The sequence below is a fragment of the Pseudonaja textilis genome, chromosome 1 (assembly GCF_049901715.1).
Source record: "Pseudonaja textilis isolate UNSWEBS1 chromosome 1, rPseTex1.2, whole genome shotgun sequence".
Lineage (NCBI taxonomy): Eukaryota > Metazoa > Chordata > Lepidosauria > Squamata > Elapidae > Pseudonaja > Pseudonaja textilis.
Window position 1 is genome coordinate 226,187,102 of NC_141990.1, and position 72,089 is coordinate 226,259,190.

General features: G+C 38.8%; 1 protein-coding gene across 1 annotated transcript; it reads left to right on the forward strand.

Annotated features, from left to right (window-relative positions):
* Positions 1-14,413: 14,413 nt before the first annotated feature.
* Positions 14,414-33,359, forward strand: LOC148128064 (uncharacterized). The gene is made up of 4 exons (XM_087920792.1): positions 14,414-14,573; positions 16,067-16,208; positions 16,520-16,587; positions 31,386-33,359. The coding sequence occupies exons 1-4, from the start codon at positions 14,498-14,500 to the stop codon at positions 31,568-31,570; spliced, it is 471 nt and encodes a 156-aa protein (XP_087776918.1). The 5' UTR covers positions 14,414-14,497; the 3' UTR covers positions 31,571-33,359.
* Positions 33,360-72,089: the final 38,730 nt, after the last annotated feature.

Consider the following 72,089-nt stretch of genomic DNA (forward strand, 5'->3'; position numbering starts at 1 on the left):
GGGAGTCGTACATTGACAGATTCCTGATGTTTTTAGAAAGCAACGAGCTGCAAGGAATCACCGACCAAAGGAAGAGAGCCATATTCCTAACGCATTGTGGTCCGACTGTTTTTAAAATGGCCAAGGCATTAGCAAGACCAAATGACGTTAAACAGATGGCATGGCCAGACCTGAATCGGATGTTGAGGAACCATTACGCACCGGCCGTATCCAACCTGATTAGAAGACATGAATTTTACAAGCGCAACCAAGTAGAAGGTGAGAGCATTGGAGACTTTGTAGCAGCCTTAAGAGACATGGGGGGGGGCATGCAAATTCTTCAACATGGACGAAGCCATGAGGGATCGCATAGTCCTTGGCCTAAGAGACGCAACCTTACAGAGCAAACTACTAAACCGACCCAACATCACTATGAACGAAGCCATCATTGAAGCAACTGCCACTGAAGCCGCAAAGAGATCTGCAGCAAAAATGAAGCAGATGAATACAATGGGCAGCCTGGGCATGAACAAAGAGAAGAAGACAGAGGGAACCCAAAAGCACGCTGCCACGTCCTCTCATCATGAGGACATCAAATCATCAACCGATTCAGATGACAAAGATGAGGAAGTGAACAGACTCTACTCAGAAAGGAACTGGAGAGAGAGAGACAAAGCAGAATATCTGTGTTCCAGTGTGCGGGTTGTGGCGGAAACCACCCGAGATCTGAGTGTCGATTCCTGGATGCCACATGCCGGCATTGTGAGAAACAGGGGCACATCGCAAGGGTATGCTGAAACAAAAAGAGCTATAGTTCAAGGGGCAAGGCAGTACCCCACCCCCACAGAAACAAAGAAAGGACAACCGGAAGCTGTTGGAACCGTGATGGAAAAAGTCAATGGAAAGATGAAAAGGAAGAAATGCACCAAACTATCACAATTGGGATGGCCAGAACAACAAACACTAAGAAGGTTCGAATCAACGTCCTGATTGAAGGCGAGCCGTGTGAGGTGGAAGTAGACTCCGGTTCGTATTTATCAATGGTGTCATGGAACACAATAAAAAGCTTAATTCCCGATATACAATGCAGAGAACTTGAGAAGCAAAACCTGATCATCAAGGACTATCAGGATAACAAAATACCGGTAGTAGGGCTAGGACACTTCAAAGTAAATTTTAAAAGGCAAACCAAGATCCTGCCATTAACCATCATTGACAGAGATCGCCCCAGCCTGCTCGGGTTGCAATGGTTCGAACCGCTCGGGATCGAGGTGACAGGAATCAACAACACCACCATGACTGACTGGGAAAAAGACCTGATAGAAGAATTCCATGATGTGTTCGACGGGACCTTAGGCAAGTACCGTGGGACCCCTATATCGTTTAACTTAAACCCGAACATAGCTCCAGTTAGACTCAAAACCAGACAGGTACCATTTGCACTAAGACCTAAAATTGACGAACAAGTAACAAACTAATCGCTCAGGGGGTACTAGAGCCAACTGACCACGCCAGATGGGAGACCCCAATTGTGACCCCTATAAAACCTGATGGGTCCGTGCGCATCTGTGGTGACTATAAGGCCACCCTGAACCACGCATTACAACAGAGCGCATACCCTGTCCCAGTAGTCCAACACTTGTTGCATTCATTGGGAAGAGGCAGGATTTTTGCAAAACTCAACCTTGCGCAGGCATATCAACAATTACCTGTTGATCCTGAAACAGCCGAGGCACAAACCATCGTAACGCACAGAGGAGCATTTAAATGCAATAGATTACAATTTGGCGTAAGCGTGGCCCCTGGCATTTTCCAGAGCCTAATGGAATGCCTTCAACAAAGACTCACAAGAGCCCCGCCTACTTGTGTGACTACGTTACGTTGGAACGAACCAAGAGGGGAGGGGTGTAGTGTATTTAAATAGAGACTTCTAGGGCGATATTCCTATTGGTTAGCAGAAGCAACGATACGATTGGGTAGTAATGTTAGTATCTAATTGGCCGCCTATAGCGGTGGGAAGTTTAACTAAATGTCATTGGTTGCAAGCTGTGGAACAGCCACTATAAAAAGGGCTGCTGCGGTTCGACTGCAGTTGAAGTTACTGTTTATTATTAAAGAGATGAAGTCAACTCCAGTCTGCGAGTCTCTTTACTGGCGACAGAACATTTACAGATATGCAAAAAATGTTTTTTTAATTCATAAAAGAGAACGCAATGATCAAAAGTGAGGAATATGATTTTAGAAGAGCCAAGAAAAGAAACCACTATGAAAACTTTATAAAGCAACAGAGCTGTGAAAGAATGAAAAACAGGGTACAAACACGAGGCAGAGAAAGAGTCTTAAAGAAAGAAAAATGTGGAAGACTTAGCGTTTACACATTTATCATTACTTAATAATGATTACTATAATCATAAATTATAAAGTAAATGTATAAGTATATTGTTATCATTAATTACAAGCAGTTTTAATGCCTTTAAACATGGAAATAATATGGAAAAAGATGCCACTGAAGTGGCCCCATAAAAAAAATCATATATTGTAAAAGATTGCATTATGTAAGAATCTCATTTAAGGTTGGTAGACAAAAGAAGCCATTTTGCAAAAGATGCTGGCTTCGTAATTAGATCTCCCAATGTTCTTATTGTTGGAAATATTTAAAGCAGCACCGGGGAGATTTAAATTTGGCTGGTAATTTTCATTAACCAAACTAGGTAAGATTCTCAGTGCTAGTGATCAGATTAGCACTGATAATATTACCTAGTTTGGGTAATTAAATGTCTGCAAGAAAACAACCAAGTTCCGAGAATACCAAGGACCCCTCATTTCAAACTTCAGCTACAAATATTTTCCTTTATTGATGGAATAATGCTGGGGTGAGGAGTCCATGCTCCTCTCCCCCACCACCAACCACCAGGCATCTGCTCGAAAGAATGCTTCCTGCCCCAAACCATAATTAGTCCAAGAAAGGATAAGGTTAGGTAAAGGAATACATGGACCAATTCCTTCTATGAAGTAATTTTGTGTCTTAAATCAGAAAATCAGCCCCACATTGCTTTGCTGAAAGTTGAAGTCCTCCACAGTTGCATGGAAAATGGAGTAATTGTAATGTCTCATCACAGAACTGTAACATTCAACTTCGGGCTCTTAGCCAGATCTCAAGATCAAGTTTTAGCGTTGTTTCTTTCAGCATCTGCCAGGGTCTCTGTACTTAAAAGATGTTGAGGCATGTTCTAGGACTCAGTTTCATTCTCTGGGCATTGGATGTCCTGGACCTCATGACTCACTTATGTGAAATGTGTGTGTCCCAAACACCTTTAGCACACATAAATATATAGATATACACTCACAGCAAATAAATAGTTTTGTCTGCTAATATCTGAAATTATCCAGGAACAGTTTGGAATCCACAGCCGTAGAACAAATAAAGGAAGTAAAGGGGAAGTTTACTCATAATAGCTCAATCAAAAGTGGCAAAGTAAATAGTAAATGGCTGACTTCAGACATCGCTCTAAGTCAAAATGTTATTTCTCTGGTAAGTACAGGGGTCCCCAACCCCTGGTCTGTGGACTGGCATTGGTTCGTGGCATGCCAGCAACTGGGCCCCGCAAACAAGCAAAGCCCCATCCATGGGATGCAGGCAGTACACAAAACAACGCCCCCTCCAGTCTGTGGAAAAGTCTCTCTCCACGGAACTGGTCCCTGGCACCCAAAAGGTTGGGGGCCGCTGGATTAGTATGTTGTATTAATCAACATAAAACGTGCTAATTTCATTGACAGGTTAGTGTGTTGTGCAAAATGACCAACTGACTTATTTAACAAAGCATAATTTAAAGGCAAATCATAGCCTAGAATAATGTCTGAATCCTATCGGTGTCAGACAAAGGCATTTAAAAGGTATTCTTTTCTGAAGAATATTCAGCAAATATTCCCAGTTTAGGATCAACCCAGGCTTTATTGAAAAGCCTAAAAATTGTCCAAATATCTCCATAATATGCATGTCATTCCAAGCAAAATTCTGTTTTGTAAGTTGAATGCTGTAAGGTCAAATAATTCTATTTTTTTCAGGTGGTTTCAGAATTCTACTCTTATAGCTCCTAATGCTCTAGTTAGTAAGTAATTGGGGGGGGGGGAATTATTGATCTATTCTATCATCTTTGTATTTCAATGATTACATCTCAATATTTTATCTTCTTTTTCAGTTACTTACTTTTTCAGCTACTCTACTTTCATTCGATATTGCCATACGTATAAGTAAAACCTATTTTTTCTTCAACTACCAAGACATCTGGTGCACTGTGTTCTAGATATCATATAATTTGAATTCAGAAGTTCCTTACAATTCTGGGGATGGTAAAATGATATGGTAAAATGATATTATTTTTATTACTAAGGTCATTATGTGCGGTTCATATCATACAATAACCTGGACATGTTGGTCATATTGTTCTATGTGCAATAGCTTTTTCAATAGCTGATAGTGCTCAGCATTGAAGTTGTAAGGTATAAGCTTTACTGAGTCTTTTTATTTTAATCATCCTTAACAGTTCTAGAGCATTTTTCAATCATATATTGAACCAGTGGTGGGATTCAATTTTTTTTATTACTGGTTCTGTGGGCGTGGCTTGGTGGGCGTGGCTTGATGGGCATGGCAGGAGAAGGATACTTTAAAATACCCATTCCCTCCCCACTCCTGGGGGAAGGTTACTGCAAAATCCTCATTCCCTCCCCAACCCACTAACCTGCTTTCCAGCTCCGTTTTCTGGTGCAGGGCAACAAAAGAAGACCCAGTCGACCAGCTGGGACTCGGGAGGCAGTGAATGGATGGGGGCAGTGTTAAGTATTACCAAATATGGCCATAGAGTGGAGTCGACTAGCAGACTCCATTCATTGGCCCAGCCACTGGAGGGAGAAATAAAGTCCCATCAGTGGCTGAAGCTTTGGACAGTGCCGGCTACAAAAGCCAGCGCCTGCCATGGCTAAAGCAATAAAGACTTTTACCTGTTCCTGCCATGTCCTGCCTCTTTATTCCGTGAACCCACTTAACAGGCGGGGCCAGTCAGAGGTGGAATTTGCTGATTCTCTGAACTCAGTGGTGGGATTCAACTTTTTTTTACTAATGGTTCTGTGGGCATGGCTTGGTGGGCACGGCAGGGGAAGAATACTGTAAAATCTCCAGTCGGAGGTGGTATTTGCTGGTTATTGAGGTATTCCCTGTTAGGAGAATGAGTGCATTCAGGGAAACGTAGTGAGAGTGGTGAGGAATAACACACAACCAGCATGCAGATATACTGAATAGTAAAATGTAGGTTTTACTTCCTGTCAACGGGTAAACAAAGTCCAACAAACAGTCCAAATCATACACGGTTAAAGCAGGTAGTATTCAATAAAATCAGTCCAGGGATAATCTAAAAATGAAGTCCAGTATCATAAAAAAGTTCAGTAAACGGAGTTTGCTAATGGTTTGCAAGACTCACAGCAATCCAAGCAGAATGACAATCAGGCAAAAGGCAATAGGGAATGCAAGAAAACAAATAAGGTTTCTAGCAAATTCCATCTTATGGCTGTCGGAGGAACCTCAGCCAATTACACAATTACAGCACTCTCTTAAAGATACAACAGTATTAAATAACTATCCTAGTTTATATATTGCCAACCCAACAGTTAGGTGACTATCATTCCTAACATTGGTTCTCCGAACTCAGTGGTAGGATTCAACTTTTTTTTACTACCGGTTCTGTGAGCGTGGCTTGGGGGACGTGGCAGGGGAAGGATATTGTAAAATCTCCAGTCAGGGTGGTATTTGCCAGTTCTCTGAACTACTCAAAATTTCCGCTACTGGTTCTCCAGAACTGGTCAGAACCTGCTAAATACCCACCTCTGATTGAGCTATTGATATAGGATTAGAGCTAAGTATAAGGGTTGCATGGAAAAGACCCCATAGCGTCTCCTGTGTGGCCTAGGGGGAAAAAAAGCTTCTGCCTGAAACCTTGAAGATCAATATTCTTAGTATCTGCCTACATGGACTGACAATCTGAATCCATAAAAAGTTACTTCCTTAGGTTTCCAATCTGTCACAAGAAAGCAGCAGAAAGCTTAAACGTTCATCTCATTGGAGTGGATACTTCTGTCCTTCCACTTTGTAGGACAAGAGAGAAGTTCTGTCCTGGAAAGGAATGAACAAGTGCGATCTGAACAAACAAAACCCTTTCAGATATTGAACTGAACAGGGGGGGAATCAGCCTTTTCAGGTCCTGGCAGCAATTACTGAAATCTGTGAAAGACATAGATAGTTGTGGCTTTGTCTGGATTTCTTTTCTGCGTAGGAAGTTCTGAATTAGCCACCAGATCTTTGCTTATGTTTCCCAAAGGAAGAAATGTAATCACTAACTGGGAAAGGCATCCACTCCCACATACAGATTTGCAAATTTTAAATTTTAAAACCAGAAGCGAGAGGACTGCCTGCAAACACCTTTCCCTTTGCAGATTCCTGGGTGAATCCATTGCCCCTGGACACATTTTTTTGTTCTTTGTCAGCATAAGCTTTTGTCAGTATTGCGGCTGCCATTCTTCAAACGTTGAGAGAGGAAATCTTTCCCAAATTAATCATGAGCTTTGGCTTGTAGATACAGGCCTCTTTGGGTTTTAGCCTCTCATACCAATTAGACAGTGATTTAGAGCTAGGTTAACTCTGTTAGAAAGAAAGCCTGCCTCCCTGAGAGATGGTAGGAAAGATATACGCTCTCAAACAAATGTGAAGCTAAAAAGGAATTGAAAAGGAACACATCTGCTTAAAAAGAGGACAGCCGGGGTGAACCAGTCCATTATACTAGGTAAATGCAAGTTGATTTTCTGCATTTAAGAGTTTATGTATATAAACAAGAGTTATGTATTGTATATAAACGAGATGGATCAACGACATAAGCAAGTATTGCGAGCCCAATTGGCAAAAGAAAGCTCAGGATCTTATTGGCTGGAAATATGTGGAAGAGGCCTTCATCCTGCAATGGATAAACAATAGTTAAAATGATGATGATGATGATGATGATGATGTGTGCATATATACATGCAAAATCAGTAGCTGTTGTATATCCTGGGTGAGTTGCAGAGAATTGTGGAGCATGTGTTGTGGGGCACACATTAGTCATTTGAGCAGTTCCTGACTGTAACCATTGCCCATTATGAACCCATGAATTGTTGAGCTATGGCCGTGATGGCAAACCTATTGCACGTGTGCCACAGGTGGCACGCAGAGCCATTTGTGCTAGCATGCGAGCCACAGGCAAGCTTACTTCACTGTGCATTCATGTGCCTCATAGCTGATTTTCAGCTGGTTTGAGGCCTTTTTCGGCTTTGCAGGATGAATAATAGGCCCATTTTGTCAATTCTGGTAAAGACCAGAAGTGATGAAACAGGCCTATTATTTGCCCTGCAAAGCCTGCAGAGGATTTTTTCAAGCCTCTGGGAAGCCAAAAAAGGCCTCAAACCGGCTGAAAATCAGCTGTGAGATGCAGTGCAGGTAAGGGGGGGAATTGCATGCACATGTGCAGGGGGTGTGGGGGGGGGGCCTGCACGCATAGCCTTCTGGGTGCTGGCACATGCAAGCGCATGCACATTTTTTGGCATAGGAGCCCAAAATGGTTAGCCGCTTCTGGCGTCCAACATAAAGAGACATGCTGACTGAGACAGTTGGCAATTATAGTTAAAAAACTCTGGAAAATCCATAGGTTTCCCCATCCTGGTGTAGAGTATGTCGTACATCATCAGACATTTCCTCCATCTATTGGGAGGTGTCTGCAATTATTGGTTTTACTTAGGTGCACTTGCAATGCTTCTAAAAAATTCTAAGAATCCCTGAGACCCAACATGTAAGCTGCTGGGCTATACCAGAGCCAAAGTTAATGGCTTTTGCTTTCCAGAGCACACTCCCTGATACCTTCCAAGAAGCAACCCCATTTTGTGAACAATTAATATTGTGATCAAGACCTTGCAGTTGTGCAAAATCTTGTTCTATTCTTGTGGTTTCCATAGTCAGGGGATGTCCGTATGATGATGATTGTTCTCTTAGAAACCAATAAGCCATGGGAATAGAGAAAACAAACAGTGGGTGCTTTTTATGCCAGCTAATTCCTCTTGGGAGATTTTTTTTTCTTTCTAGCCTATTCAGAAGAAAATCTAGTTTTCTAATAGCTGGTCTATTATTATTATTTTCTGCTCAGTTTCATCCTTCCCTTGGCTCAGACTATTACAAATCCAGGATAATTGCAATAAATTAAGTCAGGTTATAGTTTTACCCATAATCAAAATAGCTTGGATCAATCCTGAATGTGGGCATAACTAAATAGAGGGGGCTTGCTGAATGTTAGTCTTGGTGTGAATAGTTGGAAACCAGCAATTCTCGAATTTGAAGATGCAATTATATCTTTACATGTTCAAAACATCATTCAGATTCAAGGTCACAAAGTACTTTGCTAAGTATCTTTTATTCAATGGGAATGGTAGGAATAAAAGATTATGGATCTGAAGACAACTCTAAGAGGCACTTCAAACTTTACACAGCAATGGGCAATCAATTGCTTCATTTGACTTAATTCTTGTTTGCAATAAAAATCCTAAACTAACTGAATCTGTCTGTGAAATTTCTACAGAATATAAACCAAAAGATCTTTGATGCCCTTCCAAATCATGGTTATGACATTTCCTATGCTGAACTTTCCTCTAGATCCCCAAATTTCAATCAGTAAGTTTCTTTTGTTGTATACCTATATAATCACTGAAATTTTATCAATTTTGAGGGGAGTGGGGAGTGGAAGAATATACAATTTTTTAGGTGCTGAGAAATTTGGAAATCAAAGTGTGGTTTTACCACAGACTACTAAGTTTAATAACATTCATAGCATGTTGGAAAATGGAAATAGCAAACCATTTACAAAATAAAAGAGAACTGAGTTCTCTTTCTGAACCAAAGGTGCTTTTTCAAAAGGCAACTGGACTTTCTTGTTTTTCTTTGAAGACATTTTGCTTCTCATCCAAGAAGCTTCTTCAACTCTGACTGGATGGTGGGGAATGGAAGAATTTATACACCTTGCAGACAGCTGGTCATTTGCATCCTTTTTAGAGAGTCATTGAGGCCACTTGGAGGGTTACCTGAGTAGTACAAATAGGTGTGGAGCCTTCTTTGAACTCTTGAAAGAACCGTGTTGTAGATAGATGATGCTGTATCCCTCCTCTTCTGTTGAGAGAGGATTGTTCAATTTTGATATAGATGGCCTCTTTGACCCCTTTTTCAAACCAGTGGTCCTCTCTGTACAGAATGTGGATTTTGCTGTCTTGAAAGAAAAACAAGAAAGTCCAGTTGCCTCTTGAAAATGCACCTTTGGGACAACTAAGACTTGGATGACTGGGAATCTCCATAGGGTTCTCTTTCTGAATATTTTTTATCTGAGGATTAGATGATTTGCAGATTAGTGGAGTATTACAGAGTACAGCAATGGTGCTTCTGTATAATTTTTTGCAACATTTGAAAATATGGCTGATCTTCAATTTATGATTGGTCATTTAACAGCCATTTGAAATTATGACAGCCGTGTAAAGGGAGCTTTATGGTAAGTAAAACACTTCTGACCATTGTAAAACCTTGTGCCCTCCCCACAGTCGTTACATTGTAAGATATATCATATCATATCATATCGTATTGTATCGTATCATATCGTATCATATATAATCAGATAATTATGTTGTATGACACAGACAAAACTTTTTCATTCTATAAAGATTGGCCCAGAGGTGGTATTCAGCAAGTTCTGACCAGTTCTGGAGAACCAGTAGTGGAAATTTTGACTAGTTTAGAAAACTGGCAAATACCACTCCTGACTGGAGATTTTACAGTATCCTTCCCCTGCCACGCCCACCAAGCCACGCTCACAGAACTGGTAGTAAAAATTTTTTTGAATCCCACCACTTGATTGGCCTGTTTCCATCCTCTCCTTTTGAATGTGGTGTTAATATTGAAATTATAGCATGAACTATCAGTATTGATTATTAACACATATACGATAATTTACTTGAGTATTCACTAATATTACCATTAGAATCACTTAAATCTCATGGAAAAAAAAGAAAGAAAAATGATTTTTAATTTTTTTTAAAAATGCAAAATTTGACTAGATCTAAAGGATATTAAACTGGTGTTGTGGGTAACCATGTCTTTCTTTAGACATTAAAATTCCAGGGTAGAACTACATCAAGCATTCCACTTTAATGGTTATCTATGTTAATAAAAAAAGTAGCTGGCTTTGACCTTTGTCCTCCTTTGCTTGGATGTTTAGCATAAACTTTAATATTTTCTTAGGGCTGAAGGGAATGAGAGAAAGGACAGGGGTAGGTTTTAAATTCTGCTTAGCCAAGCTTGGGGCTCTTTTGGAGGGGCTGGCATTCTGCGATCGGCTCCTGGTCACGAATCCCTTTTATCATGATTATCTAAAATGTTCCCATTCAGAAGCACTAAGCAGACACTGGCCTCTCTGGGATCAGAAAGGAAGGGATTAAAAGTTATGGGAGGAAGCATGTATCTCTTATATGGAAGAGCCAGGCAGCTTCAAAGAAAAACATCTGGAGTAATGTGCCTGCCCTGAAAATTAGATCAATCAAAAGGAGGAACATTTTTCATCCTTTCAGGGAAACTTCTCCAGGAAAGAATGAATGTCTGGACTGTCAGAAATATGCAGGCATTGATATCCCACAAACCATCAATTCTCTCAACATCAGTTTTTTCCTTTATTTGTCACTGATTGCATTTTCTTTTGGGATTATGTTGTCTGAATATTCTAAGAGTATACTATACAGTATGAAGGTAAAAGAGGTTTTTTTCTTAAATCAGTTTAGATGAAGAACAAACAAATCTACAATTCCTAGAAATATTTCATATATTATCAAAATTGTGGAAGAAGACTATATGCATTAACCCTACAGGAAGTTCCAAAGGTCATAAAATGCCAAGCTAATGGCTAACTCCCATAGATATAGGCAAAAATCAAGCAAAATATAGCACAATCTTGTCAGAATAGCATTATATGGTTCTTTTTAGACACTCTTTTATTTTTCTGACTGCCCATTGCTCTGTGGCTTATGTTTTAAAATTGTTTAAATACTGTATGCGGCAAAACTTGAATTAGGCATCTATCTTGGAAAATAGCCTTCCATCTACAAGTTTCCCCAGAATTTCACTCAGACTATAAAGTTATGAAGGTTTCCTACTGAACCTATTTATTTGATATTTTGAAGTCCAGTTAAATTCTGTGTCCTTCTTCCTAAGCATAGAAGCAGTGGTGGGATTCGATTTTTTTTTAACTACTAGTTCTGTGGGCATAGCTTGATGGGCATGGCTTGGTGGGCGTGGCAGGGGAAGGATACTTCATAATTTCCAGTCAGAGATGGTATTTGCTGGTTCTCTGAACTACTCAAAATTTCTGCTACTGGTTCTTCAGAACTGGTCAGAACCTACTGAATATCACCTCTGCATGGAAGGAACCTCTTCTATTGGTTCTTTAGTACAATAAAAAGTTGTTTCCATTCTGTCTGGCTCAATTTCAGTTTTGAGTTCAATGCTAATAGTATACTACTAATATATTTATCATAGCATTGTCTATGGAGATTCTCAATCATCCAGGTCATGCTTATCCCAAAGGTACTTTTTCAAAAGGCTTTTTTCCCCCTTGAAAACATTTCATTTCTCATCCAATAAGCTTCTTCAGTTCATGAGAAATGTTTTCAAGGAAAAAAAAACAAGAAAGGCCAGCTGCTTTTGGAAAACCACCTTGGTGACATAGCCAGTATTGTTGGTCATGCAATTTTTATTGGAAGACATCAGCACCATAAAAAATGTGTTTGTATCTGCTTAAACATGGAGGGGTTTCTTGGTGGTAGTTTTGTACTGACAGAGTCCACGTGATTGTCTACTATAATTTTTTAGATGTTTTTAGGCCTAGGAAGCTCTTCAAGATTTGATATTATTAATGCTTTTAAATTCTATAGAAAGTTTATCCATGTGAATGGGAGTTCATAGCCATCTGCTGTGGCTATTGAGTCCTCAGGATATGACTTTAGATGCAGTGTTTCTGGGCATAAGCCTGGTTTAAGCTTCAGTTTTCTGTAGTTATTTTCAGTTACTGGGAATGTTTTCAATCCAGTCTTCTTTCTGTTGTCTCATAAAAGTTGAGAGATAGGGATCACTCAGCTGAAGATTTAAACTTGTGTTTTCCCAATTTCAAAACAAGATTCAAGATACTGTACTTAAGAATACTTGAACAGGCTTTGTAAAAATTCATAGTCCCAGTTTTATACCCATTGGCTGGCTATAGTTTCAGCATGAATCACAGGGTAGAGATTATTGAGAGCCTTGAGATCTAAATCTATATTTACTGATTTCCTCAAGGCTGGCAGATCTGACTGGCAAGTAAATTGTTATCCAAATTACTTGAATGTGTTTCAGATAAACTTCTGCCTATAAATGCTACTTGGACTAGCATAATTATTTCAAATTAAAAATTAATTTCTTTATTCTTTACCAACAACTATTAAAATTCCAACCAAATGAATGGTCCTTTCTTAGCATGTTCACTTGGTGGTTATACTGAGTACAAAGGAACACACATTGACCTGAAAACAAATGAATGCATTCAGCTGGTAACAACAGGGACCAGTAACACTAATTCTACTGACAGGTAGGCTGGAATTAAAAGCTCAAAGTTAAAAGCTCAAAACACGGTGCTGGAAGTAAGAGCAAATTGTGTATAAAGAAAGGAAAGACAAAACAGGTAAATCAGATTCCTATAAAGATAGCAAAATGCTAAAAGGCAACAAAATGCAATAAAAACCCTCAGTGCTTGTTTTGGCTGTTTTCCCTGAGAAGATGGTACATGTTCTATCAGGTAACTATGAAAAACAGGATGAGGCTTCAGAAGATCCTTACCCTCTTCTTACGAACTAGAAGTCCTTTCCTTTACAATATGACATGTGTTCCCATTATCCTATTGGAAAACTCAATAAGGATCCTTCTGTATTGACCAAAAGACACATACATTTCTTGCTATAGGATCAAAGCTACATCTTTTCATCCACTCTTCTCAAAAGTGTCAAAATAAAAGTGGGAAGGTATAGGCTCTCAAACCACTGTAGTAATGTTGAAAAGTTCTCCGCACTATTATTGTGTGAAAACAACACCAGAACAGATGATAATTGTAATCAAAAACACATCTTCCAGATTCATGTAAAACAGACACTGAATAATCTTATTAGCAGAGAGCTTAGAATGACTAGGATTAAAGGAGGTAACACAAAATATCTGGATGCTATTATATGAGTCAATATTCAACCAAGTTGCCAAATGCACTAACTGAATAGCATTGGAGAATTTACTTTATTAAGGAGGGAAATGTGACAGAAGCTGAATTTGTGTTTTTATGATATGTCCTTTGCAATATGTTCTTTTTTGTTTGTTTCAGGTCAGGGCTGAGTCCAAGCTGATCTAAATCAATTCAATTCTATTAGCCTTATGTGTCATTTCATTCACATAAATGAAGAGCTTTGTTCTATTCTCTGTTTTAGGAGGAATTGTTAAATCTCCTTCAATGCATGCAAAGAGGAATGCAGCCAGCAGATGTCTCTGTAGTAAATAGCAAAGAGTCTTGTCTTGAAGCACCTTTCAGAGCAACCAGTTTATTATCCCAGAATCTTTGAGCCCTGTATTGCATGAAGTGAAATGTCTTCTGTAAAAAATGTAATAATAAAATGCTATATCTCTAAAATCTATCAATATTTCATTATTACTTCTAACTAGCCCAAGGAATACTGCTGAGATCACTGAAAAGATATACAGCCCTCACTTAAAGACATTAATTGGGATCTGCAGCTCCATCACTAAGCAACACAATTGTAAGGCACAACATCATGCAACCATGCTGACTTAAGATGGCAGATGTTTGTGGTCCTTAAATGTGATTTCTTCTGATTGCCATTTGCAACTTCATGCCACCCTCTCCACTAACTTTGCTCATCAGAAGATAGCAGTGAAGGTGATGATGATGATCCCATGTCAGTGAAACTCTGTAATATAATTGTGAGGTGTTGCAAAGTTGCCAAATTGTGATCATGTGACTGCAAGGGACACTATGATGGTTGCAACTGCAAAGAACAGTTGTAAGTCCCTAAGAGCCATCCTAACTTTGAATGGTTGCTGAAGGAATGGTTGTTGTGTTGGAAGAAATATCCTTTTGGGTTCAGTTTCAAGTGGGGAAGAAAGACACTGGAAACATGATGACTGCTTGGAAAGATGGTTTAATAGTGGACAGGATCACATGCCTTGGGAGCTTCTGGGTGAAAAGGGAAGAGATGCTGAGTTTCTGCCTCTCTGAGTTTCTACTTTTCTTTTTAGGGGAAATATTCTGCCTTTGTAATATTTCCTAGTGTTGGAAGAAATATCCTTCTGAGTTCAGTTCCAAGTGGGGAAAAAGACACTGGAAACATGGAGTTTAATGGTGGACAGGACCATATGGCCTGGAGCTCCAGAGTGAAAAGGAAGGATGATCACATGCTTCAAGGTGAAGGAAGAGATCAAGAAAAGACTGAGGTGCTGAGAGTGCCTGGGTTTTATAACCTTTGTTGGGGATTTGAATTGGAGCTTGTATTCTGATTGGTTGTCAGACTCCCATGGGGCCATGCAGGGGCAACTCTGTAGGCTGTCCTGAGTTCCAGGCTTGGTTGAGCCTTGCTGGATGATGATGCACTGAAAAGGGCTTTTGGCAATTGCTATAGCTTTACCTGGAGATCATTGTTATTTAAAGTATTCTGGCCCAGGCCTTAATGGCCTTCCCATTAACAAAGGTGTGTGTGTGTGTGGGGGGGCTTCTACTTCTGAGTTTTTACTGTTTTTAGAGGAAATATTCTGCCTTTTTAATATTTCCTAGGATATTTCATTTTTCTAGGAGAGGGGTAGTTGCTAACTTCCTACAGTTGAACAGCAATAGCAATATCGTTTGGACATATATACTGCTTCATAGTGCTCTACGACCCGCTCTCAGAGGTTTACAGAGTCAGCCTGTTGCCCCAAACAATCTGGGTCCTCATTTTACCCACTACGGAAGGATGGATGGCTGAGTCAACCTTGAATAAGTACTACATGTGAAGCAGTGGTCTCCAACCTTTCCAGCTTGGTGGACTGGCAAGGCAGTGGCGGAGGAGGGTCTTGTGTGTACAAGCATGTGCATTGCTTTTACAAATGCAGTTTCATATGCATGTGTGTGCACACACAGACTTACCCATCACTTCCGCATTCTTGTTCCGAACAGGCTGCGGCCTAGCCCCGGGCCACGGACCAGGGTTTGGGGACCCTCTCGTATAGAGGGATCAGATGTATATAAGCAGCTATGGATTCTTGTTGCTGGACCCTTCCTTACTAACCAGGATATCCAGGTTCAAAAACTTTTGAGGTGGAATTTTGACCTCAAGCAATGTAATGGATGTCTTGGAACTCTACATCTGATTAGTCTATTCCTAAAATAAGATCATATGATTAGCTAAAGTTGCTATGATATCATGGAAAGTTAATGGATGTTCAAATTCCAAAAGGGGCTGGAAAACAGTACAATACTGTATTATTTCAATTCCAGCAGCAATGACTCAATTAGGCTAGGAAAAAAATAGCATTTAGTAATACCAGCATTATGAATTTGGCAAGAAGGAGGGAAACAGAAACAATGTTTTAAATTGATAGAAATATCCAAGGAGGAATGTTTTCAAATAGAAAAAAAGAGGGGAGGAGGATCTGGTCAGGATTGTTTGAATAAATGGGGGGAAAAGAATAATGAATTGAAAAAGAAAGATCCGTGGGGTTGGATAGGAGGGAAAAAAGCAAAAAGGTGAAAATAAAAGTGAGAATATTGTATAAAGTGAGATTCTCCTACAAACTAATTTAGGATAAGTGCAATTTCATTTAATTGGCGGCGGCGGGAGGGGGTGGGGATTCAATAATGAATAGTCTTATTTTAGGATCATACTAATAAGGGGCTCCGCGTCTACTTTGTCCTGATACCAGGGGGCGCTAGGACCTGGCGAGCATCCGGCGAAGCGAGGGCGCTTCAGGAGGCGAGTCCTATTCCGAACTTGCTTCTGGCGGGCAAGAGACGGCAGCGGCTGCCTCTTTGGCTTCGGCGCAGCGCATCCACCATGCACGTCAGGTGAGCGGAGCCCAGCCGAGTACGGGGCACCGGGGCCAGCGAGCTACACTCGGGGCCAGCTCGGAATATCGCTAATCTATCTTTCTTTCTTTCTTTCTTTCTTTCTTTCTTTCTTTCTTTCTTTCTTTCTTTCTTTCTTTCTTTCTTTCTTTCTTTCTTCTTTCCTTCCTTCCTTTCTTTCTTTCTCTTTCTCTTTCTCTTTCTCTCTCTTTCTCTCCCTCCCTCCCTATCCTTCCTTCCTTCCTTCCTTCCTTCCTTCCTTCCTTCCTTCCTTCCTTCCTTCCTTCCTCTCCCCCTACTTTCATTTGCAGGTGTTTCCCCCGGCGGCTACTGCTCGGCTTCTTTGTCTGGCTGGCTGCACCGGCGTCCCCACAGCGAGGTAAGGCGAGGCGAAAGGTGCAGAAAAGGCGGACGAGGGGCGGGCGGTGGGATTGAGCTCTTCTCCCCATCAGCCGCCTGCGGGAAGCGTGAGGTGCGCGCCTCCCCCCACCAGCGTCTTTAAGGGTTTAGCAGCCTTGCGAGCGCGGCGCGGCTGAATTGGAAGGGTTAGCCGGTTTCCAAGGGGCTGTCAGCCCACAAAGAGCGCCGTTACTTCGGTGAGATTCGCACAGAAAGCCCGTGGCGAAAGGGAAGCCCTGAAAATTTGCAGCTTCTCTTCTGAGGCTTCCTTTCTCCCTTTCCCGAAGTTGCATTGGACTTAGGAGTAGACCCTACTCTGGGAGCAGCGACCCAAGTAGCCTTTCTGGAAGCTCATTGCCCTGGAAATGAATGCAACTACTTCTTGAATAGGCACGGCCTGCTACTCTCACTGGCCAGTTGCCTGAACGCAAAGCTTGGGGTATTGAAGGGTTAAACCAAATCTTTCTACATATTCATGAGAATTTGCTAGCTTCTGTGGGTGAATGACTTCAGTAGCTCTGCTACTGTTACACGTTCATAGAACAGACTTCCAGGAACTGATTTATTTTCTTGATTTTTGCAGAGGTTAAAAACCTTTGGGGTGATTTGGTTCCTTTCATGAAGATGTTTGCCACTGTAGGGCCCCCAAATAAGATACTGTTTAGTGTTGTGAGATAAGGCAGGTTTTGGGGATTGTGGTGTTTGTTGTAAAAGAGCCCTCCCTTACCCCTCCCTCCACCCATAAAGCTGTGGTCAAAATTAAAGTTAAATATTTGACCAGAAGCTGCTTCTTAGCCAGTTAAAAAGAAACCCATGGAATCACACAATTGGAAGAGACTAAAGAAATAATTTAGTCCACCCCTTATCCTGGCTCAGTGCAGACTGTTTCTGGAAGAAGATCATCCAGCTTCTGTTTGAAGCCCTCCATTGAAGGAGAACCAGCCACTTCAAGTGTCAGTCTCTTCCATTAGCTGGAATCTAATTCTTAGTAATTTTAACCCATTAGTTCTGGTGTTGCCTTCTGGAGCATAAGAGACTTTCCATGCTTCTCACTCTTTTTCTGGAGATTGAACCTGCTGAGATCTTTTAATAAGGACCAGAAACTGATGGATACAACTGCAAATACCTAGATTTTATTTAAAAATAAGGAAAACTTTTCTGACAGTAAGATCTGTACACAAGTGAAACATTCAACCAATGGAGATTATGCGTTTCCTATCTATGGAGGTTTTTAAGAGGAGAATTAAAATATATCTTGAGGATGGTTTCATTGTTTCCCTGCACATTGCAGAAGGCTGGATGGACAAGATGATCCTTGTAGGTTTTTTTTTCCAGTTTCACAATTTTATAATTCTATCAACTGTTTCTTATAGGGCTTGGTTTCTAGACCATCTGACCATTTTGGTAGCACTTTTCTTAAGTTGTTTCAAGTTAGTGCCCCTTTTTGCACAAAATCCAGTCTTCCAAGTGGAGTCCGACCAGGGCAGAGTGGAGTGGAGCAACTACCTAATTTGGACTCTGTGGTTCTGCTCATGCACCCAACATTGATTTTAGCAGATGCATCCCACTGCTAGCTCATATTTAATTTGTGGTTGACCAGGACATCCAGATCCTTTCCACAAGAACAATTGCCAAACCAAGCCTCTCTCTCATCTACATTTCTCTTTAAGTTCTACTCTCTTCATTTCAACCCATTGCTCAAACCTATCAAGCACTCTTTAAAATCTTTGTCTCTCTCTCTTTAAATTAAATTAAAGGGGGGAGAGCTTGGATAGTCTGCAGACTTTATTAGCAACCCTCAACTTTCTTATTCAAGGGAGTTGAGCCCTATGGCACTCTGTTTAATACCGTACTTCCCTCCAACCTGAAGCCCTCAGTGAGTACTATTTGGATGTGATTATTCAAGCCAATTTTGAGTTCTTCTAACAACTCCCATATTTTATCACTTGATGAAGGAGACTATCATAGGATACCCTGCTGAAAGCTTTGCTGAGCTTCACATATTCTGTATCTGTGACATTCTCCTGTTCTGCTAAGCTACTGTAATAACCCCTAAGAAGGAGAAAAGATTGGTCTGACGTGATTTCTTTCCAATAAAACCCCTGCTGGCTCCTATTGCTGTAGTTAATAACAAGTCTAAGTACTCACAGATATGTGGTTTGATAATCTATTTGACTGCCTTACTTGGCACAGAGTCAAGCTGATAGGTCTTTTGCTTCCCTGGCCCCCTTCCTTACCCATTTTGAAGATGGAGACAACAGCCATTTTTCCAGGACCTTATCAATCCTTTGGAAGTTCTCAGTGTGTCTAGAAAGCAGTTCCACAATCTCCTTCATTAGTTTTTTCAATACTTGTCATTTATCTATCCCTGGAGCCTTGAATTAATCAAAATGAACATGCTTTCCTTCCTTAGCTTTTCCAGGTCTATCCTGAACTGCAGTGCTTTCATTCCCCAATGGAATAATAGTGTCCAACTAGGATTCCATTTCTCTTCTGGGAGAAGACAGATGCAAGATAGAAAATAAGAAATTCTGACCTTTTACCATCACCTCTTTTCACCACTTTCTCCTTGCAATGGATTTATATCCACCTTGGCTTTCCTTTTGTTTTAAGGAAAATCTGAAACACAAAGTATATTCATTACCTTTTTCTTATCAAGTTTTAATTTAAATTGCAGCCAAGGGTTTTCTTCTAACTTCCTGAAAGTTTTCAGCCTCTTGCACAAGTAGCTTTTTGCCTTTCCAGTTCATTTTTAGAGTGCTTTAAAATTTCTTTACAATCCTTGCAAATAAACCGTGAGGACCCTAAAAAAACTACAGATCCTACCTAGACAGAAGATTGTAGACTGAGAGATAGAAAATTCCCCTGGAAACTTCCAGTTCAAGTAGTATGTATCTCACCTGCAATGGTTTCAGTCATTCTTCTTTGGACATGTCTTCTTTGGAAGTATCTATTATTCAGTAAGAACTGAAGAAGCTTATTGGATGAGAAGTGAAACATCTTCAAGGAAAAAACATAGAAAAAGCATCTTTGGGAGGTCTTCTTTGGAAGAACACAATCTTGGTCAAATTCAGTGAGAATTGTTGAAAAAAATGCATCTTGTTGAAAATGCAACATTTTCATGCATCTTAAAGTAAAAATATTTCCCATTTCTGTCAATAGAAAAACTTAAAGTATTTTGATAAATGCCTTTGTATTAAAATTGGTTCTCTTCTGTTTTATTACCCAATGTTTGCAATTTACACATTCCAGACTAAAAGGCTTCTTTTAGCTGAGTTTTAGGAAGTGGCCCTGAGGCTATAAGTCAGAAGATCCACTGCCTGTGTATAACCCATTGAAATTCAGTTTAAGATTGCCCTGGCAGAACAGCTTTTAATACTACAATTGAGCAAGTGGAAAGAAATACTGTATAGAATTTTGCTTCCCTAGAGATTAACATGCTGAAATGTCTTGCAGTTGCATTAAAGGTCTTATTTTACAGGCAGTAACACAGCTTTTGGCGATCCTTATTGAACGTAAGAATTGGAGTCTGTGTGTGGTACAGCTGGTCACTGTATATGCTTCTCACCGTCTCCCAGAAATCTCCAGTTAGACAGGCCTTAAAAACTTGGGATTTTACTGAACTAACAACCAAGGTGGAATTAAAAGGATAAAGTCAAAAGCGTTCCATAAGAGTTTAAAAATTAAGCATATTTTGCACTACATGCCGAGTACAAATTTGCATAATGACCACAGCTGATTGTAAGATTTTTTTTTCTTTTCGCTTCTAGCCTGGCCTTACATTTATGACTAGAATTCTAAATTTTAAGTCTTTGGCAGTCTTATGCAAGGAGCAGTGTGAAAAGATGTATTTCCTGTGGTTGATGAAAAACTCTGTTATACCCTTGACTTACGACCACAACTGAACCCAAATTTTCTGTTGCTAAATGAACCATTTGTTAAGTGAATTTTGTCCCATATTATGACTTTTCTTGCCACCGTTAAGTGAATCACTGAAATTGTTAATAACATGGTTGTTAAATGAATCTGGCTTCCCCATTGACTTTACTTGTCAGAAGGTCACAAAGGTCTCCATTGCAACCATCACAAATATGAGTCAGCTGCCAAGCACCTGAATTTTCATCTCATGACTATGGGGCTGCTGCGATGGTCATAAGTGTGAGAAATGGTCATAAGTCACTTTTTTCAGTGCCATTATAACTTTGAGTGAACTGTAGTAAGTCAAGGACTACCTGTATTGGCTTTTAGATGAATGATTCTAGCTTTTCACATATTTTGTGAAGGAGCCTTGACTTCTGCATGCTTTTACCTACATAGGGACTAGTATATAATGTTGATGAGCAGATTCAATAGGGAAGACCTCTTGAGCAGAAGTATTTGCTTGGTGAGTGTTCTGGGGCACTTTAATAATTAAAATGCCTTTGGCTCTTCATGAATTTGAGTTAATAAACATCCTAGGTATCTGTATTATTAACCTGTTAAATGTAAGACACAGTCTGGCTTTGAAGCTTAAGTGTGATCGGCATGTACTACCTTTGAGTGGAATCTTGAGCGACACATTCTGTCAACAAATCCACACATTCCATGAAGCTTGTATTGACTAGTAAGTGGGAGAAAGGGAGGCCTTTATAATGTGGCTCAGTGGCAGCTTAGGACTGTTTCATTCTCTGACTTGTAAGGCTAGATTTGATTACAAGCGGAGTCAACATGTCAGGGCAAGGAGAGGAAAGTTTGCAGAGGGCAGGTGTCACTTCCTTCTTCTCAACACAGCACCCCAGGGAGGAAAAGTGTGGGGTTTAATTAATTAATACGTTGCTTTATTCATTCATTCAGTTTTATATCGCTGTCTCCTGCTGTGCCGTTTTTAAAAGTTTTTTTAAAAAAAATTCTGTTTTTATTATTTTTATGAATCACTCAAGATGGTGAATGTACCCAATAACCCCCTCCTCTTATTTTCCCCACAACAACAACCCTGTGAGTCGAGTTGGGCTGAGAGAGAGAGAGTGACTGGCCCAAAGCCATCTATATCATTGCAGGCTGTATTAATATAGATGATAAACTCCCTTATGACTGGCACATTTTTGCTGTGCTGTGTTAGAGTGATCTCCCTACTAGATTTGAGCTCCGATAGGACTCAAGATTACAGTGCTTCAGAGCTGAAATGTTTCTGGAGGAAAATATGTTTCTGGATTGCAAAACGAAGTGTTTCTCTTGATACAGATCCACATAGGTTTCCTGATCTAAAAATCAAGACTAATATACAGGCACACAAACTTACACTGTACACTAATTCACATTTCTAGTTTTACACCATTCATAATCCCAGATTTATTTCATGGAATACTGGGGAATATATTATGATAGCAGTATGGATATTGCATATAGCTAAGGATAAAAAAATATATGGTTCATATCTGCAATATTTTCACATGAGAGGCTAAGCATGGCTTAATATTACCCTCATTTAAGAAATTCAGTACTGAATATGTGCAGGATATAATGACATATCTGTTGTTTCCTATCCTCTCTTCAATTGCCTCTATGTTGATTTGCTGACACTTTTCTGATTGCTTTTAGGAAAGCAAAGAAAAGCCTCTGGGGCCAGAAGCATTGTGTGCAAAAAGGTTGAGTTTCCTTCCCTTCCCTCTGTGCTCCCAGTTCACACACCACACAAACTTGCTCTATGTGGGGTGAAAACAAAGTTGGAGTCAAGAAGACAATGCTGCAGGAGTAACCTCACTGGTGCAACTGTATTTACTCCCTAAATCTTTTTATCCTGGAAGTGGCTTATAACACAAAATAGGCATTTGTCCTGAATTGGGTAACCCAATAGAAGATGGATAAGGTAAACTAGCCAATATCAAGGCATGGTTGCAAATTGTGTTTATGCTGGTCTGCTTTAATTGCAATTTGACCTGTGATCTGGGTTCTGATGGCAAGCAAATCAGCTGCATTATAGCTTAATCTATTATATAGAATATAGAATAACAGAGTTGGCAGGAGTCTACCCCGTCAGTATGTGCAAAAGAAAGGAAAAACCATTAAAATGAGACCAACAGACCTCTTTTCTGCTGAAAAAAGAAAGCTTCCTAATCAATGCAATGTAGATATTGACCAAGTTTATCCCAGGTGGTTCTTGTTTATTTAGAATAGAATAGAATAGAATAGAATAGAATAGAATAGAATAGAATAGAATAGAATAGAATAGGAACAGAGTTGGATGGGACCTTGGAGGTCTTCTAGTCCAAACCCCTGCTCAGGCAGGAAACCTGTATCATTTCGGACAAATGGTTGTCCAATCTCTTCTTAAAAACTCCCAGTGTTGGAGCATTCACAACTTCTGGAAGCAAGTTGTTCCACTGGTTAATTGTTCTAAGTATCATGAAATTTCTCCTTAGTTCTAGGTTGGTTTTCTCCTTGATTAGTTTCCATCCAGTGCTTCTTGTCCTTCCCTTAGATGCTTTAAGAGAATAGTTTGTCTCCCTCTTCATTGTGGCACCCACTTACATATTGGGACATTGCTATCATGTCACCCCTTAGTCCTTCTTTTCATTAAACTAGAAATACCCAAATTCAACAATCATTCTTTATTTGTTTTAGCCTCCAGTTTCCTAATCATCTTTGTTGCTCTTCTCTGCACACATTGTATTACTTGTGATTTTCCTTGTTACTTACCCTGCATTGTTTTTGTTTAATTTTTTATTTGTTTAATTTTCCTTAACTTTTCTTGAACTGATATCTTGTGATAGTCCTGATTTTCTTTCTGCCTCTTGCTAGTCAACCACTGATATTAATTTTCATTTTCAACCTAATGTTGAGATTGGATCTAATAAAATAGAATAGAATTCTTTATTGGCCAAGTGTGATTGGACACACAAGGAATTTGTCTTTGGAAAAATTATTTGGAAAAAGAGCTTCATGCCTGGATTTTCCAGTTTGGCCTTGATAGTCATTGATCTGCAGCTGTTAAAAAAGTGATTCTTGTGTGTATTTTACAACACAGTATATCAAGATTCAAAAATTTAGAAGCATGCTGTACTCCATTGTTGGTATATTATAGCTTATTCTCCAAATTTATTGAATAAGAAAATTTCATCCTGGCTAGTGACTACAAGTTTGGAATACAAGTTTGGAAATATTAATGTGTTTTTTTCTTGGCTTGGGTTATACCTAGTCAGGATTGCAATAATTACTCATTAAACACACATATTTCCTGTGATATTATGCTCATGAATAGAGCAGTTGATATGTTTCCTATCTCATGTAAGCAAGTGAAGACTACCATCCAAGCCACCTTAATACAGAAGTAGCAATAATTATGGGTTGAATTGAATGTATACAGAATTTTGCATTATTTTGACTGGGAGCATTTTTGCCTAACCTTTTCACAATGTTTTATGTAACCCTCAAATCATAATTGACAGAAATGTAACTTCATGTCTATCATGGTCATGTCGGTGTCAGCAAGTAGCTAAACCTAGCAAGACTTGAAAAGCTAAGTTGGATCAGACCTGTTTAATACTTGAGTAGGAGACCATAAGGAAACCTAGGCTAAGCTGGAGAGTAAAAAAAAATAATCTTCAGAACATGGCAGTCCCACCTTCTTCTCTATTGTTGCTAAGAAAATCATATGGTCACATAACCATGGAGTCAGCAGGAGTGAAGATTTATGCTTAGTCATCCTTTTTATTCACTCCTTTACTATGGATAATGAAGAATCTAAGATTTCATGACAGAGGATTGCTAATAAATTATTCTCAATCAAAAACTAGTTCTATTATAATGGTTGCTGTTGATCGTACTTTTTTTAAAAAAAATTAAAAATATTTTGGTTTTCTCTGTGAAGCTCCTTCTCTTGCCTTGCTTCTAGATTTTAATGACTTTTTTGGCTAAATTCGTTATCTTGACAAATTATTAATGAAGAAACTGAAATGTGTTATGAATGGTCTAGGAATATTATCAATTTGTTCTTGTGCTTTTGTATAAGTCATTAAACAAATGGAAATGAGTGTATCATTGTTTTATTTCTTATGGGTTTAAATTATAGTCCTAAAGGACTATAAGCAAGCAAGCTCCAAACTGGTAGGAAATTGTTTTTAAACACACCACTGGGGCTTAGCATATGTGGTTAATATCCAAAAAGCAAGAATTCCTTCTAGTTTTCTTTAGTATAGAGTTTTTGAAAATTTTGGATGTGTAGAAGACTTGGAAAGGGGCATGAAATCGTAAGTGGAATAAGATGTTGGTACATAGAGATCCCCTCCCCCCCACTCTATCCAAGACATAGATGAGCAGGTTGAAAAGACTCTAATCCTGAACTTCCAGTTTGAGCTTCTTCGGCGACGGACCGAAATCCACAATCGTGTGTGGTTTCGATCTGTGCATACCACCGGAGCACCCCAAGCTGGATGGATTTGGGGCTAAGCCACCCCGTAGAGGTGGTGAAGAGGGAGGAGACTGCCAACAGGGTCAAGGAGAGCTGCATCTCTCCTCCCCAGCTGACCATTACTCCCTTTCCTGAAGGCGGTTGCAGCGGTAGTCAGAAATGGCCAACTCAAAGAAGAACTTGACCAGAAAAGAATGTGCAGGAGGAAGATAAGAGAAAGTTTTGGTTGACAGGTTGAACTGAAAAAGCAATAACACAAGATACCCTGGAATTTGAACTATTAAGAATAACATAGTTCCCAAAGAAGATTTTGAAGCGACGAAGGAGAGAGGGAAGGGAAAGGATTTGGCTTTTTTTTTCTTTCCTTCCTCATATTGACAGCTAAAATATTTAAGTAAGAAACTGACAAAAATCCACTTTGACATCAATAGGCATTCAAGCTGAAAATAAAATGTCAAAGGGATAAAAAAGACTTTTGGATATTCAAAACCTTTAAAAGAAGGAAAGGAGAGAAAAGGAAAAAAATAAAAGGGCGGGATCTGGAAAAAAGGAGGAGACTGCCTGGAAGTAAAAGGAATTTACAGCGAAACTTCAACAAGAATCCTAAAAGATACATTCTAACTGAAACTTTGTAACAAGATAATAGAACCCTAGGAAGAGAAAGTGGAAAAAAGAAGCAAGAAGAAACAGCTTTGGATTATTTGGGTTACTTGGTGATTTTTGGATTTTTTGTTATTGGATTTAAATGACTAAAATCAATCAGGTGGTTGTTTAAAAGTGTTTAAAATGGCATCACTCTTGGAAGAACTAAAAATGGAACTTAAAAAACAGAAAGAAGATGCACAAGAAGGAAGAGGCTTTTTTGGCTTCGTATTTCAATTTTTAGAAATGGAGATCTGGAAGTATGAAAAACAACAAGAAGTGCTTGTAGAACAAGAAGGGCGGGACAAGGAAGAAGCCATCTTTAATGACCAAGTAATTTTAAGTGGGGGAAAAAAGGAAAGGAAGGAAAGAGAGTGAAAAGTTTACGATTTGAAAAAACAACCCCCCAAAAGAATAGCTTGAAAAGTAATTACAATACTAGGAAGAAACAGAAGAGTGGATTACAGAAGAGAGAATTAGAATTAGAGAGATAAGGGGGGGAAAAGGGGAGGGAGAAGAAGAGGGGGAAGAAGGAAAGGAAAATAAGTTATAAAGGACAGGAACAAGATATAGAAAAACAGGAAAAACGTACAAGGATTAAAGGTATAGGCCTATTTAGAAGACATAGAGATAATGGGTAAAATTTAATTGAAATAGGGATTCTTCAAGGGTACATAAGATAGTATTGTTATATTAGAAATAGAAATAAAGTTAGAAAATATGAAACAAGTGTGATTAAAATGATAGATAAAATACTTACTGTAATATAATAGAATGTTTAATAAATAAGAAAGAGAGAATTAAATTGAAAGGATGGGAACATTTTAATTATTATTAATGATTTATAAAAACTTAAGAGAAATATGAAAGAAGTATGGGGAAAAAATTATGGAAATATTATAAGTGTTCCTAAGGAAGTATGATATTCAATTGAAAATAAATGTTAAAGATGTTAAAGATTGTAACTAACATTAATGATAGAGCTGAATTGGAATAGAATAAGTGTTTTATTTGCTATTGTTATATATATATATATTCTCTTTAAGAACATAGTGTGTATTTTAAGAATGTACCAAGCAGAATTCGAATGGAAATTATGTGTTATATTGAATGTTATAAATTGTAAAGGCATAAATTGAAGTTTAAATAAGAGTTGAATGGACAAAATTAAAAGATACAAAGGTGTCATACTTCAGTTAGTAACTACAGAGGAAAAGTTGTTTAATGAGTAAAGAAAATATGAAATTGAAATAGGACAGACAAAAGTATAAATATAATGATTAGAAAGACATTGAAACTTAGAAAAAGATATATAATTGAATTTAGATAGGTATTAGATAATTAAAAGCAAGGTTGAGAAAACTAAGGGAGTGAAAAAATTATGGTGAAAATGTTAAAATAGTAATAAGATATGGAATAGAACACAAAGACAAATATGAAATTGAGTTTGTGTCTGTATGGAGAAGTGATAACCCAGGATCATGCTATTATAAAAAAAAAGATGTTTTATTTGTATTATGTTTTGTGAAAACCCAAACAAAATTTATTTTTTTAAAAAAGAAAAGGCTCCAATCCTGCTCTTGTGCAATAATGATTTCTGGTTCCTGACTCACTATAAACCCCAAATGTGTCAAGTATTGCACTTATTCTAATGATAAATGCCTATATATATAGTGTTAGGAGCAATCAAAAATATCTTGTTTGCTCTATTTTTAAAGTCATAATTGAATTACTGCCCAAGTCTATTTCTTTGTACATACTGATTGGTAAATGGTGGCTGGGAGTGTAGGTGGGAAGGACAGCTAAGTACAACTATCCCTGAGTGTTTTCCTGTAGCACAGATAAATAAATACTGGTTGCCTTTTGAGAAGGAAGGAATAGAATAAGAATAGAGGAGACACACCTAGTCACCAAGGTTTTTTTTAATGTACTAGTTATGCCCTGATTTTTATCTGACCAGCATGCTTAAAATAGCCAACAAAATATAAATACAGAACTAAATTGGAAACAGATTGAAACATTATGTGTACAGAGAGACAGACACATGCACACATAAAATCTTCAAAACATGAGAAATCCATAATTAAAGGATTGCTTTGCCTTTCCTCAGAATGAAAAATTATCCACTTAAATTATGATTGATTCCATGGAAAGCAAATACCAGTGTTATCTTCTCTTTTCACATTTTACTCCTTTTTACATTTTGTTTCGTTCCTTATCAACAGGTGCTTCCTCCACCAAATATCCCATTTTTTGGAGGATACAATATGTTCTTTTTCTTTGGATTTTACACAAGAGGGAAGAGCTAGATAGAGGTGCACATTGTTCTTTCTTTTGACACTTTTTAAAGGAAACATTTGCATGAAATATGTTGGCACCATGCATTTGAAAGATGCAAGGAAACTATGCTTTGATTGCTTTTGGCAGAAAATACAAGTTTATTCTTCTGCTGGCCAAAGAAAAACCAGCTTGCTGTTTGATGTGGATGTCAGATAAAAGTAACTTAAACTTGTACCTTTAAAACAGCTTGCAATTAATATGTATTGTAGTTTTGAAGTGGACATTTGTTTATATGTATTGGCATAGATAACTGCATAGACTTTCCATTATACAATAGCTTTTTAAAAAATGATTAATGCATTTAATGCAAATTTAGTTTGTGCTAATAGCTCGCCTGGTCTTTTCCCAGCCTGAACCTGTCATAAAATACACTATTTATTCTTTGTACCAATAAAGAACATTAAATAATTATCTGACGTGTCCACTAGATAATCACATTTGCATTTCCATGACCCAAAGAATATGTTGTGTATTAATTGGGAGAAAGCTGGAAGTTAATGCAGGTGAGTGCTTTTTTTTAAGGAAATAAGTCTGCTGTGAATTAGAAACAGATTTAGAGAAAGGCAAATGAAGATGTTTGTGTATCTTGACTTTCTGTTAATCACTTCTGCTTCAACTTGCAAACATAATGATATAGCAGTGGAATTAAAAATGATTTAAGGTGTATTTGTAAAAGTCCAGGTGCATAGGGAGAGCTTCCACCAGTTATAAAAAATCATTAAGATGTCAGACAAGATGTTCTCAGGAGAATCCTGTAGGGACAGGGGTTGGAAGACCAGAACCCTGAGACATAGAGGGCTTTAAAGATTTAATTGCGCTTTGGAAATCGACATTTGATGAAGTTGACAACACCTTTTTTGTTCAACTAGAAAATCTACAATCTAACAACAGTGTTTGAGACTGTAAAGTTTTCAAGCCTCTTGTTAAAAGAGGCCAGTCTATGTTAAAAGTTTATTTTTTTGTTCTTGTTAATAGCTGGATTATGGACACATTTTGTGATGATTTTATAACATAATATATTGCAACTTAATCTTCGATCAAATCAAGGGATACTTCCATTACAGGACTAATAGTAATTTATCTTAATATTTTCCAGGCTGTAGGTCTATTGAGTATTTGAGAATCCATAAAGAACTCAGACTTTATTAGCTTGATGGTCTGGCACTGAAATTGAATGAAAACATTAGTAACACTTGTCTTTTTGTTATAATTTGTTAAAGTGGCTTTAAGAAGAAAAGGATAAATGACTGAGGTTCATACATACAATGGAATAAAAGAATAAGTCTAAAGCAGAGCTTTTCTACATTAGATGTTCGGGGATTATTGTACAAGCATAAGTGTAAATACTGTGGAGGAAACATTTTGCTTACAATCACTTTTACCGATTACTATTGCATGTGAATGGAAGATTGGTATAACTTCAAAAAAACCCTCTGATCTGTGAGGTTATATGGTGGGTAATCCACAGCTATAGAATGCATATGGCTTCAACACTTCGTTTCTGGAATCCTGGACATAACTGCTGAAAATTAAAGATGTAGCTTAAGCTTACCATTTGAACAGAGGGAATACAAAAACATTGTTACTACATGCCCCCTTCAGTCCTTGGTCTCTGCACTTTCCAAATGTTGGATGTAACCCGAGCCATGCAAAAGTACAGTAGAAATAACACTAGCATTTGGACTTAAATCTCTCTCTGTAGTGCTTTACCATCATACTCTCTGAGCTGTTTACATAGTCAGCATGTTGTCCCCAACAATCTGGCTACTCATTTTACCAACCTTGGAAGGATGGAAGGATGGGTTGAACTTGAGTCCATCAGGATTGCCTGCAATGCTGTATTCTAACCACTGCACCATCAGCAGCTCACTTATTTTATCACTTTGATAAAAATGGTCTTTATCATGATGTGTATAGCTGACTGACTGTGTAGTTAGTAACTGTGTCAGCCCTCACTAAATTGGCTGTATCTCTGCTGCATTCCTTATGCTATTTAATTATTCCATTTCCCCCTTTCCCTGCTATTGTTTTTTTTTATTACTGCATTTGATTTGACAGATTATTTAAGCAGAAATATCACATGATTATTCCTCTCAAATACAGCCTTACTTTTTCATTTGCTTCTTTTTAAAAAAAGAAATTTCAATGGTCTTTTCTAAATTTCTAAGTACATGTGTACTTTAAAAAGAACAAACCCAACTCGCTTCTTTTTTAAAGAGGAAAGGAATTTTAACCAGGTAACATTTCTAGCTTTCTCACCTCATCAATTTGGATACTGAAAAGAAATTTTTGGCAGTCAAAACCTTAAATATCTTTAATGAGGAAAAGCCCCCTCAAACCTCTGTTAAGGTCTACATTGCCCTTCCATTATTGGAGTACATTTTAGATGTACTGGATAATAATTTCTATTGTGCTCAACTAACAGTTGATGTTAGTTATGTTAGTTAAAATTGGTCATGTTTTCAAATGCATTTTGATAGCAGCAGTTTGGGGATATTGATGCAAGTAATAAGAAAAATATTTCTGGTTCTCAGTAGCTAAAATTATGAATCTTTATATGGGGACCATCTATACATTGATTCCAGGAGTGGGATTCTACCAGTTCACACCTATTCGCTAGAACCGGTTGTTAACATTCTAAGCAGTTCGGAGAACAGGTTGTTAGAAGAAATTACTGGCCTAATCCTGTAAGGAAGGCAGGAAGGAAACATTCTGGTGTTGCTTACTGAAACTGCCTCTCCATTAACCCTTATTACATTCTTGGCAGGACTGGACTTTCTGTCTCAGGAACTTCTCAGGAGTTTCCCCAACTCACCAAGCCACGTCCAAGCACGTTCACCCAGTCACATGACCACCAAGCCATGCCCACCAACTAAGCCATGCCTACAGAACTGGTTGTTAAAAAATTTGAATCCCACCCCTGATTGATTCTCAAAATATACATTATAATTAGGCATTTCTTGTTTGCTCCCATTGTCCTCTCCCTACCCCCAAGAATACATTATGTTCATCTCTATCTGAAGACTTCCATTGAATTGCTGTGTATATTCAGGAGTAACTGTGTAATTGCACAAGTCTTTAGACATTGTGCTTGGCTCACAAAAATCGTACTCTCAGATTTCCAGATTCAGTTTCTGCTAAGTTATCTCCAAAGAAATAAACCATATGATAGTGTAATATTCTCACAGTATGCTTAAAAACAAATTCCAACATGTTGAATCATAAACTAGTCTCTTAAACTAGATGTAATATATTGTGTCAACTCATCCCATCTGTAATATGTCTGCATAACCAGGAAGTTTCAAACACTTTAGAATGGAAATTTTGAAGGGAAGTAGATATAGTCTACATAGGATTGGAATTATTTGCAGTCATGCTGTTGCTTTTTTTCCCCTTCTGATCCTTTTCAGATCCTTTTCAGCTGCTATGCCTGGAGGAAATAATACCAACACTGCAAAGGATGGGTGAAGGGAAAACAGACAAGATACTGGGAAGTAGTAGTACACTCATCCTCTTGAAATGCTTAGAGATGGACCATATTGAAGTGAGCAGAGCATTAAAATGTTTGCATCTTTTCAAAAAATATTTCACGTAAGATGCACATTCCTGTTGAAAAACAATAAATTAAATTGGCATTATTGTTATCAACATCAAGCAAATACCTTTTGCCTTTTCTTTTCCATCCTTGTACTGGACACCATAGATCAAGGATCTTCAAACTTGGCAAGTTTAAGACTTGTGGGCTTCAATTCCCAGAATTCCTGAGCTAACATGACTGGAGGAGGAATTCTGGGAGTTGAAGTCCACAAGTCTTAAAGCTGTCAAGTTTGAAGACCCCTGCCATAGTTGGACAGACACAGCCTCTTTGCTTAGTTCAAATGCAGGAGGAAAGAGCCTGCTCTCCTCATGGAAAGAATCGGATTTCCTTTAATTTATCCAGGCAAGCAGCTCCTGAGGACTCAGATGGATTCATCTATTAAGCTTTCTGGGCATGATGTCAAAATTTTGAGATTGCTTTCACCTTTTTTTTTTTTTTGCACTTTCCAATCTAGCCAACTGTCTTGATTTTATGTGATGGTTTTCCATCCAGGAACTTACCAGAACTGATTGGCTTTCTGGATCAGCTGAATTACCACTCATGTGAAATAGGATATTTTAATGTGATGGCTTTCAATCTCCCTGCATTCCTGGAGGTATTTCAGGAGCAGGAGAAATGTGAACCCAGCAATCCTAGGTGCTTTAAAAGTGATGACTAACTAGCCCAAAGGTTTGTTGATTTTAAAAGCTCAATAAAAGCGAATTCCCCTTGTTTGCCAAACATGGCAAAATGTTTAGTTTTATTGAAGTCATTCTTCTCAAATAGCAAGAACAAAACAGGGAAAAAGACAAGTGAGCCATTTATTTGGGGACAATATTGCACTAATATAGTGAATAGGCTCTAGATTTGTGATCTTAGAAAGTGTGTATATTTCCCAACAATAGACTCTTTTTTTATACATATACATGTATCACTCCTTTTTTTCTTCCTGGGAAATATATGTTTACCCAACTCATAAAACATGACTCTGGACAGTGTGCAACAGTATTCTTTACATTGGTATACTCATGCCTTATTTTTAATAAAATTGGGTAATATGCAGGAAGAGAGCAGATTGAGAGCAGTAGTTTTTAATTTTGCTTTCATTTAAGTTGAAAAGTATCACCTTGGGTTTTGACATATAAAGCTATTTCTATCATTTTAGCATCGCACACCATGTATTTAGCCCTACTTGTTTGCAATTTGCAAATAAGTCAGGAAGTTTGTTTTATGGAGAGTCTGAGAAATTTGAACAGGGAACAGATCATATTATAGAATTAAGGTTATAAAAGCTGATACAAAAGCCAATTACCATTACAGGGGGGTTATAAAAAGGATAATCTAGTTGCTTTATTCTTGGTTAGAATTCAAGAGGTCCTTCTATATTCAACGGTACCAAGTATTTCTCCTTCAGTAACTGGTTTTATGTTACTATTGACAATGAAATTATTTATTTTAAAGGAAGCCCTCAACCTATGACCACAATTGTGCCCAAAATTTCTGTTGTTAAGTGAGACAGTTAAGTGAGTTTTGCCTCATTTTACAACCCTTCTTGTCACAGCTGATAAGTGAATCACTGCAGTTGTTAAGTAACATGATTGTTAAATGAATCTGGATTCCCCATTGACTTTGCAAAAGATGATCGTGTGACCCTGCAACCATCATAAATATGAACCAGTTGCCAAGCACCTAAATTTTGATCATGTGACCACAGGGAATGTGAAAAACATCAATGAGTCACTATTTTCAGTGCCATTGTAACTTCAACTTGTCATTAAAAAGAAATGGTTGTAAGGCAAGGATTACCTGTATTAATTTTGCATGTGACTCCAGTTATTGCAGACTCTGAATACCCATCATCTGTAAACAAATTAAAAGTAAAAAAATATGAACATTTACAGTAACAGTGCCTTTTTAAGCATGAGGGAATATCACAACTGAGCTGAATGAACATTTCTGTGGCCTGTCTCTTGCTTTATGAAAGACTTTAGAAATACGAATAACTGATTAAAGGCAACATAATCCTTACATGCACTTGTCTGGAGATAATGTTATGGGATTGACTATGTCACAGGATGATATTGTGTCAGGTAAAGGACATGCTCTTGGTGCCATTTATTAGTGATGACCTAAGCCACCTGTCAGTGATGCAGACTATCAGCCAGATTTTCATGCAAGGAGCCTCACCTTTTTTGAGATACGCATTAAAGAAGCTTTCTTGATCTAGTTTACTTGAGGAGACTTCCAACTGTATTTGCTTTGTGATCTCAGGTAAAAAAAAGTGGGGATCAGTATTATTTGCTAGCTTCAAAATTTGTAGTTCAAGAGCTCATTGTAATGCTCTGCATTATGTCTACTGATGCATTCAATGCTTATAAAGTGCTGCAGTTGGCAAATTGCTGCCTTTTATTACTGCTTAGCAGCGTATCAGCCCAAGAGTAGAAGGCAATCAAATAAAAGCTATTCTGAATGGCCATAGTAATGGGAGGGCAGTCTTTTCAAAATCTTTTAAATGTAAGAGCAGGCTTTGAGGAAGATTATATTGAAGAGACATCCTACCTTCCAGGTTGTACAAAACATTTTGACTTAAACATGTTTTGGTGCTCAAAATGCTCGTCAGAGGTCAGTCAGAGATATATTGATATACTTCCTGGTAAATATTTTGAATGTACAATGTTTTGCACATAAGGGATAGTTTATAAGCTTGCAGGTTCAGAGGCAGCTGACCCCTGAGCACGAGTTATGAAAAAATGCCTTTGTGGTTGCGACTAGGACAAGGGACTGTTGCCTTTATAATTTCTTTTTATTGCTTTTGCTTCACAGAGGCATTATTTTGACAAGATGATTTAATATGATATCCAAGTTCGTAACTTCTTGGGTGTAGAATTAAAAAATAAGGTGCACAAATGTTTTCTTGAAACCTCCCTTATTATATAGCAAGGGACTCTTTCAGAGAAAAATGAGTGAAGAAAGTTAGGAGTGTGTGCCAGGAAGTTGGGAGTGTGTGCCATTCTCCAGAGCAGGGGTCTCCAACCTTGGCAACTTTAAGACTTGTGGACTTCAACTCCCAGAATTCTCCACCCAGCAAAGCTAGCTGAGGAACTCTGGGAGTTGAAGTCCACAAGTCTTGTCAGGGTTGGAGACCCCTGCTCCAGAGGATTGCACAAGGCATGAAGGTAATTCTTGTCTGCCCAGCTGTAGGAAACAGATGGGAAACTGTATTGGGTAGCAGTGATACAGGACAATGCTGGAGATGGATGATCTTTTTAGTGACAACCACAAAGGCACTGTTTCACATGATATGGAAGAAAGCAAAGTAAACCACTCCTATATTTTAGCAAAAAAAAAACCAAAAACCCTCATGGATAAAGTAAAGTGACTGATGATGTATAACAGTGTTTCAAGTTGGATGATGCAAAACATACCACTGAGGAAGAACTTAGAATCTTTCAGAGAACTAATTGTGTTTCTGGTGTGGCTTCAGGCTATCTAGTTGCTGATGTTGCCATATAGGAAGAAAAGTCTGAAACTGCCAAGATAGTACTACAGTGAGAACATGGAACATAAGAAGCATGAACATGGGGAAACACGATACAGTGAAAGATGAAATGAATCAACTATATATTAACTATATTCTAACTTCTTAGCAAACTGAAATAGCTTGGAATTGGACACTTTCAGAACTACCCAAGGTCAGCAAAACATGAGGAGGAAAGCACTGATTTCATAGTCAGGGAGAACGTAGGAAAGATAGTACTTGAGTGCAACTAATGCAACTAATGACCAAAACAACAATTAGACATTGTGCACAACTCTTTAATATGATATCCAACTTCATATTCCAACCACTGATGCAGAAGAAGAGGAGGCTGATACATTTTATGGTTAAGTTCAATTAGAAATTGAGAAAACATGAAAGCAAGATGTGCTGCTTGTGGTTGGAGACTGGATTGCCAAAATTGAAAAATATTAAAGAAGGAAATATAAAGTAAGTAGACTTTATATTGATGTAGGAAATCAAAATGAAGCAAAAAAAGTTTCTGCAAATCCAAGGATTTCTTTGTTGCTAATGAAGTAATCAGACAACAAAACAACACATATAAATAGACATCACCAGATAGAATACACAGAAAACCATTGACTGTATGACTGGTACAAGGAAGTGGAAGAGCTCAGTTATAATAGAAAAGACATTGCCAGAGGCTGACTGTGGAACAGATCATCAACTGTTTCTGTGCAAGTTCCAAGTCAAGTTAAAGCAGGAGAAGAAAGCTAGCCAATTTCCATGGTACGATTTTGAGTACAGGCCCACCAGTTTCAAGGAGAACATCAGGCATCATTTTCAAGTCTTTACCTCTTATTGATAAGGAACCAGTGGAACTATGGAATGAAATCAAAGCCGTTGTTAATAAAGAATACGAAAATCAAATGGCAAAAGATCAAGACACAAAAGAAAGTAGTCTGGATGTCAAAACAAACAATGGAAATTGTCAGTGATAGCATGAATCCAATAATTGAGGTTGCTCTATAGCACAGTTCATAAATCATTGCTCTGGTTTTTGCTGTTGCGTTAGGTGAGACAGGATTATCCTCAATATAAATGTAACATTTAGGCATTAATGTATGTGTATATAGCATGTGTATGCAAGGGGGGATCTATCTGCTCTTTTACACCTTGTTTCCATTCAAAATATTTGGAAAAACTTTATATATATACAGTGCAAATACATACATACATACATACATACATACATACATACATACATACATACATACATACATTTTGAGAAGGTCAAAATGAGCTCACACAGCACAAAGGGATTTAAATTTGTAAAATATTCATTATAATGGGAGAGAAATGGCTTCTGATCCTACTGCGAAGCACTGTGGTAGGTCCTAATTCTAGTGCTAATGACCCATAGTCTTTGCTTTCGCATGGGCCATACTGTAAAACAATGGCTGTGGAATTATTTCCAAAGAGGATGATTCATAGCACAAATCCCAAAGCACAGGATTTCCCTTTGGGTGGGAAAGTGCAGAAATTGTGTGGTTAGAGAAACATTCTTTTTTAATTCTTCTAAATAAATAAAATGGGCTCTGGAATCTCTGAAATGTATCCATGTCCTGGAGCATAAATGTTCCATCTTGTACGTAGCCTTTTAGATTATTTTCAGATATGTCGTCTTTTTTTATGTATGGAGCATGAAATAATTTCTGTGGTGGGATCACTTGTACTTCCCACTTGTACTCCCCAAATATCAGTCAGCATATTTTACATCTAATCTTTTTTAATCCAAAATTGCTAATATAAAAACTAGCTTAGTTGTTTTCTCTTCTGTTTTCTGCTAAGAAACTGGGTAAATCTCACAGAATAAAACATTTATTTTTATTTTAACAGCTGACATTTATATTTCTACAAATGGTGGTCTTAACACTTTTTTCCTCCCTAGATAGTTTTGGGAAGCCCTGATGCAACCTAATAATAATACTTTGAACATGAAAAAAACCAGGTTGCATATCTGAAGGTTTGTTGTCCTAACAACTAGAAATGAAATAGGTATAGCTAATACCTTAAAGATTAGTTGTGTTATTACTCCTGCCCTTTCTTCCTGACTTCTCATTTTCCTGATGAAATTTCTTGGAAATTTGAAAACTTGAAGTTTAAGCTTCAATTTGCGTAACAAAATGTTCTTCCCTAATGGCCAACATGTTTACTGTTGCTTTTTTGTATTTACAAACACAATTGTAAGGATTTGAATCTGGATATTTATTTTTTTTCCAAATTTCAGAATTTTCATTGGAGCTCTAAAACAACTGTTCTTTCCATTATGATTTAGCTCAGGTTCAGATGTTATATGGAAGCTGAAGGCACTACCTCTTCCTAGGTATGGCCAGGTCCTTTCCTTATAGACTTTGTAGATAACTTTGAAAGTTCTTTTTTATTCATACTCTTTGCTTCTGTGGGCCTGGGGTAATAAAAGAAAGCAGAAAAGGATCAAAAAATTAGCTCAGACCCTAGCCAGTTGATCTGGAGAACTTCAATTCAAAGATGAATAGCTAAGTAGGGTCCTTGGTGATATGGCATTCTACTGGATGAGATTTCTCTTCCTTCTGTTGTCTGCAAGTTGATCATAGCAACTGGTTTTCTTTTCTTTTTGGTTTGAAACATTTTCCATCTTATCAAAATAGCTGCTTCTGCTTTTTCAAAAGCTACTCGGATAAGCAGTGAAACATTTCAAATCAAAAAAGAAGTCCAGTTGCCATGACTCAACTTCCAGACAACGCTGCCTGGATGACTGAGAATCTTCATCAACATTTTCTCTTTGGCTGTTGCAGAATAGCAAGTTAGCACAGTGGAAATCCTAATGGCCAGAAACAGACCTGGGGAAATGGAGTGGATCATCTACCAAAATAAAATAGTAATAACAAAGGGGTAGAGTCAAGGAAAGATAGAATGCATGTAAGGATTTGGCTATTGTATAACATATCAACAAGAATCTTAGAAAATATTCTGCTTAGCATATAAGCAGAATTGATTGCATGGTTTGTGTTGCATAGTACATAAAATTATTTTATTGACCATTTAGCTTTTGAAATATGTAGCTTGTTTGTGGGATTCAGTTCTTCTGCACAAAAATATTTTTCGCTCAGCATCTTTGCTTCCCCTTTATTGGAACCACACTAGAAATACTCTGCAGGATTCAATCTACTGCTTGAAAATATTTGGAACCTGAAATATAAAATATTCTTTGATAGTTTTCCAAGTTTACCCACAGATACTATATCTGCACTTGCTCTGTAATTTACTCAGTTAATGCAACATAAATAATGATAAAATACTCCAGCTCATTTCATCTTGCTATGTTTTGGAGATTCATGAAGTACCAGGCACTGGCAAAGAGATGACTGTTCTAATTTAGATTAAGTCTAGGAAAGAAAGCATTCACTGTAGCAGGTAGTGAAAAGAGAAAGGTGCATTGGAGGTATTAAAGAGTTTAGATTTCACCCCAGGCATTTGGAGAACAAAGGCTGTGCTGTTCATTCAGTAGCTGATGTATCATCAGCTGCTAGAATCAACTATTACTGGGTGAAGCTGCAGATCTTGCAATATTACTTTCTGGCAGCCTTCGCTTGTGTTTGTTGCTGCTACCATATTACAGCTTAGGGTTGAATTCTAAGGGGAAAAATTCTTATCCACCTATTTTAACAGTTATATTTTTTAAAAAAATACACGTGACTCCTTTTTTGCTCATTCCCAAGTTTGAAAAGTAGTACTTTAATAATGAAAGCACCCAGTGACATTAATATTTTTGGGGAGAATAAGAAACCTCATCATGGATGGTATCCTTCTAATATTTGAGTTCCATTGTATTGTGACAATAATTTCAAAACTCAGCAGAAAATTTGTCTTAATGTTCTTTATGAAACTTAATCACTTTTTTCTTCAATAAAAATATTTTTCTACTCACATAACAAAATCCATGAAATTATTTGTGCATGTCTTCTGAGAACAGGAAACTTAACTGTTTTCCTGTAGCATTTAAATATATACTGTATATTTATAAACCCATACTAAGTAATTGCCATTTTTCAACAGCCTTAAGTTCGAATTGTTAATATCAGTATAAACATATTATGAATCACAAAGCATCCCTACTTCCTGTGTTCTAAATAATCAAGGACTGCTTGATTTGTGTTCTTTAGATTTCTTGGGTCATGTTTAACATCTGTTGCCCATACTAACAAAATTTATAAACAAACTTCAAAGGTTTAAAAACATCACCCTCTTCCCATCTGATGTCCTTCAGTCATATTGGATATCAATTTCCAGCCAATGTTATAATGCACACTAAAACTTCTGGAGCTTGTAATTTAGCACATCTGTAGATTCAAAAAACTTGGCCTATAATGTGAAATTAATGGGAAGTGCTAAAGCCTAGTCTGTCCTGCTTCTTTGCCATCTGAGGACATTTTCCCATTTCTAACTTAGAATACTCCCCATCTATTTTTGAGCTAATTGAAAGGCAAGATATGCAGTAAAATTATACCTGGGTAAAATTTTCTATTTTCCCCATTATCCAACATTTCCTGTCCCTGCATCTATGACCCTTGCTTACATTCAGGCAAATGTAAATCACTTCCAGGGTATCAAGAAATCAAGCTAAAAAGATTTTATATACTCATAGACCTTATTGAAATAAGAGGTGTCTCTTCAGGAATCAAATGAAGACATTGTCATGGGAATATGGCAGGAAAATGATGTTGCCAGGGCACATTTGTATGATGATCAGATGCAACAGGAGAGCGGCCTTCCATCTTACCTTATTATTATTTTAAATCTGCTCCTTATTATCTAGCTGTGTAAAATATAATAAAAATCTACTTACAGATTTCTGGGAATGAAACTCTGCCATTAAACATGCAAACTATTTGTTTGTTTGTTTATTTAATATCCAAAGTATATAATTTATAGCCTTATAGTGTTAGATGCAGCAAGTGAATAGAAGGCCAGATGCAAATGGTTAGATGAAGTGACCTGAAGGCATTTGGAGTGAGATATTGCATGCAAATTCCACAATCAACCTTTACCTTCATTTCTCAAAATTGCTAACAACTGTGGTTCCCCCACCCCTCCATGCACACACCTGCTGAGCTGCCACTTGGAGAGAAAAGTTTAATTTTATTTCTTTGTGATTTTTTTCCCTATGGAATCAAATAGTTGTGGTTTGCTTTTTTATAAAAGTAAAAAAGTCTAATTGGGATCAGCCCTAAGAGAAAGGCAAAGGAAGATTTGATAAAAAAGCTGAAGGGCTCCTTTCTTTACTCTATAGTCTCAATAAAAGTCTTCATTTGCCATATTTTCTTACTGTGCAGCTGCTACAGGATAGATGAGATCAGCAGATGTTTTGGAAACACAAAGAATCCCTCACTGGCTAGGAATAGATAGCAATTATGACTGAAGGGCCAAGGATCCCTGACCTATAAAAAATAAAGGTTTTCTTATCCAATTGTGTCCACCTCTAGAGTGCAGTGCTCATCTCTGCTTCTTGGCCATGGGAGCCAGTGTTGTCTGAAGACAATTTCCCTGATCATGTGGCCAGCTCTATAGTACACGTACATCATCTGGGCCAGAAAGAGCAAAAGCATCCCAATGAGTCAGAGTATATTTTATAAGTTAGAAGTAAGAGAGATGGTTTCCTTGCTCCATGCAGAAGGTTTTAGAGCAAGGCCTTCAAAATTGGCAATTTTAAGACTTGTGGACTTCAACTCCCAGAATTCCTGAGGTAACATGACTGGAAGAGGAATTCTGGGAGTTGAAGTCCACAAGTCTTAAAGCTGTCAAGTATGAAGATTCCTGTTTTAGAGGATTAATTAATCATTGTCACCTGTTAAATCTACTAAAATGTTGACCACTTAGGTCTTCCAAAAATTATAGCTTCTTTCAAGTCAGGATCAGTTTCTAGTGACCATGTAGTTTTCCTGAGAGTGCTATGAAAGTGGTTTGTCATTCCTTCTTTTAGGGGTGTTGGGTCAGTCTAGTCACAAAGCATTATAATTCCCAAGGGGTTCCCCCATCTGTGTTCAGCATGTCTGCACTGAGAAAATATTCACGTTTCTCTATGGAATAGTCATTTCTCCTAGGTGTTATAACTTAAAAAAAAAATATTTATCTTTACCAGTACAGGTAGTCCTCAACTTACAACAATTCATTTAGTGACCATTACAATGACACTGAAAAAGTGACTTATGACCAGTGGCCACACTTACAGCTATCGTAGCATCCCTATGGTTCTGTAATCAAAATTCAAGCACTTGGCAAGTGGCATGTATTTATGCAGTGTCCTGCAATCATCTGCTCAGTATATGTGACCTTCTCAGCTTGCTTCTGACAACCAAAGTAAATGGGGAAGCTAGATTTGGTTACGATCATGGGATTCACTTAACAGCTGTGGCAAAATAATAATCATCATCATCATAAAATCAGGCATGACTCACTGAAAATTTCCTTGTTTTGTAATAGGAATTCTGATCCCAATTGTGGTTGTAAGTTGAGGACTTTCTGTAAAAGAGAGGCGGTGAAGGTTCACATGGGAGGAAGTGATCCATGAGATATCTTATTTCCAAATCATTGGAACAGAATAGTGTAATCACAACTAATTTGAATCATACCCAGAAGCAGCCTGAATGCCAAGCAGTGCAGATGATGTAGGACTAGAGCAATGTGGTATTATGTATGTACCTGTTAGCCAATTGCCACAGCTCCTAGAGCTTCATCACAGGTAACTCCAGATAGAGTACATAATAACAAAGTGCATTGGAAGGGCTGCACTAAAGATGCAGCTCAAGAGGATATCTCAGTACGAAGCTGATAGAGGTACCAAATAGTATCCATCATTTGTTGCTAGCTATAAGACTTTGCCATATTTTTCTTATCTTGTAAAGAGAACACTGTGGTGTAGTGGCTAAAGCAGCATTTATCAATCTTAGCAACTTTGAGATCGTGGTCTTCAACTCCCAGAGTTCCCCAGACAGCATGGGAATTATGGAAGATAAAGTTGTCATATTTCAAAGTTGCTAAATTAGAAATGCTGGGCTAAAGTGTTGGCTTAATACCTGAGAAACTCAGGTTCAGATCTGTCCTTACCGGGTGATACCAGCTAAATCATAAGCAGGATCCTCAGTAGGATCTATCACACGTCTGTACCACTTGTCAAGGGAAAATGGCTACATTGATATATTAAAAATCTTCTTGGGTCCCACAGAAATACCTGGAGTGCCAATTAACAAACTAGTATAAACATTGGAGCTGACAGCTGCAGCAAGGTTTGGAGGTGCTGGCAGCATGTCTTTCAGGATAGTTGTAGTGGAAACTTACTGCTTTAAAAAAAGCAAAACATGGGCCTGTTTTGTTTTCAAAGATAGCTGTTCCAGCCTTCCTGACTTCCAGGTGTGTTATGCTTTCACTGCTTGTAATTTTGGGCCAGTGGCGAGGCATTGGGCATGCCAGCAGTAGATTGATAATGGCTGATGCTCATTGGAGTTAGTGGAGCTGGTCAAAGGATCACCACTGATGGATACCTACTTCTTGTTTACTTTCCACTTTCTTGTGAAGTAAGGGCTTCACTTGAAGTCCAACACATCTGAAACTCACTAGATTGGGGAAAGTACCTTTATGATCTCCTGGCAATCAATTTTGCTGCAAGTCAGAATTCAAGTCTCTTGCTGTCCAGAATCTGAAGCTGCAAGTAGCAAATGATGCACTGTGCTCAGTACACTTGGATGTGAAAGTATAACTACACAAGAAAAAGCAACACACTAAGGTAAAAATGAAGAATAACAAGGCAGTGTTGCAGTGTCTTGCACTTAAAAAAATAAATAAATGAAAATGGGGGAAGGCAATTATCCCTCCGCAGAGCACGGGAGGTAATAAACTTCTTTCAGTTTCTTCTTGGCTAATTGAAGAATTGACATTATCCCATTCAATGAAAGGACTCTTTGTCTGAGTTGGTTGCTGAGCAAATCAAAATCTTGGCAGTTGGATTGTGAGGCCTGAAATTCTTCTCTGGACATCACTTGTCTTAAAACAGGTAGTTTAATGGCCTTTTCATCTTTGATAATTTCTCCAATCAGCCCTGCTCCCATTTTGTCCTAGAAATAATTTGCTTTTCTTAGAATGGTCACCAACTCATGAACCCAGAATTTTTTTGCCAATTATATCCATCCAAGGGAAAGGTCAGGCAGTCTAGACGTTAATCCAAAAGTATGACATTTTTCCCCAGCTAGTTGCATAGCAACATGGATTAATGTTTAAGAATGACGCTGACAGTCATTGAATCTTGCTCTGGTATGTGGTGCCAGTGTTGTACCTCCTCTTGATTTCAACTTGTGCTCAGCTTGCAAATAGAGTCGCAAAAGCCTTGTCTCGATCTTAAAAATAATGTTAGTTTTCTGTAACTTCTGGTAGTGGAAGACAGGCAAATATGGTCAACAAACTGTCTCAGTATCTTTTTTTTTTTTAGTTGAGAGAATTATTTGCAAAGTACTATTTTTTCATTGTTTAGGTTGTCAAAAAAAAAAAATCACAGTGACTCTCCAAGAGTTTGCTCCAGAGCATTAGTGCTGCACAAATGTCCCTGAACAGTACAAAATTAGCAATGCATGATCACTGTTCTTACTATTCAGAATTTTCAGAATTGCTTTCCTCAATTCTTGAGGTGTTTTCTTCTTCACTTATTTCCCTATATCTTAGAATGGCATTTTCTATGAGATTGGGTTGAAGAGAGAGACAAACACTAATCCTTCAATGTCCAAATCTTCATGGCTCATCTCTCTCTCTCTCTCTCTCTCTTCCCCTCACTCTCCTACTGTGGTGCAAAACAAGAAAATTGATTCAAAAAGGGGAGTTTGAGTTCACCCAGATTAGCTTTCTCCAGCCTCCTCCTCATCCAAAGTGTAGTTTGCCTAAGCCTTTATGTATTAACCATTTCCATATGCATATGAAAGTACCATCCAATGTCTATGGTTGAACTGTTTGATTTTAATTTTTTTTTAATTTAATCATTTATTGGAAACAATGGGCAGAGTATTCAGTTCATGCTCATAAATGAAAATAACTATTGGCCAAGTAATCTAAATACTTTAATGAATTCTGTTTGGACAAGGGGATGTACCTACCTGACAGTCAAAGGAGGTGATGTGTTGAAACCACAATCCTTTTTAAAACACCTTTCATTAATTTTGTACTGTATCATAACTAACCTGAGATTTGCTCTCTCCCCCTCAAAAGAGTCTCAGCTCAGCATTGTATCTCTGACAGGGCCAGCCAGTTGCCTCTCTAGTAAGTCCACAGATGGAAGAGGAAAGCAGCAACATTCATCAGTATGTTGTTAACAGCTATGAATCAGTTTCATAATCCTGCCTCAGAGTTTTCCTGTATTCCTTGGCTGAAATCAATAGATTGAATTTTATAACCTTAATTATTATTACAAGCGACAAATGTCAGCCTGAAATACTGGAAGAATGAAATGACTTGATTGAGGGTGCTGTCAGGATATAATCTTAGGAAAAGAAAGAACAGTTAGAATGACCAGCCCCACCAGTGGGATTCATGCCATTGGGGTGCCGAGTGGTGATTTTATCTTCTTCAACCATTTGTACAACTCATATATTGTACAACTCATATATTGTTACCACTTTTCCACTGAGAAGACAAATATGTGGTGGAGAAAGCTAAACTAAGAATAATGGATAGAGGGATAGCTGGCCAATTTTGGCATTCTCTGGCTGGTCAGCTAGTGGAAGCATTAATTAGGTTTGGTAGGTTCTCAGGCTGGCTGCAGTGATGCAATCACATGGCCCTTGAAAGATTGGCTCTCATATTCAGAGAATGATGACAGAGGCTGCATGGAAGGACCAGGCAGAGGATCAACACAGAACAAAATGAAAATAAATGCACATGTAGATTAATTTCTACATAGACTGTCCTTAAGAGCAGCTTCTTAAGGAGAGTACCTATAAAATAACAAAGGAATCATAAAGGTCAAGGCTGTGTTCTCCTACGCTGTTAAATCAGAATTAGTTTTGATCACAAAACAAGCCAGATTCAGTCCTGCAGATGAGTGAAGCCATTTCCTGATCCATTTATTAGTTCATTTAATAGATTTATAACCCCCTGAAATATATTTAAAAATATAATATAATACTTGGCACCAAGCCCCAAAACTCTTTTTCTGGAAGGTAGATAATGTCAGAGATAAATGAATTCTAGCAGGAGGTCCCTGCCCATCACAGAAAACAATCCTTCTAGGATTTACCTCTTGCCTTATTCCAGATGGGGAACAGGCAGCTGCAAGGAACAAGGAAGTGGCCAGGGTCAACTCTAGTATGTGTTACATTCCTGCAGGTTACATGGGAGCGGTGCCTTAAAGTTTTAAAGAAGGCTTTAAACAGGGGTGTCCAATCTTGACAATTTTAAGACTTGTAGACTTCAACTTCCAGAATTCCCCAGCTAGGTTGTACACCTCTACTTTAAAGGGTAAAACCAGCCCTTTCCAAGTACTTTGCCTCTTTCCTCCTTTCTTCAGTCAAGAGACTCAATATTAATTGGAACAAAGAATGCAAATTAACCAATAATTCCAGGCTCAGAAATAATGACAAGGCATTCTATTTTCAAAAAATTTGTAAATAGCAAGAATCTGTGTACAGATTGGTTTGTTGCTCCAAACAGATCACATTTATTTCTTGGGAAGTTTCGCAAGAAGTTCAAAACGAATACTGTTATGGCATAGAGACAGACAAGAATTGTGCCATTGTGCATGATCAGTTGGGCTGTGGTCATCCCAGAGAGAATTAACATAATGTGCTCTACAAGAACTGCCATTGAAGAACAGTTAGATGTTGCAATTGTTGCAGAAGGTGGTGATGTGCATAATTATGTGCATATCTTGATATGCACATGTTGCATCTTTTCTATGTGAGCTGCACTGGCTCCATATATACTTCTGTGTACAATTCAGTGTGCTGGTTGTCATCTATCAAAGCCTTCATGGTGTGGCAGGCAGCAGGGTTTCCTTTCTCCAGTTGTTTCTGCCTGTTCCATGAACCTGACAGGAGGGCCATGCTCCACGTCCCATTAACTGGAGAAGTGGGACCTAGTGGGACCCAGGAAGCAAGACTTTTCTATTGCCTGCTCTGTGGAACATCATCATGTATAGAATATCATCAAAATAGAATGAGCTATACCCAAACACAGATAAATTATGTTTTCTGATCTCATTAATAACCAGAAGATATTCCCATATTTCTGTGGCTAAAAGTAAGTTGAATGGGATACAGTTTTATTGTTGTTATAGATGTACACCAGGCCATTGACCTAGTATGTTTGTCACTCTTTACAGTGGGCTTACAATTTGGGCAGAACTGTCTAGGGATGCTGATTGCATAAACTTTTCTATGGCAGGAGGAATAGCAGCTGTAGTTGCATAAACTTAGATGCTTGCTTATATTATGATTCCAATGTTGATACCATTTGCTGCATGATCCTGGGCTACCCTGAAGCCCACCAACAACTGTGATTCACAGACAGTAGTTCTAGAATGAACTTGGCAATCTAGTTTGTTTTTTTTGGAGGGCTATCACAAATAAAACTTACATGAACTGGATCCAGTTGTTTTACATTCTGCTTTCATCATACAGTGTGGAATTACATCAGTGGTGGGATTTAAATTTTTTTTACTACCGGTTCTGTGGGCGTGGCTTGGTGGGCGTGGCAGGGGAAGGATACTGTAATATCTCCAGTCAGAGGGGGTATTTGCCGGTTCTCCAAACTACTCAAAATTTCCGCTACCGGTTCTCCAGAACTGGTCAGAACCTGCTGAATACCACCTTTGAATTACATATTGCAGTGCCTGGAAAACAGAACTTCATAAAGGTCATCAGTTAGTTGCCGTGTCAGTCAAATGCTAGCCTTCCTAGAAAAGGAAAATGTGAAGTATGCGGCTAATAAATAATGAATCTGGATTTTTGTACCTTCAAATGTTTTAATCCCTTAGGCCTGAGGCATAATGTGTCATTCTGAACATAAAGCAGAAAAATAGGTGTATCGTTTAATTATTTTTTAAAAAGAAAAAAAGTATATTCATTAGAAAAGTTGGGCCGGTTGACATTCAGCACAGGTGCTCTTTCTCTTGTCCGTCCCCCCCCTTTTGGTTGCTCTTAAGACCTTATTTTTTGGGCCTTTATTTTTTTAAAAATATTTGTTTTGACTATTTGGATGGCATATATGGGAATCACTTCTTGTGTTATGTTCTCAGCAGTCTCATAATAAACTCCAGATAATTTTATAGAACTAGTAGATGGCATCAAAGAGTGGGAGGTCTATGTAGCTCTTTGCTGCCAGCTGGCAATTATCTGGATTTTTGCAACCCAGATCTGATCATCCTACATGTGAAATAGATGAGATTGAAAGAAAGTGAGCGACCCCCCCACCCAAGTTACCCAGTGAGCTCTATTGAATGAGTTCTATTGAACCACATATCCTCAAACCCAGTGTTAGTTTTTAAACAGTACAACATGCTAGCTCTAGAATTATTCTAAGAGTTACAGATCTAGGATATCTGAAGAACCTGGAAAGCAAACTCATGGGATAGGATAAATTCCTATCCCGTGTTCAGCCAAGGTATTTCTTGATCTCTATCCACTATATGACTAAACTCTCCAGTTGCTTGTTTTTAAAAATTCCTGGTGATTCTATATAACTAATTGTGGAAACTTCTAACGAAGGTAGGGAGCGTTATATATTTGCTTTTTCCCACCAATTTAATAAATTTCCTGCATGTGCATAATATTACTTTTATAAATAAATTTCCTGATATATATCATCATTTAATCATCTAAGAAGCATATGGTACCCAGTTATTTTAGATCTTATTTTAAGGATTTTTTTTTCATTTTCTTGAGTTGCTCAAATACTAACAATGCATCATTAAAATACCCTGTTCATGATAATATTAAGTCTGTCTTAAAATTAAAATCCTCATTATTTGAGGAATTACATTTAATTCTTTCTAACTTCCTAATGGCCAATGATCAGCCTAGTATCATCAGATTTAATTTCCTTAGAGAATAAGAAAATATATATAAGTATGGAGAATTCCTGGTGAACAGTCTCAGTGATACCATTACTTAAGCAGAATGGGCTGAGCTGATGAACTGACTTTTTCCTCAGTCTTGAGCAGATTTGACACCCTTCAGTTGCACGAAAAAGAAATCTGCTTGCATAATCTTGGATTTAATCCAATCCTGGATTTTCCAATTTTAAAAAAATGAAGGTGAAAAATATTGCAAATTCCTTCTTTACCTTGAATGTATCTCCGCAAAGTTGCTTCAGTGGGATAAAGCAATGCAGGAAACTGCAGGTTGAGAAGTGAATACATAAAAATGTTGTCTGTTTACCTATTCTTCCAAGGGAGGCCATAGTTTCTTCTGTGGGTGATAGAACACTTCTGAATCTATTTAAGCTATTTTTCTATTCAGTAGGCTTTTGTGATCTTGTTGCCAGGGATTTCTGATCATCCTCAATATTGCTTATAACTTCCAATGTGGAAATGGAGATTACTAGGTTATGTCTTCCCTGGTTCATTCGTTCTTTTCTGTTCTGTTTTATTTGTACAATATTTAGAAGAGAGATTTTCCTCAAATGTGAATTAAATGGGAGTTATTTTTCAGAATAGTTATGGAAAATAAATTACTGCTGTGGAAATGGAAAATACCTAAAATTGAAGATTAGCCTAAAAACTAAACCTACTATAGTTCAAAAGGAGTGGTGAATTTTAACCTTTTTAAAACAACATTTTGCCCTTCCCTTCCCTTTCCCATATATCCATATGAGGAAAAATTACTTTTATAAATTCCAGTATTTCACAGGAAACCATTATTAATCTGAGTTATTAACTTAGTAGTGCTCTATCTCTTCCGTTGTTTGACTTCTGAGTGGTGACAATACACATGCACATGATTTATAGAAAACATCTGTCATTTGAAAATGAGTTTAGAAACTGAGATTCCTAGCCTGACAAATTGAGGAAGATGGGCATTGTATAGATTTTTGTATCTATAATATAAATTGTTTCCTTTTTTCTTGGGGGAGGCATCATAAATTCAAGGCTAATCCTTATTTTTGAGTAAATATTGTGAAATCTTTGCTTCTGCTTGAGGGAACTCTGTGGGAGAAGACATGTTACAGATGTTTGCCTTGGCCATCTGAATTGGAGGAAGAAGTTAACCCTATCCCGTTACCCTCCTACCTATTACACATTTTCACCCTTGAGTCCAGTTTTCCATTTTTGTAGGCTGGGAATACCACAGCTTTTCAGTTTGTTAATAATTAACAATGGAGAGCAGAACAACAGTGTCATTGTAGCATAGAAAAAGAAGATCTAGGAGGGAATTCCTCTGTGCAATATTACGATTCTGTTTATGCTGCGGTAATTTATAGGATGAATATCCTTCAGGACTCTTGATGCCTTGATTGAAAAGCCAGTGTACATTTGTCATGTACACATACTTATTATTAATTTATGTAATCTTCACATTTACTTTCCATAATCGGCAATATTTTTACTAAGATTAATCAAAATTTCAAAGGATACGCAAGTTTTTTTTACCTTCTTCAGCCTCAACCATGATATATCATTGCTATCCTCATTTTATATATGGAAAATAATGGATTGTGTTAGACTCTGAAAACAGATCACGTGTTTCCTTATGCACTAAATTAAGTGCATGTTTAAGTTAGCAGTGAGGTCTCATCTCACTCTGGGTTTTTAATGAGGAAACTATTTCCTCCCAATAGTATTTTAATGAATCCCTTCTGCCTGTATACAGTATATTGGAATGTATATGGTTTTTTTTTTTTTTCAAATTTGGAAAACTAATTCATGATTACTTATTTTCCTAAGTCACCTCTTGCTGACACAGGCATTTGGGAGAATTAGCCTCATGCTGACATAAGAGAACTTTCTCCAGTATAGTAATAAGCATGGAGCTCATCAAACTTCCCAACCCCTTAGAAATATGTATTATTTATATTCAGTCTTTCCTAATTGCAATGATAACATAAAAAGTAGCAGTAGAAAAAAAGGAGGGAATAAAACCAAGAAAACATTATTTGAAAATCCAAAAACAGTTTAATCCTAACACCCTCGGGCAGCAGTTTATAGCCCAAATAACTTTATAACTAGATAATGTTTATTTTCTTCTATTTTTTTCATATCCCATTGAAAAAAAGGCAACATCAATTACACCAATCAAGTTCAGTGGTGGATAACTTAATTTAGTTTCATAGTTTTGTTGAAGAATCTTTCTAGCTGTCCTATTTTAGGACTCTTTTTCTAAAGAATTTTCATTGCCGTTCACTTGAAAATACCTTGTTAACTTTCCTCAAAATTATTGAATTTGCTAGCTGGTCTAAAATAATATGCAGCAAAATAGCAAACAGCATAGCCTAATAATTAGTTATGTGGATGCAAATATCATAGGAAATCATTGAAAGCTGGTTCTACAGGTCATTACTTTGTGTGATCTGCATCAGTGTTTATTCCAAGTCTGGTTTTGGGGGATCTGTGCTGGACCAACAACCCTCTGTGACAATTATTGGCCAATTCTATGTAGAAATACTGTATTAACTGATAGCAATATAATAACATTTTTTCTTGGAATCATTGTCATTGGTTGATGCCCTTTGTAATGTTTCTCATTGTGCAAATCCTGATAATAGCATGAACATGGCTCATAGAAGAGGAATAGAACATCCTATCTCCCACCCAATGCCTCAAGGCAGGATCCTATTTATTATTAGTCCCCAAGTCCATGACTTGGTACTTTGTACTACTGAATTTTAAATAGAAAAAGAACAGTTACAGAAATCCTTCATATTGAGCTTTAGGCACAAATCATGAATTACTAAATTCATGGTTGATTTTGACTTCTCATCAAGGGTTTAATAATACAGACATAGAAAGTTCCAAATAGAGAAATTGTTGTTTTATTTAAAATTATGTCCTTCCATATTTTTGTTTCAAAGATGATGATTAAGTTTACAGACAAAAACCCATTTCCTTTTTAAATAGAATGGCTGCATAAATGGAAGCCCAATAGCAAGCAACTTTCAGATATTCAGCTGGCCTTTTGTGTTCTGTAAACAAGTTTAAATGCGTATATGTTTTTTTCTGCCTAAGTGTGGGAAGAGAGGGAATATTTTGCAAGTCTGTGGGTTGCCCTTGGAACAAAAAGATCTCATGGAAAATTGTGCTGCAGTATTTTAAATGCAGTCACGCTGTCTTAATCTGGAGTAAAAGTAATGAGAACCTATTTAAGTAGCAAATCTATTTCGTTCCTTGATTAAGGTTACTTGATGTAATGTGTGTGAACCTTTTGAAAAAAGAAGCTCTACTCAGTTAATTCGGTTCTGGTATTATTATTATAATTAGTTTATATCATTTCAAATTCTATATTTAAGAAGTTCCCAACTTTTGGAATAGAGCACATATGAAATTTTGAGGACTGTGAGGGAGGTTGCAGCAGAATGGATCGCCAAAATGGAAGCAGTCAATCACCTATATGCATTTACCAGAAGGAAAACTGATGAGTTTGCTCTTCACAGACTTATCTTGCCTCCCTGAATTCTCCCCAGTAGCCAAGTTTATCTTTGTCTTTTGCTTGGGCAGGCAGGTTCCTGTGATGTTTGCGGACCTAAACACAAAAGTGTGGTGCAACCTCCTCCACTTCCCCCGCTCCTAAGAATGCCTCTTGAAATTGTGTGGGGTTGAAACTGTGTAAGGCCCATTGACACTGACAGAATTACAGATTATGTTGAAGGTTGGTGCTCTGTATAGTACAAGGGTGGGCAACTATGGCCCCTTTACGACCTGTGGACTTCAACTCCCAGGATTCCTGAGCCAGCCTGGCTCAGAAATTCTGGGAGTTGAAGTCCATAGGTCATAAAGGGGCCATAATTGCCCAGCCCCATCTTAGTAATATGCTAGCTGCTCTAAATAAATAAATTGTGAAAGCAATCAGGTGGGGCACAAAGCCAAGAGAAATTGTTTAGACTATTAACACTGCTGGGTGCTGGCTTGTAATCCAAGCACAGTTTGAAACAGAACAAGGCTCTGCCCCTGTGAATTATAAGGAGTGTGCAAATACTAAAATATCTTTAAGACATTGCATGAGTGAACAATAAAGCCGTGGTAAAAGAAATACAATATGTATCCACTGCTTGGAGCTACAGTACAGAATTTCTAAAGGATTAATACGATAGAGAGGTTCTTCAACTGACCTGTACGTTTTCAGGATGGACTGAGCCATGGGGAACATTTAATCTTTATTATTGGAGATTTAAGAGATGAGTTGAGAGCAGAAAGGGGAACAGCTGGAAAATATACTCTCTTGGGAACATGTGAAGGACAATACTTAGATATGGAATTTGAAGGCTACCAATGACCAATTTCCTCTTGATGCTTTTATGGGTCTTAGATAAGAAAAAGAGAAATCATCTTCATTTCTCTAAAAAAAAGTTTGAAACCTTCCCAGGAGAATCTTCTCCAAGCTACATTTGCCATATACTTAGTCATTCAAACATCAGACTCTTTGTGTCATGGCCATAAGCCTTCTGGGTCAGAAAAGAAAAGATAAGCCCAAGCTAGTTGTATGGCCATAAAAGCAGGAAATGTATTGAATGCCTGCTGGGCTCACAGGCATGACTGATGGGAGCTGTGTTTGGCTTGGTGGCTACAAGCTAGGCAGGTGGGACTTAGGATGCTTTTGCCATAGAATTCTCTAAACAACCTGGGTGCCTGAGGGTAGAAAGGAGCAGAATATTTTGAGTTTATCACACCCTCTTGCTATCACGCTCCGATCTGCATGGAACTGTCTCTGAGCAACTGCGGTGCCTATGGAATGCATTACTCATGTGCTGTCTAGATCACCTGTACAAAACATGCCTTTCCTTTGCCAGTTAATTTTCCTCCCAGCCATGATGCATGCTTCTTCCATGAACAGATCTTTAGATAAAGGCTTTCAGATCGCACTGAAAAGTTTCCTGTATTGATAGGCAGTTTTTGGAGAAAGAGATTAACTTGATGAATCTCATTCCCCCATTGTGTCTCCTATGTAAATCAGACTAAATCTCTGTGGCTGGCCTTTTTGAGGAAAAGAAATTACATTAGGGAATTCCAATTGTGGCACTTTACTGAAATGTACAGTTTGGCTGTAAGGAGCCAACCGAAAGAATTAAACATCTGTTCAAAAGGCCTGCAGTATAGATGGGTGCCTGATTGCTTTGTTTGAAAAGACGGATCTTTTGTTCTGTTGTCTTAACTTTTGGATCTTGTGTAACCTCTGGATTATTACATTTTATTGCTTTTTTCTTGGCTTAAATTTAATATGGGTTTTGACTTAGGTATGGAGTAGAAATAAGTGCACTACACACATGTTGGAATATCAAGTGAGATTATATCAGGTAATACAATCTAATACCGTTAAAATGTCCATGAATAAGCAGCCTCTAATCATGCTTTAAGTAAAATAACCAAATGTTCATAATGTTAATGGTGTGTTTTAATTTTCTTTTAATGATCTCTTGAATTGGTTTTGCAATGGAAACTAGATCTCAATAGACCACAATACTGTTCACAGGTAATCCTCATTTAGTGGCCACAGTTGGGACCAGCAACACCATTGCTAAGCGAAGTAGTTGCTAAATGAGTAATTACAAGACCACAGCTGTGATTTCTGATCCAAGATTGACAAGACTATTCAGTTTCACATCTTTGTTTTTTTCTTGCCTTCTAACCATTCACCCTGGCACTGGGATAATTAGCAAAAAGGGAATTGGTATTTGTATTTACTTTCATTGTAGAGGAAGAGATTATAAGACACTAAGCAGGAACAAACATTGAAAGTAATGCACTGTTGCTGGCTGTTTGCCTAGCCCACTCCCTCATTCCATGCTTCCAGTCCGTTAGGAGACAGAGAAAAATGGTGTGAAGCTGGTTAAAGTCTTCTCAGGTACAGGTAGCAGCTGCCAGCCAGCTAATTAAGGTCACAAAGCTGAGCTACTTAATTTGACACTTTTTAGGGAGGGAGAAAATCAGCTCAAGTGAGCTTGTCTAAGCAATCTCTATGCTGGGGTGGGGAGAAAGAAACAAAAACAGTTCTGGCACAGGACATAAGCAAACACATAACCGAGAGACTGAAGAGGTAAATGTGTGCCTTGGTCACAAAATTATTTTTTCAGCCCTCTGAATAGCTGCTGCATGAAGCAATCAATAAATGAGGTCTACCTGTATAACCACTTTAAGTTGATAGTCCTGCTGTGCTGATTACACATACTTTTGGCCAAGGCAAAAAGTTTCATTTTTTTGAATGCAGACACAGAGCAATGAATGAATGAGCAAGAAGGAGGGTGGAAGAGCAGTTCTTTGGAGTTCTGTCTCTCTATTAAGTAGCAGCTAGGCTTGCTTACTCTTTGCCTTCTGACTGAGAAGCTCCTAGTGCTCCCTAGTCAATGGAAAAGGACAGAGGATGTTTTCATTCATCCACTTAGACATATCCATTTTACACACTTTTGGTAAAGACGTCACAATATTTATTTACCAGAACTACAGTGATGTACAACATTCAGATTAACTAAAATTATAATTAAATAGTATGACACACAAATTAATAAAAAACATTTCTGATGTTTCAATGATTCTATACTGATCAATCTCCAAAGCCATTCTGGAAATGAAAGGTTTTGAAAATAAGAGCTCCTTCATCTCATATGGGAAGGGATCCTCAACAGGTCTTCTCAATTCATCTGAACTTGGTAGGCTGAATCTCTCTGGGAAAGCTGGTCTCTCATATATATTGATCTATCTATCTATCTATCTATCTATCTATCTATCTATCTATCTATCTATCTATCTATCTATCTATCCATCCATCCATCCATCCATCCATCCATCCATCCATCCATCCATCCATCCATCCATCTATATGGTATTCAGCTTTGTTTGGGTATTTTCCCACGTCATTATAGTTGTGCTTTTAAAGTTGTAGCAACGTTTCGGCAGAATCTCATCTGCCATCATCAGCCTTCTGTATTGTGTTCGTCTGTGAGTCAGACTTTTACAGTTGTTTCAGTTTTAAATTTGGGGCTAGCCTACTGCTTTGCCAGAATGGTTTTCTTCTTCATCCTGATTGGTTGGGAGTCTTGGTCTGTGTTTATTGGTCTTGGAGTTTGCTGTGTTCTGCTTGATTGGTGTTTCTAATATCTTCTGTCTGTTTTGTGGCTCTTTTTGTGTCCTGATTGGCTGGCAACATTGTGTTCCTGTATTGGAGGCTTTTAGTGCAGCTGGACTCCGAGTAAATGGATGGCTATCAATTGTTAGGAAGCTAGGTTTCATCTGGGTGCCTGGTTGGGGTGTGTTTGAGCTGGAGGTATCAGGGGGGATCTGTTTGTGCCCAGGTGTTTGCTTGGCTTGTGGTGTGGAGATTTTTTTTGTTTGTGAGTGCAGGCTTCCAAACAATTGACAGTCTGGTGGAATCATCTCTTCTATTCATGCTTTCAGGTCTTTTTTCAATCTCTATGCCTTCTCTGATAATTTTGTGGCTGGGTTTTCTATAGTGGCTAGGGTTTTGGTGCCATTGAAGTCGATGCTATGACCTGTGGCTTTCATGTGTTGGACTAGTGAGGAAGTGTGTTCCAGCTTTTTTACTGCATTTTTGTGTTCATCCAGGTGGGTACTAATTCTTCTATTGGTCTGTCCAAGGTATGTGGCCGGGCATGATGCACAGGGGACTTCGTATATGCCTTGGTTTTCCAGGTCAATTTTATCTTTGGGGTTTCTAAGGATGGCTGCTATTTTTCTGTCTGTTTTGAAGGCAGTCTTGATGTGATGCCTGTGTAGTATCTTACTGATTTTGTTTGTAGTACCTCTTATGTAGGGCAGGACAGCTCTTCCATAGGTCTGTTCATCTTCTAGGTCTCCATTATGTCTCAGTGTGTTTCTGTGGATCAAGCCAGTGATTTTGCTTTTGTGGAAGAGCCAACGGTGATTTTGCTTTTTGTGGAAGAGCCAACTGACAGCCAACGGCTTCCATACACACACACACACACACACACACACACATCCAAAATTCAGGACCAAAATGTCCTTCAGTCAAGCTTAGTATCTAAGGTCAACATGATTTGTTATTTTGGTGATCTTGTGGTTTGGAGATGGGAGGCTTTTTTTTCTTGATTGTACTCCAATCTCAAGAAATGACTGCACTATCTCTAGTTTAGTAGATGATGAAGGGATTGTGAAAACAGCATTATTGATAGAAGGACTTTATGAGACTGAACTTCTAATGTCAATTGTGGCTCCTTTAGTTTTGTCCTCAGTTGCTTTGTTAAATATGCAGAATGCGAAGAGCTAGTGGAATGACAAAATAAACATTTCCCCCTCTTTTTTTTGCTCTACTGAGACTGTCTTCTTTTAAGTTTGGCTGCTAGGTGATTTTTGTTTCAGTTTAGGACTTTCTTGTCCTAACTGGAGTTGAGAGAATTATTATTTTGCAATTCTGGCTCATTAACAATCTTTGTTGGAGGGAGCCAAGGTTGCTTATTAAATGAGAGCTTAATGTTCTTGCATCATGTGTCTGGATGCTCTCCTAAGTTTTTCCCAGCCTCTAGGCATTCTTGGCATTTGTGGCACTTTTGTTTGAGCTTGTGTTGCACCTTTTGATGATTGTAAACTGCATGATGCAATCTGACAATATCAATGTACTCGGATAGTGTTTGAAGCAAGGACCCCAGCTTGATGCCATCTCCCAGTTGGATTGGCCTGCTGTTGCCCACAGTCACTGGGGATGCTGGGAGTTCAGTTCAGTATATTTGGAAGGCATTACATTCTGTGACATAGTGTTTTGTTGAAATAAAATATTCTGGTAAGTAATGTGCTGTCAATAATAATAATAATAATAATAATAATAGAATTCAAGAAAGTGTAGATCAGTAAGGCCACTGAATATGGCTTTTAAGTTCTCTATTTAAAAGGAACCCAGAAATATTTTCAGGGAGGAAAAGTTGAAGCAAAATTAATTAATGTTAGGTTAAAACAGAAGTGATTATATTTTTATGTACTGCTCACTCTGAGAATACCTCTGAGATGTATCCTACCTCTTTTTTCTTTTGCAAAAAGAAAAAGAAAAGAAAAAATATTCCTTGGGTAAAAAATGAGCTTTTGATTCTGGTGTATTAAAATAATTAAAATACAGTATATTTGGCTTATTTCAGAAGCTTGATCAAACTATGGCTGTGTAATATTCTCTTAGGTCTGGAACCTTGCAAGGTTCTGATCTTGCTGTACTATAGATTTCATTCTGCAGATTATTAATCAGAGGCCTTTGCAAAGAGTTGTACTTGGATTCAACCCCTTCTATAAAAAGGTAAAGGTTTCCCCTGTCCAGTCATGTCCAACTCTAGGGAGCAGTGCTCATTTCTGTTTCTAGCTGAGGTAGCTAGCATTATCCGAAGGTGTTTCTGTGGTCATGTGGCTGGCATGATATACACTGAGGCACACAGAATGCTGTTACCTTCTTACCGAAGTGATACCTATTTATCTACTTGCATTTGCATGCTTTTGAATTAGATTGGCAAGAGCCGAAGCAAGAATTGCAGCTCACTGCTTCTGTACCAAGGAATTAATTCTTTCACAGCAGTGGCATAGCCCACTTTTTCACAGCAGGAAAGTCCACCAGGAGAGATCCATTTCAGATATGGAAACATGGAATATTGCATATGAGTGTGTTTAGTAGCTGAGTAGACACATAATGTACAATTCACAGTAATTTAGAAATGCCAGAGAAATGACATGATCACAGCACACAACATAGTCTCTTCTAACTGACAAAAGGATGTCAAAAGCTCTGAAAATACAGAAAGGCTGATCCTGTGCTCTCTGCACTTATGAAAGAGTTTTTTGACACAGAATGTATTGGGTGAACTCAGTGGTGGGATTCAAAAATTTTTTACTACCAGTTCTGTGAGCGTGACTTGATGGGCATGGCAGGGGAAGGATACTGTAAAGTCTCCAGTCAGAGGTGGTGTTTGCTGGTTCTCTGAACTACTCAAAATTTCCACTACCAGTTCTCTAGAACTAGTCAGAACCTGCTGAATATCACCTCTGGGTGAACTGTACGGTTTATGTATTTATTTCATCATACAATATTTATAAGGACATCCATCTCATAGATTAAGTGTTTAAATTAAAAACAGATCTTATTTTTGTCTGTATATTCATTTCTTTTAGATCTTTATGAAATTTATCCAATATTATAAGTGAATAATATATTGTTTGTTTCAAATGTCTGTAATACACCCACCCACCCACCCACACACACACATTGTCAGATAGATAGAGAGACAGATACATTTGAAATAATATATCTGTTACTTATTGTTATACATTTGAAAAATATCTGCATGTGAGTCTCTAGGTAATGCTTTACTGAGGTTTTAAATATGTTAATTATATGAATTTAATTATTATATTATTATATTATATTATATTATATTATATTATATTATATTATATCATATTATATTATACTACAATCTGTTATGTGTATCTCTCTCTCCCTCTGTCTCTCTAGATAGATAGATAGATAGATAGATAGATAGATAGATAGATAGATAGATAGATAGAATGTTTGTTGTTCACACACTTATAGAAATACTCTTTTCAGTTTGTTATACATGTACATATTCTTCTATAGCTGATTGTCATAACCATATTTATAAGTGATTGGTTCATTACAGTACCTTTTTAACTTCAGGAGTTTTCTAGAAACACAATTGATTGGATGTGTTGCTTCATTATTTATTCAGAAATCAAAGCTAAGGCTTTCCAAAACAACAACAACAACTCAGAACAGAACAGAAGCAGGCAATGACTTGTTTGTTTGAATTTGTTTCTTAAAATGAACCCCAGTCAAGAGACTTTCACCAGATTTCGGTTCTGCCAATAAAATGTCCATAGTATGATATATATTAAACACACAATGAAATAAGCAATAAATAATTAACTAAAAATCATAAAAACAAGCATCCAACAGGGAAAAAAAGAAAGATGAATCAAAAACTCCCTTTGGCCTTATGAAATAGAAACTGTTCAAATCTCCTTTATATATTTGGAGATCTAGCTAAAACAAAAGTCTCAGATGGAAAATCCATTTTAAAACTATTACAGTATTGACATTAAGAACTATCTTCAGATGTAAAATTCTTTGATGTACTGGGAGGGAATGGAGATTTTGCAGTATCCTTCCCCTGCCACACCCACCAAGCCACACCCACAAAACCAGTAGTAATTTTTTTTGAATCCTACTACTGGGTGCTTTAGAAAATAGCTTGACCCATTCCTCTCGATTTCATTGAGGACCACATCAGAGTTGTTGTGGAACGGTGGAAGGAAGAGGCAAGAGCCAGAGTGAACAACGAACAGGCTTTATTACAGGGAATAAAGGGTTGCCGCGTCTGCCTTCTAACTAGCAGGTTAGCTGGCGGCAACAGGCTGGCTCTGCTCGACAGCCGGCTTTTATAGCCGGCTGTCAAACGGAGCCAGCCAATGGGAGCGGCTGGTGCTCCCGCTCAAACAGCGGACCTGGTTGGGAACTCCAACCAGTTCCAAAGACATAACACTCCTTTCCCCCAGCTGGGCACATGCGTAGTCCTTTAGGTAAGTCGGTTGTCTGCGCTGGTGACAAGAATGTCGCAACCCGGGTAAACTGCTGGCTGGTGTCAAGTCCTTGCCCCCGGGAATTGCCTCGGAGGTTGTTGGGGAATGGGCTAGGTCAGGTGTGGTGTTCTGCGAGTTCGGTAAGTCCCCCTGTTCGGGCTGACCATGGCTAGTCGTTAGGTCCGGCTGGCAAACAGGTTCGCTTGGCTGTTGGTTCGGTGTCTCTAGTTGGAAGCTCGGGTCCTCCAGCAAACTCTCCTGGTCGACGGGGTAGACCAGGTCCTGCAGGGAGCTTCCGTCTGAGCAGACTGGTACCGGCAGGGAGTCCTTGGTGCTGGAAGGTTGGGCTGGGTCGGCATCAGTCGCACTTCTCCATCGCCTTCTGAGTTGGTCTACGTGTCTCCGCCACAAGCGTCCATCTTCCAGGAGGACCCTGTAGGATCTAGGACCTGTGACTGACACAACTTGACCTGGTACCCACAAAGGATCCCCTGCATAATTCCTGGCGTACACCAGGTCATGCAGGACAAAGTCCCTGACCAGACTGTCAGACCCTAAAGGGGCGTCTGGGCAGTAGTGGGGATGCAACCTGTCCAGGGTGGTCCTAAGGCGTCTCCCCATCAAGAGTTCAGCAGGGGATTTATTAGTAGTGGTGCAAGGCGTCGTATGTTGGCTCAGAAGGTAACGTGACAGTTTAGTGTGCCAGTTTTCCTGGCCAAATCTGGCGAGTGCCTCCTTGGCTGACCTGACTGCCCTCTCAGCCATCCCGTTGCTAGCGGGGTGAAAGGGGGCTGTAAGTATGTGTCTGATGCCCAAGTTAGCAACGTACATACTGAACTCACATGACGTGAACTGCGGGCCATTGTCAGACACCAGCGTGTCAGGGAGTCCATGGGTAGCGAATAAGCAGGTCAGAGCCTTAACTATTGCTTGAGTGGTAGTCGAGGGTAGCAGGGCCACGTCTATCCATTTGGAGTAGGAGTCCACTACCACCAAGAAGGTCCTGCCATGCACCGGTCCAGCCAGGTCGATGTGCAGGCGAGACCAGGGGGCACTAGCACTCTCCCACTTGGTGGGCGTGGCAGCTGGTGGGGCAGCCCTGCTTTCTTGGCAAGGTTGGCATGAGCTTACCCAGCTGGCGATTTGGGCATCCATGCCGGGCCACCAAACGTAGCTGCGGGCCAGAGCCTTCATCCTTACGATGCCCGGGTGGCCCTCGTGAAGCACCTTCAGGATGGGTACACGAAGAGTGGCTGGAATGACTACCCTTGTACCCCACAACAGACATCCTTGTAGCTTCGATAGTTCCTGCTTACGGGTTTTAAAAGGAGCAAAGTCAACGGTACATTGAGTTTCCGGCCACCCCCTTCCCACCCAGTCCAGTACCTGGGCAATTATCTTGTCTTTTTTTGAGTGCGCAGCAATGTCCTCGGCTGTAACCGGTAATTTAAGTTCATTAACTTCAAAAATGGTGTGAACAGGTGCTGGGTCTTCGACTGGGACTGGTAGGGGGCAGCGAATAAGGGCATCGGCGTGACTCAAGTTTTTGCCAGGTCGATGCACCAACTTGAATGAGTAAGCGGCCAGGAACAAAGTCCATCTGGTCATTCTAGGTGATAGTACCTGCGGGGTTTGCTTATCCCCTGATAAGAGTCCCAGGAGAGGTTTATGGTCACTTACAAGTTCAAAATGGTGCCCAAACAAAAATTCGTGAAACTTTTTAACTGCAGCCACCGCAGCCAGGGCCTCTTTATCAATTTGACTGTAGTTCCTTTCTGCCGTAGAGAAGGTCCTAGAGAAGAAGGCAATTGGTGCCTCGGAACCGTTGGGAAGTCTGTGGCTTAGGACAGCCCCAATCCCAAAAGGGGATGCATCAGCCGCTAGGACCAGGGGAAGTCGTTGATCAAATTGAATTAAAACTGCATCCGATGTGAGTAAGGATTTGACTGACTTGAAAGCATGGGATTCTTTGGGTCCCCAATGCCAGGGGGATTCTTTGTCTAACAGCCTGTGTAAGGGTTCAGCGATAGATGCTTTGTGCGGGAGAAATGAAGCGTAAAAGTTTAGTAGCCCCAGAAAAGCTTGGAGCTCCGTCTTGTTAGTTGGTGTGGGCACCTCATGGATGGCTTTTACCTTGGATTCGATTGGGTGGATGCCAGAGGCATCTATCCTATATCCCAGAAAGTCCACTTGCCTAGTGGCGATGGCGCACTTCTCCCTTTTAAGTTTGAGGCCATGCTGCCTAAACTTCTCTAGAACCGCTCTGACCCTCTGTATGAGCTGAGGTCTGTCAATTGCTGAGACTAAGATGTCATCGAAATAAGGGACAACCCCTGGGAGACCTTGGAGAATCCTTTCCATGAGTGATTGGAATATACCCGGGGCTACACTTACACCGAATTGGAGGTGTTTACACTTGAATGCCCCTCTATGTGTGACTATGGTTTGTAATTCAGCTGTCTGATCATCAACAGGGAACTGTTGGTATGCCTGGGACATATCTAACTTGGCGAAAATGGTGCCGGGTTCGAAGGTGTGTAACAGGTGCTGAATAACAGGGACAGGGTATGCGCTGACCTGCAGGTAACGGTTGAGGGTGGTTTTATAGTCTGCACAGATTCTTAAACTGCCATCTTTCTTGAGTGGGGTGACTATGGGGGTCTCCCATTTGGCAAAATCAGTTGGTTCTAACACCCCTTGCTTTAGTAATTTATCTAATTCTGCGTCTAACTTGGGATGGATGGCGAAAGGCACCCTGCGCGGCTTAAGGCGCAGAGGAATTGCCTGGGGGTCCATAGAGAAGGAGATGGGGGTGCCAGAATAGCAACCCAGCTCGCTGCTAAACACGTCAGAGTAATCTGAAAATAGTGTATCTACGTCAGAAGTTGAGACAGCACGGATCCCAGTTACACTAAGGCCGAGGGAGGGGAACCAATCTAGCCCCAACAGACTGGGGAGGGCACCATTAACAACCACTAAAGGCAAATGGCCTTTAAAGGCTTGGAATTGAACTAAAAACTTGCCTTTCCCGAGGACAGGGATGTTCTTGCCCTGGTAGTCCCACAGTGTCAGGTGGCATCTCTGTAGCTGCTTCTTCGACAGTCTGGGCTGGATCTTCTTTAAGGTTTCCCAGGAGATGATTGAAAGTGCAGATCCCGTGTCTACCTCCATCCTGCAGGGAAACAGAGGGAAACAGAAAGTTTGATTTTATTAGGAGTCTGGGAAGTATGGTTAGCGTGGTAGCAGGTATAGCAGTCCTCCACTTGCCTTTGGGAATTAGAAGGTGGTGGAGGTCTTTGAGGCAAAGTACGCCCTGCTTGGCAGACTCTAGCGAGGTGACCCTTCTTTTGGCAGTTCAGACAGATGGCATTCCTAAACCTGCAGGATGCCCTAGAGTGGGAGCCTCCGCAGGTTAGGCAAATGGGGGGTTGTTTGGGGGCGAAGTTGTTTCTCTGCCCCACTCCTACCCGTGAAGGCTTCTGTTGCTTTAGGCGGTTAATGTCTGATGAGTCTGTGGGGTCTTCTTCATTGAGCACTTCCTCTGAATGGATGGTGGAACTGCTGGGTTTTAACGGAGTACCTTGAATTTCAGCTGCTGATTGGGCAGAGAGCTCAGCAGCTTGGGCTTCCTCCATGGCTAAGGCTAGGTTCAAGTCCTTTTTTGCTAACAAACGTCTTTGGAGCCTCAGGTCTCTAACCCCACAGACGATCTGGTCCAATAACATGTCTTCTAAGTAGTCTTTGAACCCACACTGCAAGGCAGCTGTCCTCAGAGCTGCCATATACTCGTTGATTGACTCACCCTCCGCCTGTTTTCTAATTCTGAAGGCGTATCTCCTGGCTATCTGAGATGGTTTTGGCGAGTAGTGGTTGAAGAGGATTTCTTGGAGTTCATCCCATGGTACGCTTCTGATAGCGCGAGGGGTGACTAGTGCTGTAGCGGTGTCAAAAACTGCAGCTCCACAATAGCTGAGGAAGTAGGATTTCTTCCTGTGTTCAGCAGCGTCTGCTAAACCGATGGCATCAAGGAAATAGCTGAAATGATTTTTGTATGAGTCCCACGTTTCCTTGGTTGGTTTGAATGGTGGGAATGCTGGATTAGCATTCATTTTGAAGATGCAGGGTTCGTCCTCTTCAGTCGTATTTCGAAATTCGCGCTCTTAGAAGAACGCTGACGGTTTGCGCTGACAGGCGGTGACTGTCTCTCTAGGCTATGGAGGCTTTTTGAATTTCGCGCTCTTTGTGAGCGCCGGCGGCTGCGGCTACAGCACCCGTGGCTTCGCTTTCAGTGACTACAGCTCAAAAAAGCTACGGAGGCTTTTTTAAATTTCACGCTCTTTGTGAGCGTCGGCGGCTGCGGCTTCAGCGCCCGTGGCTTCGCTCTTCAGTGACCACAGCTCTTTTTGAGAAACACGTCTGGCTAGCCTTCGACCATATCCCACCTTCGTCGCCAGTGTTGTGGAACGGTGGAAGGAAGAGGCAAGAGCCAGAGTGAACAACGAACAGGCTTTATTACAGGGAATAAAGGGTTGCCGCGTCTGCCTTCTAACTAGCAGGTTAGCTGGTGGCAACTGGCTGGCTCTGCTCGACAGCCGGCTTTTATAGCCGGCTGTCAAACGGAGCCAGCCAATGGGAGCGGCTGGTGCTCCCGCTCAAACAGCGGACCTGGTTGGGAACTCCAACCAGTTCCAAAGACATAACAAGAGTTGTGTTTGACCTTGGGGGGGAGCTGGATGTGGCCAGGTTGGGCATGGCCAGTTCAACATCACTCATGTCAGGGACACCTGTGGTGGCCTGAGTGCTCTGCCAGCAAAAACGGGCTCCCAAGCTCCATTTCCAGCTGTGACAGCCTCCTGCAACCCTCTGCCCGTGAAAACAAGCTTGGGAGGGCTGCCTGTGGCCAGGACAGCCGCACAGGCCAGATCTAAGCACCCATAGGCCAGATCTGGCCCCTGGGCCTTGAGTTTGAACCCCTGGTCTAGTAGAAAGCATAGATTATATATCTGTGGAATTAGATCCCTCTACAATTTTGTGTTCCCAAATTTTGCCATGTGTCATAATGTACTGGGTCAGTCACGCACAATTTAGCAGTACATCTATTCTTGGATGAATATAAGCACATAACTTGCCAAATGGCATTATTTTCAAGGGCGACAAAGAAATTTCATACAGGGTTTTGAAAAAGAAGTGTCAGCTGGCTGTAATAACTATTATTTTGAATAGACTAATTTTTAAGGATTTATTTTAGCTTTGTTATGTGTGTGAAAGAATTGGAAAGCTTAATTGCTAACATTTTAGGTCTATGCTGTAAATATTTGTTTTTATTTATCTACTGTACTTTTGGTATGCAAATACAAATAAATATTTTGATTTCTATAATTCTGAATGAAACAAATTCATTTTGTTTATGAATACTTTAAAAAATATACTATTAAAGATAAATAAGCCAGTTTGGTCAAGTGGTTGAGATACTAGGCTAGAAAAGAAACTGTGAGCCTTAGCCATGAGAGCCAGCTGGGTGAGCTGGTCCAGTCAATCACTCTCAGCCCAACCCACCTCACAGGGTTGTTGTGGTGGGGAAAATAGGAGGAGAGAGCTGTGTTGAATGTTTGCCGCCAGAGGTGGTATTCAGCAGGTTCTAACCAGTTCTGGAGAACTGGTAGTGGAAATTTTGAGTAGTTTGGAGAGTCGGCAAATTCCATCTCTGACTGCAGATTTTACAGTATCCTTCCTCTGCCACACCCACCAAGGCACACCCACAGAACCAGTAGTAAAAAAAAATTGAATCCCACCACTGTTCACTGCCTTTTGTTATTTATAAAAATAATAAAGGTAGGATATATCAACAAACAAAGTCCCAACTGCAGGCAAAGATCTCTTGCATAACTGATGCTGTGACCCTCAAAATGTTATGCAAGAGTTTTTTGTTGCTTTACTTGGGGGATTTCCCCCCTCCCCAAAAAGACCATTTTCTGCGAAAGCCAATTGATAATTTTGGCTCAAGTACAAATTATTTTCACAAAGGTGTCCAATCAATGTAATTCCCACTTTTACTGAGAACAAGGTGTATCCAAGGCCCATTTTCAGTCTCTCTGAAAGATTTAATGCATGAGTGGAGCTGCACAGCATGAGCGAATAGATGGAAAGTTAAATAAACTATCTCCAGCTCTCCTAGCAAGTTGGTTAGTTGAACATTCTCAGATCCCATTCTGTCCTTTTCCGTCTTGAAGGTAATTTATTAATGGGGAAGGGGGCTGGGAAGCACTGTGCGAAGAGGTCACATTCCAGTCATATCCCCCTGTCACCTTATCTCTGATCTGTCAATTAGCCCTAGGTGAAGTAAAACAGAGTCAATTTATCATTCAGTGAAAACTTAGAATGTTGGAATTCTTCCTTTCCCTCCCTCATCCACTCTTCCCCAAACTCCCTCTGTATTACTTCAATTAAATGTCTAAAAGGAGATCTGCAAATAGTATGTCTAAATTGTTCAGATAAATGGCTTATAATAACCCATTAACTCAAATTGGGTCCAGAAAAGAGAAAAACCGGGGCACACAGAGCTTACTTTTGAATAGACATGTATAGGATAGTGCTCAAATACAGATGTTAGTGATATTTTAAAAATAATATTAACATACCTTCATATGTGTCTTCATGGTATGTCATTTTGGGTATAAGAACATTATGCAAAGAGCAGAAAAAGAGAACAAAGAAATAGCCAAATAAAAGCATGAAGTCAGAAAAAGAAAATACAGAGATTTGGTTTACACTAATACCACACCTTTGTAAATTATTCTTGTTTCCACCAAATTCATATTTGCTTCATCCATTGAAAATGTTCATCCTTCAACATTTTCCATCCCTCCCGTTTAAGTCATACATCATCTCCTTCCACCCACAGTGTTCTCAATTTCCCCCTTCCATTTCACCCACTTTTTTCTTTGTATATTTGATTTGTAATCTAATCTTCATTCATTTTCAAGATGACTAAACCAGTCAAAACAATTATTTCATTAGGGTCAGTCACTTCACATTTCTTTATCACCTATTCATTTTGACACAATCTGTTCTTTTAGCACATGTAATGCTTAACTACGCCAAGCCTGTTGGATTCATCTTATTTCTCTCCCCTTGACACATACAACTCTCACTTCTATGGGCAGAGGTGAGTTCATTTTTTTCCTTTTTTTGACAAACATCTGAAAGAAGAAAGCAGCATTTGTAATCTTAAAATTTCTCAATTTCCCCAGTAAACTCTCAGGTAAACATTGTACGAGGTATTGTATGATATTGATCTACTTGCGGTAATGTTTCACCATTTATGCACAACTATTATTATTCACTCTATATTCTTTGATGAAAACAATTTCCTTTCATTTGTTTTTGTTTTCTTTTTATTATGTTGTTATAAATCTTGATACATTGTGTTGTTTTGGTACAGTGGAGAAGAGAAAAAAAGCATTCTATCAATATTAATTACAATTTAGGACATCAGTATTACAAACATGAAATTATTTGACTTTTTCACCCAAAGTTGAGCATCACATTGAAAAAATGAATTGCTTTGAATTGCATCAAGGGCTTTGTTGTATGATAAAGGTTTTGATCTTAAGCCGATTATTTGGTATTAAAATCTCCATTGTATTGTTATACAGTATGTCAATAGATTAGGTAGATAGATAAAGCAAATTTAAGAAGAAATATCAAAAAGTAGAAAAAAAGGGGAAAATGAAAAAAAACATGAAAAAAAACATTTGGTTTTCTGTTTTCCCCTTTTTCTATATCTGTTAATTTGTAATGTTTGTAGGCATTTAGACTCCCTTTGGAGTCAAAGGGATTTCAGTGATATAAGTGATTATTTTTTTGCCATTTATATATTAATTTATTTGCTTGTATTCCACCTTTATTATTATTACAAATAATTCAAGACAGCAAACATATACAGTACACCTTCTTCCTCGTTTTTCTCCACAACAATAATTTTGTGAAGTGACTTGAGCTGAGAAAGAGAGTAACTGGCCCAAAGTCACCCAGCTTTCATGGCTAAGATGGGAATAGAACTCACAGTCTCATGATTTCTAGGCTAACCACTAGATCAAACTGGCTATGCTATGTGAAGTATGGTAATAATTCTTGGTTAAATTTGGTTAAAATTCTGTTGTGAATATATACTGTTAGTTTTGCCACTGCTGCATATTATCTACATTAATGTTCTCAATCAAATGTTGTCAGAAATATATCTTTCTTCAAGCACAGTTCAAAATTAATTCTTGCTGCCATGTTGTCTAAGGAATTCTGGGAGTTGAAGTCCACATAAACCCTTTTCTATTTTGCTTTGGGAAAGCTTTAAGTACATATCCAGATATATGTAGATAATTCTCAACTTACAACCATGGCAACTGGCATGAATTTATGATGGTTGCAGTGTCCCATGGTCATTTGATGACCTTGTGCAATCTTCAGACAAACTAAGTCAATAAGGAAGCCAGATTCGTTTAAAAACCGTGTTACTAACTTAACAATTGCAGTGATTCATTTAACATCTGTGGCAAGAAAGGTCATAAAATGGGGGCAAAACTCACTGTGTTGCTTAGTAACAGAAATTGTGATTGTAAGTTGAGGACTACTTATAACTGATAATTGGTAAGCTTTGCAATCTGGTGATTCAAATTACTGTCAATATGTTATCAAAAAGTAAAGTACAACCTGTTTCAAAAGTAGCAATTTCCTCCAGTGCCCAGGGAGAAAAAAAGAAGAAAATGACTGGTTTCTGAAATTCTGACCTATTATTTCCGGGCTCTGGCCAAACTGAGATTACCATCAGCCCAAGTAGTAAAGTTTAAAGATACCATCTGTCTCCAGATTTCAGCTAATTATTTTAGTCCTTCCTAGCTCATAAACATGCTTAACCTCAAGCTTTCACTTTATCTGTTTGACTAATTGACATTAGGCAGTAACACAGGATCTGATAACCTCTGTTTTGGACAAAGCAGCTTGATTAGTGGAAAAGGATTTGTGAGGTTTGTTATCCACAACATTTGGTTATTTGCCTATCTTGGATTATTGGAGTTATTTAATTGTATTTCTGGGTAGTACTGTTCCTTTCAGTTGTACAGTTGTGCTTCAAATTTCCCAGGAAACCAAAAAAGGGGGGATTCCCTATATATTTGAAACAAATGCTTCTTTGTTTAGAAAGTATAGCTCCCAGCCTTGCACTGCAGAAATCTAGACAACAATTAAATGCCAGTAAAAGATTTTTATGTATCTACTTGCTGCCATCTTGTGTCTGTCCCTATTTTTATAGCTGAGATGAGAAGTGTAATCAGAAATCATACTGCTATCTGATAAAAATGATAAGAGATGTAAAAGAGGTTTTTTTAAAACTAAATTTGAGATGATGATTATGATCATGAATGCATTGGCTTTCTTAATTGTGCATTCAAGGTTGCTGTGTGAAAGGCAAAAGAAGAGTGATCATCTACCTAGAATTAGACCAACGTTTAGCGTGTGAGGCACACATGACCCTCCAGGTGTTACTAAATCCCATTAAAGTTGAGGGAAGCTGAGAGATGTAGTTTATACAGATAATCAGAGTTGGAAGGAACTAGTCCAACCCCTGCCCAAGCGGGAGACCCTTCACCATTTCTGACAAATGGCAGTCCAATCTCTTCTTGAAAGTCTCAACTGATGGCGCTCCCACAACTTCTGAGGGCAAGCTGTTCTATTGGTTGATTGTTCTCACTGTCAGAAAGTTTCTCCTTGTTTCCAGGTTAAATCTTTCCTTGTTCAGTTTCTATCCATTATTCCTTGTCTGGCCTACAGGTCCTTTAGAAAAATAGCTTGACCCCTTCTTCCATGTGGCAGCCCCTCAAATATTGGAAGACCGCTATCATGTCCCCCCTGGTTCTTCTCTTTACTAGATTAGCCAAGCCCAGTTCCTGCAACCGTTCGTTGAATGTTTTAGCCTCCAGTCCCCTAATCATCCTGGTTGCTCTTCTCTGTACTTTTTCTAGAGCCTCAACATCTTTTTTATAATGTGGTGACCAAAACTGGATGCAGTGTGGTCTTACTAAGGCTTTATAGAGTGGTATTAGTACTTCCCTTGATCTTGACTGTATCCCCCTGCTAATACAATTTAGGATTGCATTAGTTTTTTTGGCGGCGGCTGCACACTGCTGGCTCATATTTAGCTGGTTGTCCACTAAGACTGCAAGATCCCTCTCAGAGTTACTGCTATTGAGCCTGGTTTCACCCAGGTCTATATGTGTACTTTTGGTTTTTCTTGCCTAAGTGTAGGACTTTACTTTTCTCTATATTGAATTTCATTTTATTAGATATGGCCCAGTGTTCTAGTCTGTCAAGATCCATCTAGATCTTGAGCCTATCTTCTTGGGTGTTAGCTATTCCTGCCAGCTTAGTATCATCTGCAAATTTGGTAAGTTCCCCTTCTATTCCCTAATCTAAGTCGTTAATGAAGATATTGAAGAGTCCTGGGCCTAAGACGGAACCTTGTGGCACCCCACTGCTTACTTCCCTCCATGTAGACTTAGACCCATTAAGGACTACTCATTGAGTACGGTTTGCCAGCCAGTTGCGAATCCATCTAGTGGTGGTGCTATCTATTCCACTTTTTTCTAGCTTACTAAGAAGTAGGTTGTGGTCTACTTTGTCAATGCCTTGCTGAAATCTAAATACATTATGTCCACAGTATTTTGCTGGTCTACTAATTTAGTCACTGTGTTGAAGAATGAAATAAAATTGGTTTGGCATGATCTGTTTTTAACAAACCCGTGCTGACTGCTAGTTATTACTTTATTTGTTTCTAGATGTTGGCAGATCTGTTTTTTTATTATCTTTTCCAGTATCTTCCCGGGTATTGATGTTAGGCTGATTGGTCTATAGTTTCCTGGGTCTGTTTTTTTTCCTTTTTTGAAGATGGGAACCACATCAGCTCTTTTCCAGTCCTCTGGTAGTTCCCCGGTGCTCCAGGAGTTTTGAAACATATGGTGCAGTGGTTCTGAGATGACCTCTGCCAGCTCCTTTAAAACTCCCGGATGTAATCCATCAGGCCCTGGTGATTTGTTTTCATCAAGATCAGACAGGTGTTCTCTTACTATTTTTCTTTTGCTTATTTTAACTTTTATTTCTGGTCTGTCTTTTACAGTTATGTTTTTGGTGGGTTGAGCTTCATTTGCATGTCAGGTACCAGATTTGGTGAAACTGAATTTAAATATTTGAACAGTATTTTAACTGGAAAATCATGTTAATTATAATTGGGGAGAAGACAATTGATGCTCTGTCAGTCCCTTCAGAGGTTTCTTTGGAACTGAGAGAACCTTGGGTCCTCCATGTTCTGATGGGGAAGAGGGTGAGCAGCCTTCTTTTATTCTAGCCTTTGTAGAAGGAGTTATAGACCCTGGGGTGTGATTTACCTTGCTTTGGGTTGCCTATCTCAGACATGTAGTTATATTCCTGAGAGAGCCTACCTGTTATATAGAGCCATGGTGGTTTAGTGGTTAGCATGCAGTATTGCAGGCTACTTCTGCTGACTGCTGGCTGCCAGCAGTTCGAGCCTCACTGTGTCAAGGTTGACTCAGTCTTCCATCCTTCTGAAGTCAGTAAAACGAGGACCCAGATTATGGGGGCATTATGCTGACTCTGTAAACTGCTTAGAGAGGGCTGTGAAGCAGTATATATAAGTCCAAGTGCTATTCTTATTGCTATACAGTAAAAGCATGTTGGGCTCTAAGGCTGAATGATAGAGAGCCAATATTCCTCACAACTGGCTCACTTGCATTTGTAACGCTTGAGGTTTTTGTTTTTTTTAACTATTGTCTCAGCTCTTAGGTAGAGGAAGGCATTTCCACTTTTTACTCAACTGTGGTGAAGGGGCCCAGATATCCAAGGAACCATATCAAGTTATATATATTTTTCCTCTCCTTGACCTAGGACTCAGAACTTGCAGCTTATAGAAGGCTGAGTCTTTTGAAGTTGCCCCAGTCTGAGTCCTCCATCAGCCCTGTATTTTTTCCAGGGCTTCGGGATGTTAGCATATTTTTAAGAAGCTGAACTTCATAGAGGCTTTTGTCAAGTATAATAGATTAAAAACCTATTGCAGATGCCTGGGTATAAATAATAGAAGAATACTTGCCAATCAGCACCTGCTTTTGAAAGTGGATAAAGGTGTTGTTCTGTTGTTTAAATAGCTGATCCTTTAGTCTGCCTGCTTCTCTTTCTTTATGAATGGAGAGTCTAAAATGGTTTGCTAAGTG

Bases quoted from the DNA above. Each gene is read 5' to 3' on its own strand.
- LOC148128064 (XM_087920792.1), top strand. From the start codon at position 14,498: ATGGAGTTTAATGGTGGACAGGACCATATGGCCTGGAGCTCCAGAGTG. The intron at 14,574-16,066 runs GTGAAGGAAGAG...TCCTGATACCAG, and splicing joins GGATGATCACATGCTTCAAG to GGGGCGCTAGGACCTGGCGA. The intron at 16,588-31,385 runs GTAAGGCGAGGC...GATCCTTTTCAG, and splicing joins ACCGGCGTCCCCACAGCGAG to ATCCTTTTCAGCTGCTATGC.